Genomic DNA, 60948 nt, shown 5'->3' with positions numbered 1-60948 from the left:
TGTGGGGTGGGGGGCAGAGATTGGGCTGGGGGGCAGAGATTGGGGTCTGGGGGGGAAGCTGGGTGGGGGGTGGAGATCAGGGGCGGGGGGGGAAGCGGGGGCGGGGGCGGGGGCGGGGTCTGGGGGGGCGGAGATCGGGGGGCGGGGTCTGGTGGGAAGCGGGGGGCGGAGACCAGGGGCTTGCGGCGGGGGCGGAACACGTGGTGCAGGGGGCGGGGCCCAGCGCGCGGTGGCCGGGCTGCTCCGCCCCCGAGCCCTGCGCGGACCCCTCCGTAAGCGACTCGCTAAGTTTGTCCTTCGGCGCAGCCCGTCCTGCGCGTCGCCCCTTACGTGGTACGTCTGCGGGGCGTTGCTGAGCGACAGGGCCCGCCCCAGGCCCAGCGCCGACGCTCGTTGGCTACGCGCGTTTCGCGGGCGAGTCCGCGGGGACCGGACCATGGAGGTCGGAAGCGACCGGAAGGTGAGAGTCCCCCCCCCCCCCGCCCGGGGGCCGCGGCCTGTGGCCCGTGACGTGACCTTGTGTCTCCCCGCAGCGGCCGCGCGAGGAGCCGGCGGAGGGGTCGGGCCCGTCCGGGGAGGAGGATGACGGATACGTGCCCTACGTGCCGGTCAAGCAGCGGAAGCAGGAGATGGTGACGGCGGGGATCGGGGGCCGGGGCCGGTGGGGGGCCGGGGCCGGGGCCGGGGCCGGTGGGGGGCGGGGATCGGGGGCCGGAGCCGGTGGGGGGCGGGGATCGGGGGCCGGAGCCGGTGGGGGGCGGGGATCGGGGCCGGGGCAGGCGGGGATCGGGGGCCGGGGCCGGTGGGGGGGAAGCAGGAGATGGTGACGGTGGGGGACCGGGGCCGGAGCCGGTGGGGGGCGGGGATCGGGGCCGGGGCCGGTGGGGGGGAAGCAGGAGATGGTGACGGTGCGGGGCGGGGGCCGGAGCCGGTGGGGGGCGGGGATCGGGGGCCGGGGCCGGCGGGGGGGAAGCAGGAGATGGTGACGGTGGGGGGCGGGGGCCGGAGCCGGTGGGGGGCGGGGATCGGGGCCGGGGCAGGCGGGGGGCGGGGCCGGCGGGGATCGGGGCCGGGGCCGGTGGGTGGGAAGCAGGAGATGGTGACGGTGGGGGGAGGGGGCCGGGGCGGGCTGGGTGTGGGGGGCCCGGGCTGGGGGAGGGCCAGGCGGGGCGGGAGGGGAGGGGCTGGTGTCATCCCCCCCCCCCCGTTGCCGTGGTGCTCCTGGCCCCAGTCCCGGCTTGTGAGCACTCTGCCTCTGGGCATGGGCCCCGGGGGGCTGCCCACAAGAGGTGGGGCTGGTAGGTTCAATTCCACTCCCCGAGCAGAGCCCCTGTGGCCCTGCGCAGGTCACTGGGGCTGTTATGGGGACGGCATCATGGGCCCCCAGGGCAGATCGCAGGGGGCCCGGCGGGTGGATAAAGGGGGGGTCTCCTCCCCCCAAGACTATCGTTCCTCTCCTCGCTGGCAAGGGCACAACGGGGCCCGTGAGCGCCGTCTCCTGTAACGGGGCCCTTGCGGCTGCTGCGTGCTCTGACTGCTCTGTGTTCCCGCAGCTGCAGAAGCTGCTGCAGATGCGCAGGAAGGGGGTGCTGGAGGAGGAGCAGCGGGACAGTAGCAGTGAGCACCGGGGTGATGAAGATGATATTCCTCTGGGCCCCCAGTCCAACATCAGCCTCCTGGACCAGCACCAGCACCTTAAAGAGAAGGCGGAAGGTAGGGTTGGCAGGAGGAGGAGGGGGTCCCTTAGGGTGGCTTGTGGCTGGGGAGCAATCTGTGGGCAGCACATAACTCCCTTTCTCAACCCTCCACAGCGCGCAAGGAGTCGGCCAAGGAGAAGCAGCTGAAGGAGGAGGAAAAGATCCTGGAGAGCGTGGCAGAGGGTCGAGGTGGGTCGTGCTGGGATCGAGGGCTGTGGGGGAAGTGGAGTTGGCTGTGAGGTGACATTCACTCTCGTTCCCTGCCTGTTGCTGGCGAAGCGACAGAGGGAGAAGGTGACGGTGCTCATGCTGTCCTCATGTGGAAGCCCAGCCAACTGGTGTGGGGTTCAACAGTCCCAGCCTCTCCCTAGCTCCTGCTGCTCTCCCTGGAGAGAGCGAGTCATGCAGTTCGGTGTTGCTGACCCAGCGGGGCCCCACATGCACAGAGAGGGACAATTCCCTGCCACTTCACTCCTGTTCTGGCTCCCCCAAACGTCCTTTGTCCTGACTGCCTCACTGCTAAACCTCTAGTCAAAGCCACGTGCCCAGCTGACCTTAGCCTAGCTCTCAAGAGCTGACACTGATCCTCCAGTCTCTGTTTTTGTGCAGCTTTGATGTCTGTGAAGGAGATGGCAAAGGGCATCACCTATGACGATCCGATTAAAACCAGGTGCGCTCCATGGGAATACATTGGCTGTCGGATTACAGCGGCTTTGTGCAAGCTGAAAGAAACTCGAGGCAGTGTGAACTAGTGGTTTGAGTCCTCGACTGGGCATCGGGAGCCTTGGTTTTATTTTTGGAACTGGCAGCTGGGTGCTTCGACAAGCCATTTCCTCTGTCCCTCACTTTCTCCATCTGTAAAATTCGGGTGGTGACCCTGATTTCTTTTGTAGCAGGCTGTGAGGTCCCTGGCTGACAGTGCTATAGAAGAGCTAGGTATTGTCACTTACTGCACTGCAGGGCACACTGGGGATCCTTCTGGTTCATAGTGGTAGCAAATGCTCCTGCAAACTGCTAGCCTTGGGCTAAATGCTGAGCCTTAGGGGGAGCCCCAGTGAAGGAAGCGGGAACCGAATCTCCCCACATACCAGCGCCATGGAACCTGCCTTCTCTGCTGGAGCCAGCTTTAGAGGTTCCCCCCGGGCCTTAGTTGTGGCCCTGAAGATGCATGGCCTCCGAATTCTCTCTCACTGCGTACTTGTGCTCCACACTGACCTGTCATTTCAAAAAAGCTAGGCCATGCGATTCCAGAGCAAATCTCTGAAGTGTGACTGATGAATCTGCTTGAATCTGCAGAGAGCCTGAAAGCGTAGCTCGGGGAGTTCTGACCTGCCCCAGTCAGTTCATTCGGGTTCCCATGGACTCCACAGTTCTTTGGCTGTGAAAGCTGGCATTTTCCCAAGATGCCCTGGGATTCGCCCTTCTGCTGTAGCCAGGTGCTACATGGTGTGGTACTGTTTACTGTGTGTATTATGGTAACACACAGGGGGCTCGGTTGTGGCTCAGGGCCCCATTGTGCTAGGCTCTACCCACAAACAAGTTTTTGTGTCTGTTGGGCCCTGCTTGCAGCTGATCCTTGCTCCGCAGCCATCCTCAGCTGTGTGCACAGTTCCATGGGTCGGAGCAGTAGGGCTGGGGACTCGGAGTGAGAGCTGGGGCCCGGTCTCCAGCTGGGGAATTGGGAAGGCAGACGCGTGTGCTGGCGAGCTAGGCAGCCTAGAGAGCAATGCAGCACCTGAGGCCTAGATAGGCTGCTGAGGGCTACAGCTCCTTCCCTGGCCTGTGTGGGGACCAGGCCCCACGGGGGGTATAACAGAAACATGGCCATGGGAAATACTCTTCAATAACTTGAACCCTGAGCCTCACTGGGAGCAAAGGATGTTCAGCCTTGGCCATGGAATTAGGGGTTGATGCTGCAGAGTGGAGCAGTTGCTTTCATTGTACCCCAGCGCACATGGGAGCCGGAGCACCAGACGGTACCTGGCCATTCTGCTGGGTGGCTGACAGTTCAGTTACTCTGCTCTGGAAGTGGGCCTTGTGGGTGGGCTCTGTCCCCTCTTCATGGATGGCCCCAGCTTTTGCATTAGTGCCATTGGAGCCTGGAATCCTGGGGGGCTTGGGGCTCTGTCTGGGGGATCAACGAGTACACAGCTGGGCCAGTCCGCCTGCTGCCTGCCCAAGCAAAGCAGTGTTGAGCTCTGGGTGCGTCAGTGAGTGCAGCTCAGTCAGTCTGGTTTTCCTGTTCCTTGCTGAACCTCCTCCCCGCCCTCTCCGCAGCTGGAAGGCACCGCATTACATCCTGGGCATGTCGGAGGCACGGCACGACCGGGTGCGCAGAAAGTACCACATCCTGGTGGAGGGCGAGGGCATCCCCCCACCCATCAAGAGCTTCAAGGAAATGAAGTTCCCGGCAGGTGATTTGGGGCAGGGAGGAGTTGTTGTGGGGGAGGCACCTTAGTGTGTAGTACCTGGAGGTCATAGATCCAATTCAGGGATCACAACCAGGCCTCCCCCCCTCCCCCCCCAAGCTGCCAGTCTGGAGGCAGGGCCTGGGGGGGTGGGGAGGGGAGGAGGTGGCACTGATGAAACAAATGCTATTGGCAACTGGATGGAGGGGAGGTGGGTCACAGCCCTATGTCCGGCTACTCTTGTGCTACTAACACCCCTCTCCCCGCACATTCTGTTCACAGCTATCCTGAGGGGCCTGAAGAAAAAGGGAATCCAGCAGCCGACTCCCATCCAGATCCAGGGCATCCCCACCATGTGAGTGCTGCCTTCCCCAGCTCTGGGAGCGCGGCCAGCAGGGTGAGACGGACACCCTGCCCCGGTGATATACCGTCCGCCTCCTCCCTGGCAGGGCACAGCCCTGGCTGGGAACACGCAGGGGCTGGCGCAGGGCTCCTCACTGCATTGGAGTCTCTTCCCGCTGACCCGCTCCCCGTGTCTCCTGCAGCCTGTCTGGCAGGGATATGATTGGCATCGCATTCACTGGCTCAGGGAAAACTCTGGTGTTCACGCTCCCCGTCATCATGTTCTGCCTGGAGCAGGAGAAACGGCTGCCATTCTCCAAGAGAGAGGGACCCTATGGGCTCATCATCTGCCCCTCTGTAAGTGTTCTTGGCTCACGTGGGCAGGTCTGAGCCAGGGGCTTGCTGGGGTGATGTTGGATCGGGCATCAGCCAAGAGAGGCGGGCGCAATGGGGATTAATGGACTCTCCTCTCTCTGTAGAGGGAGCTGGCCAGGCAGACCCACGGCATCCTTGAGTACTACTGCCACCTGCTGCATGAGGACAGCCTGCCCCTGCTGCGCTGCACCCTCTGCATCGGGGGCATGTCCGTCAAGGAGCAGATGGAGACGATCAAACAGTAAGTCCTGCTCCAGAGGACCTGCGGGCAGTCCTCTTCCCTCCCTGTGTGGGCACCCCCAGGAGGATTGTATGCAGCAGCCTGTCTCACTGAGCACTGCATCTCCTCAGGCCTGCTTGGGTGCCAGGGTTCTGAGCCTGCAGCCTCGGGACCCTGCAGGAGGGGATCAGTCTGAGGCGAAGGTGAGAAGGCTGGGGTGGGGGCTGGGCAGGGTGCCTGCCAGCAGCATGAGGCTGAGGGGTGTGGTGTGGGGTGCTGGGTCCCTGGCGAGGTGGGCAGCTCGCGGGGCCCTTCCTCCCCTGCAGCCAGATTGTGCAGGAGCCCTGATGCCTGCCTGCCCTGCCCTGCCCTGCAGCGGTGTGCATATGATGGTGGCTACCCCGGGCCGCCTCATGGACCTGCTGCAGAAGAAGATGGTGAGCCTGGACATCTGTCGCTACCTGGCCCTGGATGAGGCCGACAGGATGATCGACATGGGCTTCGAAGGAGACATCCGCACCATCTTCTCTTACTTCAAGGTAGCTGGTGGGTAGGGGAGGTGTGGGTGCAGGGCAGCAGGTGCCCTGAAGGGTTTAATTCCCTTGTTCCCAGTCCCTGGCCTGGCCCACTCAGGAGCCTGGAGGTGCGTGTTGCCAGCACAGCTCCCCACCTGCCGGGGGCGCTGCGCCCAGCTCCTGGCCCGGGCCTCACTGGCTGCTGTGGAGCACGAGGGTCCTGGCTGGCAGGGCTAATGGCTTCCTTGTCAGGCCCCAGCTGCTGCTGCCCCGGCCTGCCTCCTGCAGCTTTTCACTGTGGGTAACAGCTCTGACCTCCCAGCTTGGCACTGTATTTCTGCCCTGTCTCATGCCTGCTGTCCCATGTGCCCCTCTGTTGGGGCTCTGGTCGCACCGTGTGTTGCCCCAGCCCTGCTGGCACAAAGCTGTTCTCCAAGGGCCCCTGTGTAGGGAGTCTGGGGTGCCTGCCAGCACCCACTGGCTGTTGCTGAGATCAGCTCACCCCATTCGTTGTACTGGCTGAATGGCCGTGCTAACCTCCCTGCCCTTGGCTCTCGGTCCAGGGCCAGAGGCAGACCCTTCTCTTCAGTGCCACCATGCCCAAGAAGATCCAGAACTTTGCCAAGAGCGCCCTGGTGAAGCCCATCACCATCAATGTGGGGCGAGCTGGAGCTGCCAGCCTGGATGTTATACAGGTGAGCTCCCGAATGCTCTGTGCTGGACCCCAGCGTGGCTGGGTCCCGGTGGTCCTGCCAGAATCCACTGTCTGCCAGAGGGGTTTGCTCTGGGCCCTGCGACCTGTGCCCTCCCGGGCCTGTGCGTATTCTCCCAGCTCCTGCCCCTCTCTGACTGGAGCCCTGGGTTTGTGCACAGGAAGTGGAGTACGTGAAGGAGGAAGCCAAGATGGTGTACCTGCTTGAGTGCCTGCAGAAGACCCCGCCGCCCGTGAGTACTGCACACCAGCTGCCCCAGCAGCTTGTCGGGGGCGGGAGGGACTGTAGCTGCTCCTTCTGATGGAATGCAGCCCTGATGCAGGCCAGCTCTTCCTGGCCCTGTGCCCCACCACAGGGTAGGGGACGAACGAGACCGTGCCCAGGTGCTTCGGGGTCCACAGCACTCCATGCTGTGCCCAGGCTCTCAGCTGCAAACCTTCCAGCCAGCGGGCCCACTGTGACGGGGCTGGTCAGTCCTGTGCAGTGCGGGGGTCTCTGTGCTGATGCTGGCCCTCTGGCAGGTGCTGATCTTTGCGGAGAAGAAGGCTGACGTTGACGCGATCCACGAGTACCTGCTGCTCAAGGGCGTGGAAGCGGTGGCCATACACGGAGGGAAAGGTCAGTGAGAGCTGCTCCTGTGCCCCGGTCACACGGGTAGCCATCCCAGCATGCACTGCTTTGAGTATCCCAGGCTGAGCACGGGGTGGAAGCCTCAATCAGATTGGCTGTGTTTGATGCCAGTCAGGTGCATCCCCAGGGGATTGATAGCCAGGGCCCTGAAGCGCTGGTGCAGGGGCTGGAAAAGTCTTGGATGGGAGGTGTAAACAGCTTGTCACCAAGAAGGATGCTGGTGACTGGACCCCTGCAGATGGATCCTTCCCCGTGCAAAGGCTCCCCCAGAGTGGGGTGTTCGACAGCCTGGCTGGCACAGGCTCCCCCAGAGACAGTTAGATCAGGCCTTGTCAGAGGAAGTCATTTCCCAGCTGTGAGGGTCATAGGGCTTTTAGCAGGGGAGCTGATGGACTCACCATTGCTTGGAGTCTGGAAGGTGAGACTAGTTGGCTTAAAAAGTTACGCTTGAATCCAGCTTCTGGGGGAAATCCCCCAGCCTGCATGCCTGGAGTGTTGGGTTGTATGGTCATCGCGGTCCTTTCTGGCCATGGACTCTGACTTGCCCTGTTCCCATACCTCCCCATGGCCCATGAAGGGGGTGAGTTGCATGCATGGCCCTCAGCGTGCTCAGAACCCTGCCCCTCTGCATTAAGATAATGACTAATCCAGTCTCAGGTTTCAGGGCTTCAACTGGTCACCTGTGGGGGTCAGACAGGAGATTTTTCTGTTGGTGCACAATTGCCTAGATGTACTCTGGGGTTTTCTCACCTTCCTCTGGGGTGCCAGGGATCGGCCACAGCTGGAGACAGGGCACCTCCCAGGTGGACCAGACCAGTGGGTCTTGCTGACATGCTTAGGGTTTGAGCTCGAGAAGGAATTTCTCTCTAGGTCAGATTGGCTGGGAACCAAGGGCTTCTTCACCTTCCTCTGCAGCGTGGGGCATGGCCTGCCACATGGGCAAATCTCACCAAGTCACTTCCCAGCTGCTGCAGGGACCTCGGGCACTGCTGACACCTTGCTGTCTCCTCTTCTCCGCCTGTGGCTCACGGCTGAGTCTTAAAGCATTTCAGTCCTCGGGGCACTCGTCCTTGGGCTCCATAGAGGGGTGTCTGTGAAATGCTCTGGCCTGTGAGACGCAGGAGGACAGACCGGATGACCCATTGGTCCCTTCTCTGAAACTCTGCAGCGCCAGCTTGACAACGAGAACCACTTTTCTCAGTGCAATGCCTTCCTATCAGATGCTTGCATGGGTGGGGTCAGAGCTCAGCCTCTCTCCCAGTGCTGCTTTCTCATAGATCGTTTTACCATCTTGCCCATCATTTAGTTGTGTTCTCCAGGGGCCCAGCTCACCCTACCCACATGTGCACCAGCTACGGGAGAGCTCATAGCTAGCTCTCTGGGCCTTGTAGCTGCGCTGGTCTCCAGGCCGGGCCACTTGCCAGCCTGCAACCTTGGTGCTTGCTTGGGCACCCTGCCCCCGTGATAGCTCACTCCATGGCCTCATGCTGGGAGCGTGCCATGGAATCCAGCTGACTGCCCCAATGGGAGCTGGGGAGCAGGAGGCAGATGCAGGCGGGGCCGGGCAGGGCAGGGTAGGAAGGCAAAGCATTAGGGCCCCTGGCAGCAGAAATGGTGCAGCCCAGGGTGTGAGAGGCCAGGGCGGGATCCCTGCTCAAAGCTAGCAGTTCTGGCTCTCGGCAGATTCAAGCAGGTAGTGCTGCACTAGCCTAGCCTCTGTTCGCACTCCCCAGCCGGTTGCCGCAGCCCTACGGGTAGGAACGTCGTGGCTTTGAACGAAAGCAGGGGCTGGGGGCCCTGAGATGGCTTCTGAGGAATGCCTGTAGGGCAGTGCTGCGAAGGGACTAGGCAGTCCAGTTCCCAGGCCTCTGCTGTGAATCTAGCCCCAGCTCCCTAACGTGACGAGCTGTTCTGGACTCAGCTCCATGTGCCATGGGCCACGGCCAGGCAGGTCACCACACCAGGGGCAGGACCGAGGAGATGAGTGAGCCTTCCTCGGACCGGCTGCTCCCTCGGGCCCCCATGGAACCCTGCTGTGGTGTCTGACCCACAGGGCCCCCTGCCTCTGGCGCATGGGGGAGAGGTCTGACTCGTACTTGGCATATCGCTCTGTCCATGCCCCTAGTCTGAGGTGGGTTTGGGGGCGGGGCCCTGAGCTGGCAGAGCGGGGCCCGCGCTAACCCTCTGTGCTGGGCCCTTCCAGACCAGGAGGAGCGGACGAAGGCCATCGAGGCCTTCCGGGACGGGAAGAAGGACGTCCTGGTTGCTACCGACGTAGCCTCCAAGGGCTTGGATTTCCCAGCCATCCAGCACGTCATCAACTACGACATGCCAGAGGAAATCGAGAACTACGGTAGGGCAGAGGGCCCAAGCACAGGGGGAGGGAGGTGAGCCAGGCAGAGGTGTTACCCACACAAAATTCTCTGTTGTTCGCACGTTCTAGGGCACTCACCTTTACGCAGTTCCTAGGGCTCCAGGTGAAAGGCCCAGGGCTCTACCCCTCCGTGGGCTCTGTGCAAACACCCTTTCCCTGTGGACTCAGGGCTTAATCTTTGCGGGTTTACAGGGTCTTTTACCAGTGAAAGAGCCTCTCACAGTAATATCCTACTTAACCTCTATTTATTAACAATCACCAAAACAATGCACATGCTACACATACAGTGCTTGCCACTCCCAATAAGACAGAAGAACTTTTCTTGATGGCCAGTCAGGATCAGGTCCATCTCGGGGACTCCAGTTTCTGCACGGTGTCATTGGCAGTGTTGAGGTCTGGCAGCTCTGATCTTTGGGGCTGTGTCCTGGAGTTGTTCCCAAAGAACGTCCTTTTGGACCCCAGTTTATATAGTGAAACTTGAGTCCTGCTTAGCTGTACCGTAATCAATCATTTTACTAACCCATCCTAACAAGTTGAAACAAAAATCTCTAACCAATCCTACACCACCACCTAAATTAATTTACACAGAGCAAAATTAATTACGTAGCAGACAGAAACAATCGAAGAACCAGACAGAGATCATACAGACAAACAATAGGGAAGTGGGTACCATAATGATAAAACAAGAAGAAATGAGGATTTCACAATCCCAACTATTGAGAAGTGATTTCTTCCCAGGCAGGTGCCATCAAACTAAGTTTTCTTTAACCATCTTAAGATCTGTTTCTTTATCTGGTGATGGGGGTACTATTAGGCCAGGATCTCCATTTTAACAGCCTGATATGACATTGCTTTAATGTAATTTAGATGGAAAGGTGAGGATGTGACTCCTGCTTCTTAGCTCATGGCTGCTGGTTTTTTTTAACCTGGCTGCAGACAAAGGCCTTAGGCTTTAGGCCTTGCAATATGGCTACAGACAAAGGCCTTACAGAGGGTGAACCAGGCAGATTGCTTTGCTCGGTTCAGGGATGGGAGGACAGGTCCTTGGGCATGTCCCTGCAGTGGCTGGTCTCCTTGGGAAAGGCAGCATCCTTGGGGTGGGGAGGTCCCCCGTCTGGGTGCTCAGCTGGATTCCTGTCTGGCTCTCTGCGGTCAGTGGCCTGGGTCTGACTCTCTGTTTCTTCCCATAGTTCACCGAATTGGGCGTACGGGCCGCTCGGGGAACACCGGCATCGCCACCACCTTCATCAACAAGGCCTGTGGTGAGGGGCACGCGGGAGCGGGGCTGTGGCTGGCTGCTGTGCCCTTTGGGTTCGCAGCAATTGGGCTGAGCTGGGCCAGGAGTGTCTCTGCCCTGCCCTGGGAGCTTGCCCCTGGGCTGGGCTCAACATTTAAAGGGGAAACCTCAAGGAACACCCACGTGTTGCAGGGAGTGGGCTGGGGCTCCCTAGGGGGTGCTCCCTAGCACAGGCCTGTGCGGCCCAAGGAGCAGGGCGGGTGACTCAGTAGAGCGGGCTGCTGTCCCTCAGACAGTGCTGCCCCGATGCCCGTGCTTGGGGGTGCTGTGCTGCCCTGTGGGGTTTGCTGGAGCTTATGGACTCCTTTTGTCCCCAGCTTGGCTGATTTTCCCCCCCCCACACCCCTCCCCGCGCGCACTCTCCCCTGGATTGAGCATTGCCCTCTGTCCTGCTGGTGCCCAGATCCAGTGGGCCCTTGTGGCGGGGCAGAGCTGCCCCAGGCCAGGCTCGGTTCTCATGTTCCTCTCTGCCCCAGATGAGTCCGTGCTCATGGACTTGAAGGCGCTGCTGTTGGAGGCCAAGCAGAAGGTGCCCCCGGTGCTGCAGGTGCTGCACTGTGGGGACGAGACCATGCTGGATATTGGAGGTGAGGGGTCGGCGGCTCCCAGCTGCCCTAGGGGGCGGGGCGGGGGTTGCCACAGCACTGTTGCCTGTGTGGTGGTGCAGACGTGGAGGGGGCAGGGCACTCTGGACCCTGCACTGCCCGGCTGGCAGGCCACTCCTTGGGCAAAGCACCCAGAGCTGGCACATCCAGGCCCCAGCGCTCCCATTGGTTGGAGCGCTAGTCTGGGTCTCGAGAGGTCAGTTCCCTGCTCTGCCATGGTCTGGGGCTCAGCTCCCCATGTGATGGGCTGGCCCTGCCTCTGCGGGGTGCTGGGCTGGGGCTGCTTCCCCCTGTGCTGTAGGGTGTGCGCACTGTCCTGTCCCCACCCCACCCCCGGCAAGCTGCCTCTGACCCCACTCCCTCCATTGCAGGCGAGAGGGGCTGTGCCTTCTGTGGGGGCCTGGGCCACCGCATCACCGACTGCCCCAAGCTGGAAGCCATGCAGACCAAGCAAGTCAGCAACATCGGCCGCAAGGACTATCTGGCACACAGCTCCATGGACTTCTAGCCCAGGCCCCTGGGCTGCGCTGCTGCCTGTGGTGTGTGCTTGCTGGGCCAGGCAGGAGAGTTCCCCGGAGCCCAGCAGCCTTGGCAGCTGGCCCCGCTTCTTCCCAAGAGCATGTGGGGCCGGGCCCTTCTGCAGGCAGGTCCATGTCCCTTCCCTCTGGGCTCAGGCATGTCGTAAGGTGCCTGTTGTGTGGGCCGTGGTCAGTGCTGCTCGACCAGGCCCCGTGGTTCCCTGCTCGGAGAGGAAGCATCGGCGCTATGCTGCAATGGCCCGTTACGTCAGCCAGTGTCAACATGCAGGCATTGGGCAAGCCAGGCCCCCAGCCTCTCGCAGGCTCTGCAAAGCCCCTGAGCACAGGGGAGCCATGGCCAGAAGCAGGAGCCGTCACGCAGGGCTGGGGCCAGTGGCATCTGCCGAAGGCCTGGGGTTCTCAGGGGCGGCTGTGCTGGCCCCTGGGTTGTGGCTCACCGCACGCAAGTTGCTCTGGGCTGGAAGAGCCCTGAGGCATGGCTGACCCTCGGCTGCGGGCCAGCGTCGCTGGCTGCGGAGGAGCTGGGCAGCAGGGCACCGTCTCCAGGCTTGACTGTCTGAACTCAGCAGCCCCGTGCAGGCTGCTGCTGCCTCTGCCATGCTCATTCTGCCCCACTGGTCTCCCTGGGGGACGTTGCTCCCCCGCGCTGCCTGCCCCTCACCCCACACACCACAAAGGGGAAGTTAGCGAGAAAGGAAGTCTCCCCGCGCACTCACTCCGCTTCAGCGGCCACCACTCCCCATTACCGGCACCGCTGCCTTCTGCACACAGCCCTGCCAGGCCGGCTGGGCCCATGGAGACCCCTATGAAGGCCGGGATCCTCTATGTCCAGCACTTGAAATTTGGAAAGGTAAAGGGGGGAGGGGCTGAGAGTGCTGGGCACAGGAGTGCAGGGAGAGGGGGGGTTGGTCTTCAGGCCCAACAAAGCGGAGCGGGAGTGGCCCCTGGTCACCACCCCACGACTGACCATGCTGTGTCTGATCTCAACCCCTGCTGGCCCCAAGGCACCAACTCCAGGCTTTGGGGAAGGGGGGCTCACCCAGGCAGCCTCCCTGTGTTCCTGAGCCACACCTGTCCCAGCTATAAGCTGCGTCATGAGAGTAACTCTCACTGAAATGTTAATAAACAGACTTAAAACAAAATCCAGAGCTTTGGGGGGTGGGGAGTTTGAACAGGAGTCCCCCTTGCTATGTGCTGGGGGGAGTGCGGCACTGTCTACGGGGGGAGGCTTGGGGCCCCTGCCTCTATGCCAACAGAACTGGGGGTTGTGATTGCTGCAGGGAACTCTGGGAGATAGAGCTGGCGGGAGACAAAGGGGTCACCTTGCCCTCTGCCCCTTTCCGCTGTCTCTGGGGAAAGGTTGGCTGCTGCCGTGGGTTCCTGGGGGCTTGGTGCTGACTGCTGTCTGAGGCTGGGGCAGGTGGGTCATGCTGGGCGCAGGGGCAGATTTCAGGTCAGGTCCCCAGAAGTCTCATTCTCCAATGAAAAGGAGGACTTGGGGCACCTTAGAGACGAACCCATTTATTTGAGCACAAGCTTTCGTGAGCTACAGCGTGGAAACGGTATGCATCCAATGAAGTGAGCTGTAGCTCATGAAAGCTTCTGCTCAAATAAATGGGTTCGTCTCTAGGGTGCCCCAAGTCCTCCTTTTCTTTTTGCGAATACAGACTAACACGGCTGCTACTCTGAAACCTGTCATTCTCCAATGAGTGGCTGCAGGATCCCACCTGGGCAGCTTCACCAATGTGCCTTGGCCCTGCTGAGGCACTGGGGACTCGGAGTAAGAGCAGGCCTTGGGGGGGCGCCTAGTGGCTACCGGGGGGGACTGTGGGCACAGCTTGTTCCAGGCTTTGGGAGCCGGGAGTCCTCTCTGCAAGGCAGCATCTGAGCTGTGTGGTAGGATTGCCATGTGCTTGGCTGCCCAGGCCCATGCGGGGTTTGTCCTTGGCCCCTCCCTGGGGGAGGGCTGGGGCTGTGGAATATGCAGCGAGCTCCCTGGTTCCCTGGGAAAGCAGGTCCCAGGAATACGCCTGCCCCATGGAGCACTGTGGGGAGGTTTGGGACAGGCTGGGGCACGTCCCTTGGGCTGCAGGAACGCTGCACTGCCAGCCTGGCCCTTCGGCTCTGAGAGCATGCAGCACCTTGAAGGTAACGGCAGAGGCAGGGCCCTGACTGGGCAGCTTTGGCTGGGCCCCTGTCTGTGCTAACTGATGATGGGCCCCTCAGCTGTGCTCTCTGCCCAGCTATGCCCAGTAGGGTGCCCCACATGCGTGAGCTGAACAAAGAGCGGGGAAATTCCCCCCTTTGGGAACAGGGGGGGACTCTGTGTGCACATGGGAACTGCTTGCATGGGTATAGACGCCCGTGGGAGGGGAGGAGCTAAGCCCCTCCCCACCCCAGAAAAGTGTAGGGTTTGCATGATTAAAAGCAAGGCTGCTTTGGGGACAGCTCATTCTATTACAATGAGCAAACACAGTTTGGCTGGGAACCAAATTCCTCCCTGGGGGGCCCCTGCTGTTTTGTTTTATATGTAGTGCACTTCTCCCCCCCTCCCCGCTTTGAAAAAAGCACTCTGCTCCCCTGCTGGGCCGGTATTTATGGCCTGGTGGGTGCTGTGAGCCAGGCTCATCTGCCTCTATCCCTTAGACTCTACTGGGCCAGGCCCATGGACCCAGCTGCTGCCACACTGTCCTGTCCCGCACCCCTGGAGGTGGGGGTGCTCCCTCTCTCTCTCCCCTGCTGTGCTCTGGCAGGCCAGGTGCTGGCTGATGCAGACCCTCCCCAGGGAGGATGTGGCTGCTGCTGGCTCCGGGGCCTGGGCTCATGCAGCAGATGTGGGGCAGCTATCGAGAAAACAAATGGCTCAAAATGGCTTAATTTGCATCAAGCTCTGGGCTAAAAACAGCCCCAGCAGCCCAGCTCAGTCCAGGGCCAAGTTGTAGCTCTGGAGAGGGCAGCTAGTGGGTACAGCAGGGAGCCCAGAATCAGGACTTGGGGCCTATCCCACCCCATCGCTGGCTCGCTGCATGGCCCCGCCTGGGTCAGGGAAGCCAATCTGGCTGTGCTGGGGGTGGCTGTCCTGGCTAGCCACTCGGCTGAGGCACGGAAGCCTGTGGAATTGCCTCTTCCCTCACATCCCGCCCCTTGGTGCTCGTGACCCTGAGGTTCCAGGTACCTGCCCGAGGAGTATCGGCTCCTCATGCAGAGTAAGATCAGGGTGTCTGCGGGAGTGGGCCGTCGTCCGGCACCTAGGGTCTGGGAAGGCGCCAGATGTCAGCAGGGCACGTGCCCAGTGGGCCTTCCCCGAACCCTTCTGTCTCCTGCAGATTACTTCACTTAGGACAGAAAAATCACGTGCGCAGTTACCAGCTGGGGATTAAGGGACTCGGTGATAATAGACTGAAAAGGGACAGGCCTAGCAGGGATCATAAGGTGACTGAGAGTCCCCGGTGTGATGCAGCTGGGCAAAAGGCTGCTGTCGCTCTGGGTGTATTAACAGCAGACAGGAGGTGACTGTCCCACTCGGCGGGGCCGCGTGAGGCTGGAGCGCTGTGTCCAGTTGTGGGAGCCGCACTCGAGGGAAGATGTGGACAAATTGGAGAGACCAGAGGCAGCAGAGCAACAAACGTCATGGAAGGTTTAGAAAATCTGCCCTGTGAGGAATGATTTAAAAAACTGGGCGTGTTTAGTTCAGAGAAAAGCAACCGAGGGGCACCAATCTGGGGAGGGCTTTTCTAAAGGGTGCTATCTGCTGAGGCAGGGTGAGGAGCAATGGGCTTCAGACTGAGGGTAGGAAGCAGGAGAAACTGCCTGACTCTCCAGGTAGGTCAGCGCTGAGCCAGGTGGCCAGGCCAGGATGTGGTATTCCCGGCATGGGAGAGTTTTAAGACCATTTTGGACAAACCCATCGGGGGGGCCCAGTTGACTGAGTCCTGCCCCGGTGCGGAGGCCTGGACTTGTGGCCCTCTGGCAGTCCCCTCCAGCCCCTCATCTCTGCCAGCCCCACCCTGTTCTCTGCCACCTCCTGTGGGCACCAGGGGCCATTTGCATTGCTTTGTGGGCAAATAGGGCTGTGCTGGGAGCCCCTGGGGTGAGTCGTGCCCTATCTGCCCCCCAGAAGTCCTGGAGGAAGGTGTGGGCCCAGCTCTTTGCCAACAGCCCCTGTGGCATTGCCCGGCTGGAGACATGCGAAGTGCGGAACGACGGCTCTGGTCCAGAGAAGGCATCCCTGCGGAGGTGTGAGCGCCGGGTCATCCGGCTCGCAGACTGTGTCTCTGTGGGGCCCGCAGACGGCCACAGCTGCCCCAAGGGCACGGCTGCCTTCTCCCTGAACACCATGGAGAAGAGCTACATGCTGGCAGCCGAGCAGCGGGACGGGTGGATAGCACAGCTCAGCCAGCTGGCCTTCCAGGTACTGCCCCCACCAACCCTGGGTACCGCTCCTCAGCACCGGGGCTGACCCACCTAGGCTCCCTGGGCAGCGCCAGGAGACCCGGGGGGAGGGGGGTCTGCTGGGGTGGGGCTGCCATAAACCAAAGCAACACCCCTGCGCTGGCATGGCTCCATCGGCAAGGACCTCCCAGATGCCATCATGGCCTCGCCTGCACTGCCTCCTCCCCCTGGGTGCTGGCATGGCCCTGCCAACCCCACCCACTCCCCCTGTCTGCTGGTATGGCCCCTGTGTCACGGAGTCCCCGGCCGATGCTCTGGGACTGCTCCCCACGAAGCCAGGCAGGACTCTGGGGAAGTCTCCTCTCTGGGAGCAGCCTGTCTGCAGGACACACAGCTCACCCGGCTTCCACCTTCCTGGGTCTGACCTCGGAGCATTCAGCCTCCTCTGCCCCTCCGTGCGCTTCCCCCAGCGAGTCCGCCCAGGTGGGGTCTTGGGGAAGCCAGGGGGTCCTGCCCCCCAACTCCGCAGTCAGACGGGACTCTCAGCCAGCCAGTAACACAGAAGGTTTATTAGACGACAGGAACATGGTCTAAAACAGAGCTTGTAGGTGCAGAGAACAGGACCCCTCAGCTGGGTCCATTTTGGGGGGCAGTGAGCCAGACAACCCCGTCTGCCCTTCACTCCATGTCCCAGCCAGCCCCAAACTGAAACTCCCTCCAGCCCCCCCTCCTCTGGGCTTTGTCCCTTTCCCGGGCCAGGAGGTCACCGGATTCCTTTGTTCTCCAACCCTTTAGCTCTCACCTTGCAGGGGGGAAGGGCCCAGGCCATTAGTGGCCAGGAAACAGGGTGTCGGCCATTCTCTGTGTCCAGACCCCTGCACACACCTGCCCTCTAGGGCTCTGCAATGATCAGACACCCTTACCCCACCCCTAGATACTTAAGAACTGCCTAGGGGAAACTGAGGCACCCCCACATTATTCAGAGGAAACATTAAGAACAGTCCCACTTCGTCACAGCCTGACCCTCCCCCTGGGTGCTGGCACACCCCACCTCCTCCCCCGGGGCGCTGGCATGGCCCCTGGCTCCTCCCCTGGGTGCTGGCATGGCCTCTGCCCCAGGGGATCTGAGTTGGCTGCACCCTGTTGCCCATATTTGGGTGCCAGGAGGGTACAGCCCCTGTGTCCATGGGCGGGGAAGGGCAGGTGCCCTGGGGGGCTGCAGCTGCTCTAATCTCTGCTTTCAGTGCACTAACGAGCCAGCACCTGGCAGCACCAGGGACCCCCCTGGACCTGATCTCCACGTGGAGGAAAACACCCTCTACTCATCCTGGCAGGACTGTACGTACAGCCTGGCACCGTGTGGGTCAGGCACAGGGACCCCAGGCGAGGGGGAGGGGCAGGGACCAGAGGATCCCACCCAGTCGGCTGGAGGGAGGCTGGAATTGGGGGCCTTGGAATGGAGGGGGAGGGTCTTCCTGCATGGGGTGCCTGGGGAGAGCAGAATGGCTGGAGATGTGGCTGGGGGCCGCTTGGGGCCAGGCAGTGACTTTGGTGGGGCGATGCAGTGGGGCCGGGCAGTGAGTGGGGAAATACAGTGGGGCCAGGCAGTGACTCTGGCAGGCGGGAAGGGGGACGCAGTAGGGCCAGGCAGTGACTCTGGCAGGCGGGAAGGGGGAATGCAGTGGGGCCGGGCAGTGACTCTGGTGAGCAGGGGGGAACACAGTGGGGCCAGACAGTGACTCTGGCAGGCAGGAAGGGGGACGCAGTGGGGCCGGGCAGTGACTCTGGTGAGCAGGGGGGAACACAGTGGGGCCGGGCAGTGACTCTGGCAGGCGGGAAGGGGGACGCAGTGGGGCCGGGCAGTGACTCTGGTGAGCAGGGGGGAACACAGTGGGGCCGGGCAGTGACTCTGGCAGGCGGGAAGGGGGACGCAGTGGGGCCGGGCAGTGACTCTGGTGAGCAGGGGGGAACACAGTGGGGCCGGGCAGTGACTCTGGCAGGCGGGAAGGGGGACGCAGTGGGGCCAGGCAGTGGCTTGGGCAGAAGGTGGGATGCAGTGGGGCCGGGCAGTGACTCGTGTGTGGGTTTGTTTCCCTGCAGTGAACGAGTTCCTGGTGCTGGTGCACAGGACGGATGCCTCCGCCAGGTGCGGCCTGAGTGGGCACTACCTGCTGGCCGCCTTGCCCAAGGGACTTGTGCTGAAGACCCCCCAGTCCCGCCAGTCCCTCCTCACCTGGCCCTACCCCTTCCTGCGCAAATTCGGCCACGACAAGGTACTGGGCTGCCTCCCGCAGGGGCCACCTCTGCCCTTGCAGTGCCAGGGGCCGCAGGAGCACCGGGGCAGGCCCAGCCCTGCCGCCTGCCTGCTCCAAGCCTGCGTGGGCCCCTTGGGGAGCCCCGAGCTCTCCGGGCAGGCGTCCATGGCCCACACCCCAGGTAACGCTGCTGTCTGCTCCCTGCAGGCCCTGTTCTCCTTCGAGGCAGGCCGCCGCTGCGACTCGGGCGAGGGCATCTTCACCTTGGCCACCAGCCGGGCCGCGGAGCTGTGCAACCTCGTCTCCGCAGCCATCGCCCGCCAGAGCAGCAGCCTCCTGGGCAGGAGCAGCCCCCAAGCGCCGGAGCCTCTGGGCTCCAGGCAGGGAATGGAGCCCAGGCTGCGGAGCTCCCAGAGCCTGGAGGAAGCGCTGCCCCCCTGGGCCCTGGAGGGTGCAGGGAGGCCGTCCCTCCCTGCGGGGCTTTGTCCAGAGAGCGGACAGGCCCTGCCCTGCACCCTGGAGTTGGGGGGCTGTGCAGGGGCAGGAGCTGAGACCCCCATCGTCTATGCCTCCATCCACAGAGGCCTGCAGCCCCCGCTCGAGCCCTGGGGAGAGGCCAAGGTGGAGCAGGGAGTGGCCAGGGCGTTCTGCGGGCAGGGACTCCGGCTTTCGGAGCATCTCTACGAGAACCTCTACACCCTGGGCCGCTCCTGCTCCGTGGAGGGGGAGGGGTCCTCACTCCTGGGCTCCAGGGGCTCCCCGGAAGGGAGCAGCACCAACCAGGCCCCCATCTACGACAACAGCTGCATGGTGTCCAAGCGCTGGAGCAGCCCCCTGGCTCCCAGCACGGGGCCCAGCCCCTCCCTGGAGGCCCAGTACAGGCGGCTGCTGGATCAGGAGGGGCAGGAGCGGGGCGAGGAGGAGGAGGGGGAGGAAGATGCTCTAGTCAGCTCCCTCCCGCAGGCCACAGTTAACAGTGGCTTCAGGAAGCTAGTCACCCTCCTAAGCCAAGAGGTAGCCCCCAAGGTGCCTGGCAAGAGCTCCAGCAGCCTGGACAGGGCCTAGCCCCCCTGCTGGGCAGCTCTGGGCACAGGCTGGCGGTGAGGGGGGCACGCAGCCTGCATCTCCCCCTACGCTGAGATTCACCCTAGCCCTGAGCACACGGCGGGGTCAGCCAAGGGCAGCCCCCAGCTCTCCCCTGCCCTGCCTGAGCCCGAACCCCGGGAGAGAAGGCTGGCCCAGGACTCCTGGGTTACTCAGGCAGGTGCCTGGGTGAGGCTCAGTCATTCCAGCGGGATGGTGGCTGCTCCCAAGCCTGGCATAGGCTGACTCTGCCCTTGGCACCTGGGCCCCTCCGCAGGGACAGGGACAGATTCTGCACAGGCCTGGCCTGGCCTTCCCCTTCGAAGGTGTGGGAGGGAGGGATGGAGCCAGTGTGGCCTCATGCATGCCCTCAGCACAGGGCGCCAGGGCTGGGGTGGCTGGGGCTGGGTCGCATGAACGGGCTGTGCCCGGTGGGTGATGGGGAGAGGTACCCTGCCGGGAGGGTGGGTCACATGGCAGCTGCCTGGCACAGGCTCCCCAGAGGTGCTCAAACGGCAGGGGAAGGTCTGAGCGTGGCTGGGGGCAAGGCTGGCTGCTGCAGGTCAGGGGAGACAGCCGGGGCTCCCTGTTCTCATCGCTCCGCTGCCCCGCAGCTGGCAGCCAGTGCACTCCAGGCGGGCTAGGAGCAGGCAGGTGCTGCTGACACTAACGCTGCCGTGGAGCGTGGCCGCCTGGGGCAGCCCAATGGCCCGCCCCGGGTCCTGTCTGCCACCACTTCCGAGGGAGCGAACAGAACAGGGTGAGTGTGAGCAATTCGCACCCTGGACTCCAGCCCCGGGTGCTGGCAGTCAGAGGTTAGGGACACCTGGAGTGTGGGGTTTGGTCCCTGCCCATCCTGGCTAACAGCCTTTGATGGACCTGTCTGCCATGAATTTACCTAGTTCTTTTTTCAACCCTGGTATAGTTTTGGCCTTCACAACATCCTCTGGCAAAGAGTTCCCCAGGCTGACTGTGCGTTGTGTGAAGAAGTACTTCCTTTTGTTTGTTTTAAACCTGCTGCCTGTTAATTTCCTTGGGTATCCCCTGGTTCTTGTGTTATGAGAAGTAAATAACATGTCCCTAGTCACTCTCTCCACCCTAGCCATGATTTATAGACCTCTCTCATCTCCCCGAGTCCTCTCTTTTCCAAGCTGAGCAGTCCCAGTCTTATTAACCTCTCCCATGGCTGCTGTTCCAGATCCACAGAGGAGGTGTCCTGGGTGCCTCTGGCTGGCTCCTTGCAGAGGATGGGCCCCGGCCTTCAGCTGCCAGGATACAGAGTGTCGGCCATTGTCTGGGCCCAGGCAGCATGACCCCTGCCCTCTGGGGTCTCTGCAAGGATCACGCACCCTTGTCCCAGCACCGAGATACTTGTGCAACACAGAGGGGAAACTGAGGCACACACCATGTTTATTCAAAACATTAAAAAAGCTTCCCCTTTGTCACAGGAGGGCATTTCTGGGGGCCAGGGTAGGGTGGGATGGATCCCGCCTTGTACTGCACCTCCCCCAGCAGCTCGGGACCCCACCCAGGCTCCGTGCCATGTGGGTCCACCTGCTGGTGGCTTCCCGCACCAGGCGCTGTGGAGCCAGCAGGGTTCATCCTGGGGTGGGCGGCTCCCCGCCTGGTGGGTTCCACTCAGCCCAGGAGGACGCGGGCCCTGCTGCAGGCAGCAGTGCAGCGCTGGCATCTCCGCAGCGGGGCTGGGCTGGGCACCCAGCTGCCTGGGCTGTTGCCGGGCATCACAAGCACAAGCCTTCTCCAGCCGCTAGCTCCGAGCGGGCGGGAGCTGCTCCCTGAAACTTGAGCGTGGCTCAGGAGCAGCCGGAGCCGGGCCCACCCCCTGTGGCACCCGGAAGCTGGGCCCCTTGTGCCCAGCAGAAGGAGGCAGCTGCCCAGTTTGCCCGCCGGGTTCTGCAGCTCTTGAAGTGGGGGGGGTTGCTGGGGGCCAGCTGGAGCCCCTGCAGGACGGAGGGCTGCACAGAAGGGGGCTGCTGCCTGGCAGGGATTCGGCCAGGCCTGGCCAGGGAGGTGAAGGGGCCGAGCCGCGTCGACAGGGATGGTGGGGGCAGCTGCCCGGCAGCCGCCCTCGCTCAGGGGATGTGGGCCCTGGGCCGTGAGCACGCAGGAGCCGTGGGGGCGCGCAGGGCCTGGGCCCAGCTCTGGCCTGCAGAGCCGCCAGCCGCTGGCAAGACTCCCGGTCAAGCTGAGCCCAGCCAGGTGGGTGCCTTGCCCCCGGGAGCTGTGCTGGGCCACGCCGCTATGGGGGGCAGGCAGCACCGAGCGCTCTGCCCGGGCACTGCTGGCAGTGTCGGGTTGCCATGGGCTGGGGGCTGCTCTGAAGCGGCTCCCTGGGGTGATGCAAGGGCTCCCCGTCCGCTCCGTGGAGGGGGCTTGCTGGGGGTTCTCCTGGGGCCTGGTTTCTAGACGAGGTTGCTGGCCACAGCAGGGTTGGTACCGACAGGGGCTAGTGCAGCTGCTTCCTGAGGTGCTCTGTGGCTCACAAAGGGCCTCTCGCTGGCACTCTGGATCCCACCAGGGCCGGGGCCCGGGCAGGGGGCAGCCCGGGCAGGGGGTGGCCCAGGCGGGTCCAGTGTCTGGGGCAGGGCCTGGTGCTGGGCCCAGGGGGTGGGCATTTCCTCTCCGCCCTCGGGGGTTAGCTAGGGAGGGGAGCTGCGCAGCAAAGAGGGGTTTCCTGGGGGACGGCGGATTCATTGAACACCAAATACTTAGAGGTGACCTATCGGGTTTGTTGAACTCCCTGTGACCCCCAGACCGGACTCCAACAGTGGATCCTCATGCCCCGGCTCCTGGAGGGCTGCAGGGCCAGGGAGCCTGGTCGTCCAGGGTCTGCAGCTCCTGGGCCAACCCTGGGGTCTGGCACAATGGGGCTTCCTGCGCCCCCCAGAATGGAAATTCTGACTCCTGACCAGCTGACCCCCCTTTGATGCTGACTGGCCCCTCGCCCAGCCGGGCCATGGCTCTGGGCAGGGCCGGACATATGCCTTCCTGCCCTAGGGTTGCCAACTTTCTACTCACACAAAACTGAACACTTTTGCCCCGCCCCTTCTCCGAGCCCTGCACCCACTCACTCTATTCCCCCCTCCCTGTCGCTTGCTCTCCCCCACCACGCACTCATTTTCACTGGGCTGGCTCAGGGGGCTGGGGTGCGGGAGGGGGTGAGGGCTCTGTCTGGGGGTGCAGGTTTTGGGGTTGGTCCAGTAATGAGGGGTTCAGGATGCAGGAGGGGGCAGGGGGATGGGGAGCGGGGGCGTTGAGGGCTCAGGCTGGGGGTGCAGGCTCTGATGTGAGGCTGGGGATGAGGGGTTGGGGGTGCAGAAGGGTGCTCCGGGCTGGGACCAAGGGTTTGGGAGTGCAGGAGGTGGCTCCAGGCTGGGGAAGGGGGTTGGAGCATGGTGGCGGGGGGCTCAGGAGTGCAGGCTTCAGGCAGCGCCTACATCAAGCAGCTCCTAGAAGCAGCAGCATGTTCCCCCCTCCAGCTCCTACATGGCAGTACGGCCAGGTGGGTCTACTACATGCTTCCCCATCCAAAGGCGCCGCCCCCGCAGCTCCCATTGGCCGCAGTTCCCATTGGCCGCAGTTCCCGGCCAATGGAAGCTGCATGGTGGTGCTTGGGGCGGGAGCAGCATGCGGAGCCCCCTGGCTGTCCCTATGTGACGAAGTGGGACTGTTCTTAATGTTTCCTCTGAATAGTGTGGGGGTGCCTCAGTTTCCCCTAGGCAGTTCTTAAGTATCTAGGGGGTGGAGTAAGGGTGTATGATCATTGCAGAGCCCTAGAGGGCATGTGTGTGCAGGAGTCTGGACACAGAGAATGGCCGACACCCTGTTTCCTGGCAACTGATGGCCTGGGCCCTTCCCCCCCCTGCAAGGTGAGAGCTGAAGGGTTGGAGAACAAAGGAATCAGGTGACCACCTGGCCCGGGAAAGGAACAAAGCCCAGAGGAGGAGGGGCTGGAGGGAGTTTCAGTTTGGGGCTGGCTGGGACATGGAGTGAAGTGCAGACGTGGTTGTCTGGCTCACTGCCCCCCAAAATGGACCCAGCTGAGGGGTCCCGTTCTCTGCACCTGCAAGCTCTGTTTTAGACCATGTTCCTGTCGTCTAATAAACCTTCTGTTTTACTGGCTGGCTGAGAGTCACGTCTGACTGCGAAGTTGGGGTGCAGGACCCTCTGGCTTCCCCAGGAGCCCCGCCTGAGCGGACTCGCTGTGGGAAGCGCACGGAGGGGCAGAGGATGCTGAATGCTCCGAGGTCAGACCCAGGAAGGTGGAAGCTGTGTGAGCTGCGTGTCCTGAAGACAGGCTGCTCACAGGAAGGCGACTGCCCCAGAGTCCTGACTGGCTTCATGGGGAGCAGTTCCAGAGCATCGCCCAGGGACTCCGTGACAACTGGTGGCAGCGGTGGGATGTACTGCACCCCGTGGATGGTGCTTCCTGCAGTAAGTGACTGGGGAGCAGTAACACGAAGGGGGATTGCCGAGGACCAGGCCTGCTGAAGGCTCAGAGAGGAGCGGTTTCGGGGGGCGGTTAACCCCTGGGAGTGTGTGACCAGCGAGAAGGACTGTGCAGTAACAGGGTTCCCCTGGGGATTGCAGCGAGCAGTCCAAGGGGCGGAGGAGTCTGCAGCTCGACCCTGGCAAAGAGGTGGTGACCTCGAGAAGGGCTGGCACACTAGGGGTTCTCCCTGGAAACCGTGGGGAGCTGAGAACACACGGGCCTGTGAGTCCACAACAACTTGGGAGGAGCGGAGTGATGGCCTGTCACCGTCTCCTTAAGAAGGACATTGTCACCCTGTGCAGAAAGAGAGGGTTGAGCGTTGGAAAGTTCACCAAAGCAGAGTTAATCGTGCAGCTGGAGGAGGATGACCGCTCTAAGGAACAGATTCCTGACCCCAACTGGGGCTATAGCAGGATCTGGGAGCAGCTGGAGTGGGAGCCAGGCATCCCCAAGACTCCTGTCCCCGACCAGACGAGGGTCTTCACGATCGGGTTCCCCATCGGGGGATTGGAGAGGGACGGGATTGGAGCTGAGTCTGAGAGAGCAAGAGGACCGTGGGAGACAGCGAGAGCCCGAGAAAGAGCTGCAGAAGCAGCAGCAGGATGAACTGGCGGTGGGGGAGCGGAGAGGCCTAGGGGACCTCCCCGGGGTGAGTGGGGATAGATCCCGGGGTGCCAGTTCCGCAGGGAACCTCGAGACTAAATTGCTGCCCCTGGTTAAGGAGGGGGGTGTGGATGCCCACCTCACTGCCTTTGAGCAGGCTGGCGATTTGAACCAAGGGGACCCTGCGGAAAAGCCCCGGTGTCTAGCTCCCTTGCTGGGTCCCAAGGCCATAGACTCCGTCAGCCAGATGGGTGGGGATGTGGACAGGCTCCCACTCCTGACCCCAACCTATATGTCTGTGTGGAGTTTCCTGGGGCCAGGCCCCCCGGACCTCCAGTGGGAGCAGAAGGTGATGGTCAATGGGGAGACATTCTTGGGGTGGCCAAAGGGCATGGGCTGCATAAACCTTCCCACATGCGGCCTGCGAGTGCTATTGACCACCCCTGACCTAAGGGAGGGCGTGAAACTGGAAGGGCCTGGTGTAACTCCTACCAAGGAATGGGAGAGATGCTGGGGCATCCATGGGAACGTTGGTGGCTTCGAACTTCCCCAGGTCACCGGCTAAAGTGACCCCGCTCAGTTCGATCTCGAAGGGGGGAGAGATGTGACGAAGTGGGACTGTTCTTAATGTTTCCTCTGAATAGTGTGGGGGTGCCTCAGTTTCCCCTAGGCAGTTCTTAAGTATCTAGGGGGTGGAGTAAGGGTGTATGATCATTGCAGAGCCCTAGAGGGCATGTGTGTGCAGGAGTCTGGACACAGAGAATGGCCGACACCCTGTTTCCTGGCAACTGATGGCCTGGGCCCTTCCCCCCCCTGCAAGGTGAGAGCTGAAGGGTTGGAGAACAAAGGAATCAGGTGACCACCTGGCCCGGGAAAGGAACAAAGCCCAGAGGAGGAGGGGCTGGAGGGAGTTTCAGTTTGGGGCTGGCTGGGACATGGAGTGAAGTGCAGACGTGGTTGTCTGGCTCACTGCCCCCCAAAATGGACCCAGTTGAGGGGTCCCGTTCTCTGCACCTGCAAGCTCTGTTTTAGACCATGTTCCTGTCGTCTAATAAACCTTCTGTTTTACTGGCTGGCTGAGAGTCACGTCTGACTGCGAAGTTGGGGTGCAGGACCCTCTGGCTTCCCCAGGAGCCCCGCCTGAGCGGACTCGCTGTGGGAAGCGCACGGAGGGGCAGAGGATGCTGAATGCTCCGAGGTCAGACCCAGGAAGGTGGAAGCTGTGTGAGCTGCGTGTCCTGAAGACAGGCTGCTCACAGGAAGGCGACTGCCCCAGAGTCCTGACTGGCTTCATGGGGAGCAGTTCCAGAGCATCGCCCAGGGACTCCGTGACACCCTACATGTAGGAGCCGGAGGGAAGACATGCTGGCTGCTTCCCAGGAGCCGCACCGCGCGGAGGCTAGCAGGGAGCCTGCCAGCCCCACTACGCGGCACCGGCAACTGGACAGTCACTGACCGTAGCTGCCAGGATCCCTTTTCGACTGGGTGTTTTGCTTGAAAACCAGACACCTGGTCGCCCTTCCTCTCACTGCCAAATAATGGGGTGGGGCCCCTGGGCTTTGGGAGTCCTCAGTGAGTGACAGGTGCACTGGGGGGCCATGCCCCGGGTCTCTGCAGTCCTCTCTGCCCCCCCCACATCTGGTGCAGGGGTGTCAGCTGCTGGGAGGCAGGAGCTGTGCAGTTGCCCTGCTGCATGGGAAGCTGCTAAAGGCAGCAGGTTCTGACAGCTCAGCTGCACCAAGGGAACAGGCCGAAGCTCAGCACAGGACTTCATGGGCCGCACCGCCGCCAGCAGCAAATGCTCCCTCCCCAGCAGCCCCGGCAAAGCTCCCTGCTCCGCACGGCTCGTTGGGTTCTTGTTCTCTGGCAGCTCCTGGGGGCAGCCAGGCTGGACTCTGGTTCCAGGGCTTCCCTCGGGGGGCTCCTGGGCCTGTTCCAATGCAGCATGCAGCCTCTGGGCAGGCAGGTGTTGGGCACATGGTACAATCCCCCCTCCTCAGCAGGGGCGCAGGAGCCCAGCCAAGGATAGGGGGGACTATGTCCGCTCAGAGCGGGCCCAGCGCTGGGGTCTGAAACATCAGTCCCCAAGGAGCTGCCCAGGACCCCAGGTGGTAAACAGGGGGAGAGGGCTGGGGCTGGGTGGCAGAAACAAGCCCACACCATCACTCAGAACAGGCATGTGCACAGCTGGGGCCTTCCCTAGGCTGCTGCTGTGATTGCGGCTCATCGGATGAGCTGAGGGTCTAATGAGCAGAGGGTGCTGGCTTGGCTAGCCGGGGCCGCAGGTGAGCCCTGGCTTGTGTAAGCATGTTGGGTTTAGAAAGGTGAGAGCAGCTTTTCAGATCAGGCTGTGGAGTTGCTGGGAGCCTGTGCAAGCACTGTGATCCCGCATGCCACCTTCCGCCCCGCGACTGGCACACCTGTGCGGCAAGCCTGCCGCGCGCCCCTCAACACCTTGGCCCCTGTTCCCTCTTCTGCCATGGAGCCAACATGCAGCACTGCCAGCAAGGTCCTGCCCCTGGCCCCGGGTTATGAGAGCGGGCGTCGCCTTTCCCAGCGTGGGACCACAGGCCCCCGTTAGGTCGGGGTGACCTCTGGCTTTAAATGGAGTCCGGAGATTAGCGTGAATAACAGGGCCAGAGCATGGAACCAAAGAGAGTGAAATCAGGAGACAGCCGAGTTCTGGGGCTAAGCTTGGAGTGACCCTTCGAATGCCTACGTGCTCCAAGGTGAGCACTGGGCGAAAGTAACAGACACCAGCCCTGGGTAGATGGGCCCTGGGGCAGCAAACCTTTGGCTTAGGAACCTTAGGAAACTCCTTCAGCAGGGCTGGCCTAAGGGCTGGTAAATGGTACCAACCTCACTGGTTTGTTACAGGGTATCAAAGAGTAAATTGGGAAGAAAGGTCGCTCCTGAGACCAGACCAACCAACTCCCTGGCATTAGCCCTTTTGTAAGGAGCTTCATCAAACGCTTAGCCATGTTTTGTTACTGATGGGCTGTAGTCAGTTGCTTGGCATTGAGGCTTTGAGGCATGTGTACAAATACCAGTCGGTCTTTGGATTTATGCCACAAATGTATGTCGTGGTAATGCCCTGCCTAACTGACAATCATGCCAACACCTGGCCCTTTGGGCACTCTAAGTGCCAGAGTAGAGCCCTTACTCAGGAGCAGATGGTTATTTCCAGATTCACATTTTTGGTTGATCACCTTTAGGCTTAAGAAATGCAAAAGGCTTGAGGGAGAAGGGTGATGACTCATGGGGTGGGGGTTAATGACAAGAATTAGATTAGTTATTAGCAGTGAGTAGAGGGGTCTGCACAAAGTGGAGGGAAGGTCTCTCCCCAGCTTTGGTCAAACGCTCAGGGCTCGCCATGCGCCCCCAGAGACCTGGCTCCAGGGTGGGTTTTGTCCTTCCTTTGTTTTTGCCGGACCCGCTACTTCTTGTAACCCCCTCCCCCCTTTTAAACACTGGTTATTATGGTGCCGGATGGTGTGAGAGGGAGCCTGGGGCCAGCGCTGGGAGGTGACTGGGCAGCGTTAATTGGAAAATGAAAACTTAGTTTTGGAAGAAACTTTGAAATTTCCGAGTTGCTCCATTTTGAAAGGTTCGAAATGAAGCTACTTTTCTAAATGATGGGTGAATTAGTTATATTACATGTAGTGAAATATTTTGCCTTCAGACAGTGTTTTCCAGTAAATGAAAAATATGTCATATTTTGATAAATGTGGCTTTTTTCTCTTTGCAAAATATCAACGATTTTTGGCAAAAACACATGCTTTTGAGAAATGGCCATTTTCCCAAGAGAATGTCTTATTTGCAAGCTCTGCCCAGCTCTAGCTCAAGAGGGGAGTGAAAGGAAGGGGCGGTGCAGAGAGCTTCAGGCACAAGAAGAGAGGGGCTGTTCCAGAAGGAACAGGTTTAATGGGCAGCAGGTTTTAAACAAATCAAAGGAAGTTCTTCTTCACTCAACGCACAGTCAACCTGGGGAACTCCTTGCCTATAGAAGGCTAGGACTATAACAGGGTTTAAAAGAGAACTGGATAAATTCATGGAGGTTAAGTCCATTAATGGCTATTAGCCAGGATGGGGAAGGAATGGTGTCCCTCGCCTCTGTTTGTCAGAGGGTGGAGATGGACAGCAGGAGAGAGATCACTAGATTATGACCTGGTAGGTTCACTCCCTCTGGGGCACCTGGCATTGGCCGCTGTCGGCAGACAGGACACTGGGCTGGATGGACCTTTGGCCTGACCCAGTGTGGCCGTTCTTATGTTCTTATGAGGGAAAGGAGGGGCACAGAACGGGGGGCTCAAGAGGGGCATAGGGAGAGGAACTGAGATTTGGGGCAGAACTGTTTCGGGCTTGAAGCTGAATCTTGCACTGGATGTGGGAAAAGGGGGGTGATGAACTGGCAAGGAAGGTGCAGCAGCCAAGGAGAGAGCTGTCCCTGCTGCCAGAACTCAGGGGGAGGGGCTGGTGTGAGCCAGGATGGTGCCCTTGGTACTGGCGCTGCCCTGCCGGGCCCCGTCAGCTCATGCACCGTGCACGGGAGGAAAGCCCCCTCCCGCCGCAGCCCCTTCCCAGCCCTTAACTCTGCGAGGGGAGAAAGTGCCTGAGTTTGCAGGGAGCCTGGTTCTGCTGCCTCCCAGGCCTTAAGTCTGAAGCCCCCTGAGGGTAGGGCTGGGGCAGGAGGCAGGGGCTGGGGCAGGAGGGCGGGGCCTGTTGGCCGTGCAGACCCCGCCCCCGGGGGAGCCTGCCCCCGCCCCGCGGCGCGGCCCGCAGGCGGCGCGTTGTCCCTGCAGCGCCCCGGTCTGGGCACCAGGGGGAACCCAGCCGCGGAAGGCTGAGTAGCCCCGCGCAGGCGCAAAAGGCGGTGCGTGAGCGTGCACGGAGGCTGCGCTGATTGGCGGACGGGGCGGAATCGCCCCGCCCCCTGGGGGTATACAAGAAACTGGGCGGGCGGGGCCGCGGCCAGAGTCAGTCTGCCCCGCCCGGAGCCGGCGGCGCGAGCAGGTGAGGGGGGGGGCCGGGGCGCGAGGGGAGCGCGAGGGGGGGGGGCCGGGGCGCGAGGGGGGGGGGCCGGGCCGGGGCCGGGGCCGGGGTGGCCCCCGCGCACGTAGCTTCCCTCCCCGGCGGCGGGCTGGGGGCGGCGGCCGGGCTGCCGCTGGAGCGGGGCGGTTTGGGGTCCCGCGCCCCCCTCCCGGTGAGGGGGGGAGGCCGGGGGGGGGCCCGGGGGGGCTCGGCCGCTTCCCTTCCCTTCCAGGGGCCGCGTCGCTGGCCGGGGTCGGTCCCGGGGCGGGCCGGGCGAGCGGCCTGCGGGGCTCTGCTGGGCCGGCGGCAGCTCCCGGAGCCCGCGCTGGGGCCCCGGCCCCGCAGCCCCCCCCCCCGGCCCCGGCGGCTCGCTGACCCGCAGCCCCCCCGGCCCCGCAGCCCCCCCCCCCCGGCCCCGGCGGCTCGCTGACCCGCAGCCCCCCCCCGGCCCCGCAGCCCCCCCCCGGCCCCGCAGCCCCCCCCCCCCCCCCGGCCCCGGCGGCTCGCTGACCCGCAGCCCCCCCGGCCCCGCAGCCCCCCCCCCCGGCCCCGGCGGCTCGCTGACCCGCAGCCCCCCCCGGCCCCGCAGCCCCCCCCCGGCCCCGCAGCCCCCCCCCCCCCCGGCCCCGGCGGCTCGCTGACCCGCAGCCCCCCCCGGCCCCGCAGCCCCCCCCCCCCGGCCCCGGCGGCTCGCTGACCCGCAGCCCCCCCGGCCCCGCAGCCCCCCCCCCCCGGCCCCGGCGGCTCGCTGACCCGCAGCCCCCCCGGCCCCGCAGCCCCCCCCCCCCGGCCCCGGCGGCTCGCTGACCCGCAGCCCCCCCCGGCCCCGCAGCCCCCCCCCCCCGGCCCCGGCGGCTCGCTGACCCGCAGCCCCCCCGGCCCCGCAGCCCCCCCCCCCCCCCCCCGGCCCCGGCGGCTCGCTGACCCGCAGCCCCCCCCGGCCCCGCAGCCCCCCCCCCCCCCGGCGGTGCCCGCGGGAGCCGGTCACTGCGCCCCCGCTGGTCTCCGGGGCCCTGAGCCGCTGCCCCGGCGGGTTGTTCTGGGCCCTGGTCTCCACCCGCCTCAGCGGCCGAGGGTCGTTGCAGCTGCTCGCCGGGGTCCTCCTTCCTGCTGCTCGGGGGAAGGAGCCTTTTAGTCTCGCCCCGGCTGTGTCTGGCTCCGGCTTCGGGGCCGCTGCCCGTCCTGGCACCGGGACACACCTGGCCACGCTTCCCAGCCTGCCTGGCCCGGCGAACCAGGTGCCTGGAGTCTGGCAGGAAGCCACAGCTCGGGTCTGGCGGTGGCGGGCCGTGGGAGCCCTGTTTGGGGCGGGGGGGCTGCCGTGTTAACCAGGGGGGTTAGCTTCAGAAGAGGGCTGGGAACGGCTGCGCAGCTCCTCCAGTGCGGCAGGGACATCCCCACCCCGTCGCATCCTCCACACGCATCCCAGCGCTCAGAGCCCAGGCTCCCGCTGCAGCCTGTGGCAAAGGGCCCCGCTCCGGCACGTTGTCCTGTTGGCTCCACGCAGGAAGTGGGGAGGGTTCAGGCTCCCCCCCTCTTCCTAGCCCAGCGCATTCCTCCCCCAGTCCCATGGAGATAAGCTTTAAGCTGCAGCTGAGCTCCTTAGAGGGGAAGGAAGTGGGGCCTGCTGGCGAGGGGGGCTCTGGAGTGGGGGGAGCGGATCGGGTCTGAGCCCAGGTGGCTGTTGCTCTGCCCCAAGGCAGCTCCTGTGGGGGTGAGGGATCCCAGCCCAGAGCTGGTTTTGTCTGCTTGCTTTATTGGCCAGCACAGGGAATGTCTGACATGAAGCAATTGCTCTGGAGTATCCCTCCCAGCCCCCAGCCCGGATGAGCAGCCAGAGGAGCATGCCGGTATCATCTTACATGCCTTATATAGCCTGCAAGCTGCTGGGGAGAGCTTGGGGGAGGGTGGCTGGGATCCTGCCCATCACCTACCCGTGGGGGTGTGGAGCTAGATTTGGGGGCTAAGTCGCCATCCCTTGGTGCTGGCCCCTCCCTGGGTTTGGAGGGAGAGGAGAGGCCGAAGGCCTTGCTCCAGCTTCTGTCAGATGAGGTTGGTGGTGACTCCTGGAATTGAGCAGGGTTGGGGCTGGCCCCAGCCCCCTGGCTGGCAGCTGTGTAGGGACAGGCTGTCCTGCAGGGATTCCCTTTCCTGTGCAAACTGGCAGATGGGGTTGCTCTTCTCAGCTGGCTGCTGGGGTGAAGTCTGTCTCCCCTGTGTCTGCCAGTGATTGGGGCTAGTGAGTGTCAAGCAGACCCCCTGGCAGTGCTGACTTGACCAACAAAAAGGTTTCCAAACCCTGCTGTCACTGCCAGAGTCCCGAGTAGCTTGTGGCTTGGTGAGTACCATGGGCACCTGGCTGTAGGGGCAGTGGCTTTGCACTTTGTAGGTGGCCCCCTCTGACTCTGGGCCGAATGCTGAGGGGGGGTTGGATCCTCTCCCTGTGATGGCTTGATCTAGCTTGGGATCTTCTCTAGCAGTGTCACTGGGGAATCTCCCCCGTGTTCCCCCGGAGTAGCCATGGGGGCAGTGTGTCAGTAGATGGTTGGGACTGGCCCTCAGAGGCCCCAAGAGCACCCTGGCCCCCTTCTCTGCTCTCCTCACTCTTAACTGCCTGAATCTTCTCTTCTAGCTTCAGAAATGAGCAGCATGGACTCCTATAAAGTGATGCTGGATGGGCCGGCGCCCTGGGGATTCAGGCTGCAGGGGGGCAAGGACTTCAACATGCCCCTCTCCATCTCCAGGGTAAGAACTGTGGCAAAAACCTCTGGCTCAGCCATGCTGTGACTCCCCCCCCACCCCGGCCTGGAGCTCCCCTCCTGGAGCCTGTTGCCTGGTCTCTTCCCTTCGTGCCTATGTTCTGGTGTCCTCAACAAGAGCAGTGACTCTGGGCATCCTGCCAGTGGGTCGGGGTCTTGGTGTGGTGGTTTCCATGCCAAACTGATGTTGAGGGGCTCCTTCCTGCTTGGATGTGAGTCAGTTGCTCCCAGCTGGGCCAGCCTGGTGCTCAGGGGCAGGGTGCTGCTGTGGGATGAACTCTCCCCAGTCTGCCTGGGGTCTGGACTCTGTTCCTGGGGCAGGCCCAGGCCTTGAGACAACCTGCTGAAGTGCTGTAGGGCGCTGTGCCTGTTCATTCTCAGCTGCTTCCTGGGGACTGTCCTGCAGAGCCACCTCCTCTCCTGGCAGTCTCCTTCGGCAGTCTGCCACAGGTCACACTTGGAGAGTCCAGGTGCTCTGCCCTGGGTTCCCTCTCCCAGCCCCTGAACCCTGGATCTGTACCCAGCAGCATTGGGTGCCGACTTCAGGCTAGCTCCTAGCTGTATGCTTGCCCCACTGGGAGAGTGCTGTGCTGTGTGCAGGAGGGCTGTCTCAGTAACATAGGGCTGCACTAATTCCTGGGCTGGGAATCAGGGGGCTGCCAGTGAACTCCAAGGTGAGTGAGACCACCCCTCTAGAGCCATGTGCTCTGTGCCTTAGAGCCATTGGGGTGAGCAGCTGGCATTGGGGTGGCAGTATCTGGAAGAAACACCTTTGGATATTGGTTCAATTCCTAGTGGCCAGGTGCCCCATCCCACCCTGTTTTGTTGGAAGCCATGAGGAGGCCAAGGACTGCACCCCCCTGTGGCCCAGGCTGGCATGGAGCGGTACAAGGAGCTGACATTGTAATGGCGGCGAATCGGCACCTAGCACAAACTGCACCCCTGCCTTGCCATTCAAGGCTCTTCGGGCCAGCTCCTTGTGCCCAGTCCCTCTGGGTGGGGAGGGGTTCCACGGCCTTGCAAGCTGCCCCCCATGGGGTCCCAGTCCTGCCTAGGCACAGGATGCTCATGAACCTCTCACTGGATCGTTGGCAGATGGCCCTTGCCGTGGAATTGCCTTATAAGCCTTGGAATGTGCTGCAATGCTGGTGGATGGAGGCTTTCCCAACATGCTGGAGGCAGGAGCAGGCTGTGTGAGGGCTCCCTCCTGCGTATGCCGGACAGCCCGTGTGTACAGCAGCAAGCCTGTTGTCAGGGTGAGGAGGGGTCTCTGACTGGGCCTCTGCTGACCCAGCCCTGTGGGGAGCTCACTGGCAGCCCACTGGACCCTGCGGGCGCTCGGGAGGCTCCTTGCAGAGACAGCCTCAACTCGTGTTCTAGACCAATGTCTCTTGGCTAGCTGCCTGCACTAAACAGGGCCTGTCTAGGCAGAGGGGTCTGCAGAGGACCAGAGCTGTGTGACTGTGGTGGCCCCTGAGCCCCCTCCCCACACAGCCCCCCCACTGTCTGTTCCAAGGGCCCTATGCTCAGTGGTGAGCACAGCCTGGCTCCGCGCCTCTGAACGCCTGGGGGGAGGGGCCATGTCCTGGGGAGGAGGATTTCCTGAGCGAGCCCCCGCTGTTCCAAGGGGCCAAAGGGCCACAAAGGCAAAGCTGCAGGGATCTCCTCTTCCAGCCAGCTCAGAGGCTAGTTCCCAGCTTGTGGGCAGCCAGCCCCAGGGTTTGGGTTTGGGCCCTGCAGAGTGTGGTGCTGATGGAGGTGCACGTTAATCCCGGGCCAGGTGCTAGGGCCAGGTGCTGTCTTTGGCAAACTCCCCGGGCTGGGGGTGTGCTGCTCAGGAAGGCTGGGTAGTGCAGGTGGGTACCATCACACAGGTCTTGTTTGCTGCCCAGCCAGTGGAAGGGAGAGCCCGGCAGAGCTGACTGCAAGGGACTAATGTAGACGAGAGCAGGCACCCCATGATGTGGTTGTAGCTGGCACTCCACTGCCTGTGGGATAAGGAGCAAAGCTAATGTGTGGGGGTGGCAGGGGCCAGCTAGTCTCTTCTGCGGTCACCAAGAGGCCCCCTTCACTCCAGAACCCCTCTCCTGTGCACGCAGCCCTGGCTCCCCGCGTGGGTGGCTGGGTCACCCCCGCCAAGGGCTGCAAGTCTCTGGCGCGGTACTGGGGTCTGTGGCTATCTGAGAGCAGCAAGGAGTGCAAGTGGAGGTTGTGGGGCCCACCTGCAGGTCTCTAGGGACTGGGAACCCCTCCCCCATCATGCATCTGCAGGGTTATGCTGTGGGCCCTGCTTTGCAACAGGCTCTGGGAGGAACCCTCCAGTGGCCAGACCCCAGAGCAGGGGTCTCTCCCTCCAGGGGGAGCCTCGTGGCTTCGCTGCCTCCTGAGACTGAACCTCTCTGGGCCTGCAGCCCCTGCTTTGCACCGGGCGCTCTAGGCAGCACCTGCAGCTGAGACGGACCCTGGGGAGACTTGCCTGCTCTTCTGAATTAATGCACCTCCCCTGGCACTGGCATTGGTGCGCACACCGTGCTGTCACAACCGTCGGGTTTGTTAACTGGACGTGGCCTAGGGAGTCTGCAGACATGAAAGGCAAAGCAGAGGCCACTCTGGCCAGCCCAGAGCCCAGCCAAGCTGTAGGGAACCCCTCAGTTCAAGCTCCATCTGTCCAAGCTGGGGTCTGACCAAGGAGGTCAGATGGAGGGGGAGCCCTGACTCCGTTCAGCACCCACTACTTATCCCCCATTTCACAGCCCTCAGTCCTCTGATCTCAAGCTGGGGGGGTGTGGTGTAGGGGAGTCCATCTCCCTCTGGGTTGTTGGTTGTGAGGTGTCAGTGTCCTGGCCCCTGGATTTGCTGTTGTCTTCTCAACTGACCCGTGGTGTGGGATTAAGCCCCAGACAGCTGGGGGACACCCTCACCAATGTGTCTCAGCCTGTCCAGAGAGCAAACTGTCCCCTTCCACTCACTGGGGAGCACTGCTGCACTCAGGGGAAACAGAGGCACACACAGGCCTCATAAAAACATTACCAAATATTCCCACTCATCACCCCGGGAAAGGAATCCTTGCCAATGAGGCAGAGCCCCAGATGGGTGCACTCAGAGGCATGTGGGCAGGTAGAGGAGAGCTACTGAGGTGCTGAAGGCAGCTCCCACCCCTTCTTCCGAGACATCCCTGCTCCTCGCCCTCAATGCTGTAGTGTTGGTACCACCCCAGTGCCCTGCTCCTTCTCTCTGGCTGCCAGCTGGCCCAAGAGGTGGCCTCTGCTTGCACTGACAGGTCCTCTCCAGACCAGCTCCATTGGTTAGCTTGGGAGTGCGGCTGAAGCAGAGACTAGAGCTGTGGCCAGCTTCTTCCATGGCCCCTCAGTGCTGCCTGCTGGCTACCAGCCCCTGTGCCCCCTGTCCTTCAGAGTTCCCCTTGCCTGTACCCAGGACTGGTGCTCCTGGGCCAGGGGGACTTTTTCCACCTCTTGTGGAGAAGCATGACCTCCTTACCCCACCCTCTGCTGAAGGGTTGGTGCGCCTTGTGTCAGTGGGGGCCCTCTTGGCTTGTGTGCCCCTTGGAGCCATCTGTGGCCCATGCAACAAGAAGCTCTGCTTTCTCCCTGGGTGCCAGCTTGCTCTGCTCTGTTGCTGATGCCCTGTCCCTCAGTTTCATGCCCCTTCCCCTGGGTTCTGTGACAAAGTGAGCCCAGCATTCCTGCTTCTCCCACCTGTCAGCTTGTTGCTGGGCTGGTTGCCCTTCGCAGGCCACCTGTAACTGAGCCGGTGCCCTGCCAGACCAGTGACTCTCCAGGCATGGCGTGCTCCCTGCGGGAGGCTGGGCTGCTGAACAGCCATTCACCATCCCTGCACAGTGCGTGGTGGTGGTGGGGTGCAGCCCTGGGGCAGGGGCTGAAGATGTTGCACTGGGGGTGCTGATGGCCCAGCCTGTGGGGACCAGAGAACACCCTCCCCCAGCACTCGTCCCCATGGGCCATGAGGCCTCCAGTGGCCTGGGGTTCGAGGCTTGTCTGGGCTCACTGACTCACCTGCAGCTTGGCTCTGTGAGGGCCTTGCCTGTGGCGACTTCACTCCTTGCAATGGGTGGGCTCTGGAGCAGGGCGTGAAGGGAGGTGGCTGCTGCCTCTCCTGACCCAACTCCTGGGGCCTGCTGGGTCAGCGCTGAAGGGGAGAGGCTGAGGGAGGGGAATAGGGAGCTGAGCACTTGCTTGATGGGCTTTAGGGCTGCAGGGAGGAGGTGGGTGGCTCGTTATGCTCCCCAGTTAATGAGCAGGGGCTCTGGTTCCCCTCAGGCCAGGTGTGGGTGACTCCACTGACATGGGGGGCAGCAATAAGTGGGTCACAGCCTGGGATCTGCCTGGTGGCCCCATGCTTATATGGTGCTCGTTCTCCACGACGACATCTCCTCCCTCGAGGCAGGTCGGGGGGTGGCTGAGGTGAGAGGCCAGACCTTGGCACTTCTCCATGTGCATGTGTGCACTGGGTGAGAGAAGGGAGCAGGTGGGGCCCTCTGTGCTGGCCGCCTCAGCTGTTCCCAGGCAGTGCTAGGGAAGGGAAGGAGAGAGAGGATAAAAATATGCCCTTGCTGTCAGCAGGGTGGGTGTGCCAGGGCCTTGGGACACTCCTGGCACAGCGGTCCCATGACCCAGGTGACTTTCCTGGGCTGGAGAGCCAAGGCGGGGTGGGGGGAGAGAATCCTGGGACTCCTCCACCCCCCCACCATGGTTCATTCAGAACTAGGTGCACGTGGCCATCTTGGGCGTCTCCCACATGGGCAGAGCTGGTCGTGGCTGCAGGCGCAAAGTGCCCTGGGCGCTCAGCATGTGCAGAACGGGGACCCTCTGCCTGGGGAAGGTCATGGAAGGGAGGCGCTGGCAGCGTGGGGAGTGCAGCCGTGTTGGGGAACTCACCCCACTAGGCAGGCAATGGAAGACTAAGACTTCCCCCAGCATTGTAGCCTGGACAGAGTGCCAAGCCTGGCTACCAGGGCCTCCCCTTGCCATGGCCCCTCCAGCACAGCTGTGCTGCGTGGGGAGCTTGCTAAAAACTTTCTGCCTGGACTGGAGAGCTGGGAGCTGTGTGTGTAGTTGGGGAGGGTCCTGGCTAGCTTGCCCTGCTCTCAGCAGGAGCAGGGACCTTCCACCTCCCCAGCACAGCCTGGGCTATGCTCTCCCTGAGCCAGCCCAGCCCTGGAGCCAGCTGCTGTCCTGGGCACTGTGGGAGACCCTTCTCCTGTGGCTGGCAGCTGTTTGGCTCTCACCCCAGGCAGCCAAGGCAGGCTTGTGCCCGTGTTGCCCAGCAGGGTCCCTTCCTCGCCACCTTGGAGGTCCTCGTGCTCGAGTGCAGTCTGGTTTCCAAAGCCCTGCATGGGTCTCTACCAAGCTCCCCCATGGGCTGAGGCTGGAGAGCTTTGAGTGGGGGCTGGGAAGGGCTGGTGGGTGACCCTGTGACCATCTTGCCCAGGGTTGGGCTGATGCCTTCAAGCCACTTCTCTGGCCCAGCACAGGCAGCTCCTATTGGGCTGGGACACGGCTTCCCTCAGGGTGCCCCGGCATCCCACTCTTGCCACCAGTGGCGCCAATGCTTACTCCTGGCAGCAGGGGAATGGTGCTGGGGTTTGGCCCCCCTGCTCAGGCTGGGCCTGGTGTCCAGTGCAGCACATGGCTCTGCCAGCATGTGGGGTTGTGCAGGAACTGCCCCCTGTGCCGCCTTGGGGACAGGGCATCCTCTCCTGTCCCTGTGCAGAGAGGGCAAGGGGGGGAGAGGGGTCTGGTTGGCAGGTGGGATTTTCCAGCCCTTGGCGTGGCACCAGTGGCCTATCTGAGTCCTTTTATGTTCATGTTGAGCTGGCCTTGAGGAAATATTTGGTCCGAATGCAGGGCCCTTGAGCTTCCCACCCCAGAGGAGCAGGAATGGCTCCGGGCCCGTGTATCGCCACTTGTCTCCATGCCAGCATGCTGGAGCTGTGATGGGGTCACACTGGGACAGAAGGGCATGGCAAGTGCTGTGCACCAGTTCCTAGCACCCTGCAGCTGGCAGGCTTGGTGCCCTGGGAGGGGAGCCCCTGCCCCGCCCATCCGGGCAGCTGAGGCAACGGGAAGGGGAGGGTGTGGCTTGGAGGCTTTTCTGCTGCTGGGCTGGAAGAGTCGCTGCAGAAGCAAGTGGCTGGTCTCATTGCCACAGTGCCTTTCTGAGACACTTGTGCATGCATCCGACTGCCCCACGGTCTCTGGGGCAAGGAGGAAGCAGGGCCTGCTTTAGTGGTGTCCCCCTGTCCTCCACCCTGGCTGTCCGCTGTGCGGAGTGCACCAGCTCCAGGCTCTGCTCTAGACTCTCGGGGGGAGGCGCTGAGCCAGGGGCCCTGCTTTTGGGGGTTTGTGTGACTGCAGCCTGGCTGGTTCTGGGGGCCCCTGCGGGTGAAGCCGGGCGGGCCGCTCGCCCAGCCCCTGAGCCGGGCCCTGTGCAGGGCTGGGAGTAGAGGAAATGTTGCCGGTGCTGAAGCAGTGTTAACGTCTCCCTGCGCCAGGCTGGGTATTGCAGCCCCATGGCTGGGGATGAGGTAATGTCTCTGCCTGCTGCCGGAGGAAGAGGAATGGGATCAGCACAGCAGGAGAGAAGCTTCCTAGGGTCTGCCTGGCCCCTCCCGCCCAGACACAGCCTAGGAAATGCCTGTGGTTTCCAGTTCTGCGGGGGAGCGAGTGACGCATGGGCTGTGTTAGGGAAGGCTCTGACTCGCTTCCATGGCCCGACCCTGGCCAGCGCTATGGCGTCTAGCGCAATGCCTGCCTGCACTGGGGCTGGTTCCTTTGCTGGGGGGGCTGCGCTTCCCAGGCAGAGCGCCGGTGGGCCTGCGGGACAGGAGGGTAGGCGGGAGGTGCCTGGTTTTCCCCAGTGAGCCCTGCACACACAGCCTCTGCCCTGGGAGCGTGGGACCCTGCAGCTGGCACCAGCCTGGGAAGGTGCATGCCCCCTCCTGCCCTGGCCCTCCCTACAGGCCTAGCGGGGGTGGCAGAGGAGGGGAGAACAGCATGATGGGCTCGAAGGGACTGAGTCCCCAAAATTTGTTCTGTGGCCTGCCTCCTCCGTTCCTTGTGTGGGGTGGGTGGGGGGATGCAGTCTCCCCTCCTCGAGTCACCGGGTTGTGCAGGGAGCCATGAGCGGCCCTTAGGGGAAGGGGCAGCCTGCCTCGGGGTAATGCCTCCAGCCCCTCTGCTGCCCCCTCCCCCGCTGTGTGCAGGGACACCGGTGCTCCCGCAGACCTGGAACTGCGCTGCCTCCCTGTCCCTGCCGGCGGAGCGGCACTCGGGCTCCCTGGGAGCAGGCACGAGGGCTGCTAGTGCTAGGCCCAGAGCCCGTGCTGCCCACCCTGGAGGTGGAGCCAAACTCCAGCTTCTCCCAGCCCTGCTGCCCCGACACTTGTTCCTGAACCTCAAAGGTGCGGACACTTGGCACCTGGGACCCCCAGGGACTGGCTTTTTCCGTTCAGAAAGCTGTGGGCTGTGTGGGTAGCCAGAGGTCTCACCCAGGGGGTGTGACTCGCATCTGCACTGGGTTGGGTACATGCCCCGAACTGACCAGCTGAACACACTAATTGCAGATGTTGCTTGTTCTGTCCATCTGAGGTCTCTGGGTCCGACCACATCCCACAGCCTTAAAACCCTAACACCAGCTTCCCTCTTTGTGCCTGTGGTGAGGGGAAGGTCTTTGTATTCACGTTCCGGAGCATGGATGCTTTCGTTAATGGTGACTTGCAAAGGGGTCTTAAAACCCCCGGGGGCTGTGCTGCAAACACGTAGTCAGTGTATTAAATGCCTGGATCGGTGCTTGTTGTGAGGCATCGCATGGGTGCCGGAGCTGGGACTTGCAGCTTTCCCTGGGATTTCCAGGGGTGGACAGTTACTCCTGTAAGGAAGGCCTTCTAGCAGAGATGCTCAGAGCAGTGGGAGAGCAGACTTCAGAGTTGCCTTGGCACTCCATTTTCAACCCGGGTCCCCGGCAGCTCGGGAGTCAGGCTGTTACAGCCGCTCTGCTGCTGTGTCAGGAGTGCGGGGTGCAGTGCCGAAAGCTCATCTCCCACTGAGAGTCCCTCACTGAGAACAGGCTGCAGCAGCCTGTGCTGGGTGACACAGCCCTGTCAGTTACAGCAGATGTGACACGCAGGGGCCGGAATTAAGGCTTAGAGCTGTTGAACGAACACTTGGAGGGTTGGCTGAGTCTAGCGGGTTCTTGTCCTGGAGATCCCTGGCGGGGCTGTAGGAGGGGAAGCAGCTCAATTCCAGATCCAAAGCAGCCCTCAGAAGCTGGATCCAGGGCCTGCCTAGCCCAATCCCAGTGCTGCAGCCTCCCCAGCTGTAGGCATTGCCCTGGTCAGTGTGGGGGTTACATTGGTGGGGGGGGAAGGAGCCCAATCAAGAGCTATGCATTAGCAGCAAGGGCAGGATCAGGAGGCAAAGCAGCCCTGCACTGGACTGAGTAGAGCTGGCAGCTGGGCATCTCCTGACATGGTGGAGGGGCACGGGGCGGGCTGCGAGAGCGCTGCTCTCGCCAGCCCAGATGCATGCCTGTTACCCAGCCCCAAAACATCACCACCTCTGGGGTGGAAGACAGCTGCTCTTAGTGCACAGCCAGGCCCCCGTAGGCCTGGGAATACAGGGCGCTGTGTCCCGCTGGAAGAATTTGGGGAAGCTGGCCCTGGCTGGCTGCGGAGTTGACTGCCCCCCTCTGGTGCAGTCAGGCTCTGGGCTGGGGAGCGTCGGGGCACTGGGATTGGTGTGCTCAGGGTGTTGGCCGTAGCCGAATCGCAGGACTCCTGAAGCCCCGTGCCGATAGCATCCCCGAGGGCTGTGGGTGGCTCAGCCCTGCCCTCCCCTCCCCCTGCAGCGTCACTCACTGGTGCTTGGGACTGTCCCCCCAGCAGCACTGCTCCCCTGCAGTGCCTGTGTCCTTAGCCACCTCCCTCCCGCACTGTCCCACTCCCGGGAGCGGCTCTGGCTCTTGGGCCCGGTCTGCGGGGGCTCTTGCCACCCGTCCCAGCAGCTCCCATCATTCCTGGGGAGCTTGTGCCATGTGATTGACTCTCTGGCTCTGCCCTGCAGCTGACCCCCGGTGGCAAGGCAGCCCAGGCCGGTGTGGGAGTGGGCGACTGGGTGCTGAGCATCGATGGGGAGAACACCAGAAGCATGACTCACATCGAAGCACAGAACAAGATCCGTGCCTGCGGAGACCAGCTTTCCCTCAGCCTGAGCAGGTAACGCCCATACTGCTATCTCTCCTGGGACAGGGACCCACACAGCCCCCTCCTTAGCCCCCACCCCAATTCTGATGCCCAAGCCGCAGGGGTGGACTGCCTCAGAGCCTCCAGGTTTGTCCCGCACCCCACAGAGCCCATAAAGAGCCAATGCTTGGTTTGGCAGAGAGGTCTGGCTGGGCCTGGTTTGGGGAGGGGGAAGAGCCCAACCTGAGACAGGTGTGGTCTATTCACCTCAGCTCCATATGTTTTCCTGCAGAGTCCAGTGCCTCCTGGGGAAGCCACACAAGGTATGTGCTGCTCTTATCCCTGTGGGCGCCAGCTCCGCCTTGTGGCGGGTAGGGCTAGGGGTCCCCGTTGCTTTGATGGCAGAACTTGTCTGTGGGCCCTTTCTGGAGGCTCTGGAATTAGCCCCAGGCTGCTCTTGGAGGGCACCAGGTGCTGGGGGTCCTGGTGGCAAAGGCATGGTTGGCTGTGGGTCAGGGCAGCTGCCAGTCACCCCACTCCAGAATGTAGGAGGGGTGTAACTGGGCACTGTGACCTCTGACACCTCCCTCCAAAAGGCCCTCCGCAGCAGGTCAATGGGCGTCCCACAGGTGCCTGGCCATGCACCTCCCAGCGCAGATCCTGCTGGGAACCAGGGCTTTGGTCTTGTCTTGCAGGGGCTGGCTCAAAGTGCTGTCCCTCTGAGGGATGGGGGCGGGCAGGGCTGGACCCAGCCATGAAGCTGCCTCTCACTTTCAGTATTTGCACACTGCCTTGGAGTTTCCCTGGCACTGGGCTGGGTGGCTTCTGGGGGGCAGGGCACTGGTGCATGGTGTGGGCAGGTATCGTAGTGCAGCGCATTAGCGGTCTGCCTGTCCGGGCCCTGCATCTGAGTGACTTTGGCCAGGTGTCTCAATCCTTGTCACTAATTCTTTTCAGCTTGCTATTGTGCCCCTCACCCCCATCCGGACCCAGTTCCTGGGCTCACAGCTTCCCGTCATCCCCCGGGCAAGGTGCTGTTGTGTGCCCCTTGCTGGGTGCCAGGTGGGCGCATAGCAGCACCTGCTAGAGCCCAGAAGCAGCTGGTGGCTGAGTGCCACCACAGAGCGCTCTAAGGTGCCAGAGGCTGTCACCCTTGGACACCCCTGGGAGGCCAGGCATGGGCCTGGCTTTCTAGCATGGTTGCCCCATGGGGCTGCCTTGTGCTTCTCGCATGCTGCCTGATGTGCAAGCCTGTGTGCTGTGTTTTGTCTCCCGCTCAGGATTCATTCCCCTGCTCTCAGCCCCCGAAATATAACTTCGTTCCTAGTACTACCCTCAACAAAACGGCACGGCCCTTCGGGGCCAGTGCCACGCCCAACTCGCTGCCTGGGCTGGTGACGAAACCTGTGACGTACTCGGCCCCCGCGCCCGCCTCCACCCCCCAGCACAATGGGTATGTTGCTGTCCATCACGCAGCACTGCAGGCCGGGCCTGGTCGCTCCCGCCCGGAGGCCCTGCCTGCGTCTGGCTGTGCTGTGCCCTTGCATGTCGGATGCCTCGTGTGCATGCGGTGAGAGCCCCGCGAGCCAGGGCTGCTCGCTGGCGGGGCTGGACGGGCACCCCCTCTGGGGAGCAGCACCCAAAGCTGTGGGCCGCATCTATAGGGCTGGTGTTTCAGTGACCCCTGGTGGCTGGTTCCGGTATTGAACTGCAAAAAGCAGCAGCCCCCCTCCCCCCCCTCCTTCCACACACCTAGTTCACGCAGAGACTGGCTGACCTGCCTCGCTGGCCCTGCGCTCCTCCCTCTCCCCTTGCTGATGTGGGCTGGGCTCTCTTTGGGGGGGGGGCCATGTGGGTTCTGGCTTCCAGACCTCTCTGAGGAGCCTTGGGGCATGTTCAGCAGAGGCCAGCCTGGAGCCTTCCTGCCAGCTGACTCTGGGCTATTGCTGGTGTCCCCTGCACCTGGCCAGCTGCTGGCAGGGTACCTGGGACTCCCCAGGCGTGGGCTCTCCTGCCCATCTGGGCAGGGCAGTGGCTGGGCAGTGGAGCCGCAGGCAGGGGCTGACCCCACCCCAAAAGGGGACAGGCTGTTCTGTTGAGCTTGGCGGCGTTTTTGTGCCGCCTCCAGAAGCATGTGTCTGGCCGGTCTCTCCTGGGCATGCTGAGGGTGGGGGTGCCACAGGGTACCCCCACGGCTGAGCTGCCAGAGCTGGTGTGGGGAACTCTGGGGGCCGCTGAGCGTGGCCCTCATCTCTGCACTGTGCAGTTACTTCGCCAAGCTGGGATCCTTTCCCGTGTTCCCCAGGGAGCCTGGGCTGCAGAAAGCTGGCCGGCCAGCCCCTCCCTATCTGAGAGCAGCCTAATCCTGGGGCCCTGACCCAGCCTGGAGTAGCGTGGGCTGGGGAGCGCCCTTGGACTAGGTGCCCCAGAGAACCCCCTTGCCAGGTCTGGTCTGTAGCGGGGGATGTGCTGTGATCTACTGCTGACTCTGCCCTCTGGGGCACCCTCTCCTCTGGCCTGCTCTGGGGCAGACGGCAGCCAGAGCTGGCCCGGGTGGGGTCTGGGTGTAGGGAGAGTTGGACCTCTGTCTCGCTCTGCACGTTTCTCTTGTGGATGCAGTGGGTCTAATCTCTTTCTTCCCTCCTTTCCTCTTCTTCCTCTCTCTCCTCCCCGACTCCGCAGGTGCCGAACCCTGACAAGTCAGTAAGCCTTTTTCCTCTGCTCCTAATCCCCTGCATGCCCCGCCCCTCCCCTCCCCCCAGAACGCTGGGCTGGTGAGCACCCACATGCCCCCCCCCATTGTTGGGCTTGTGCCCACTCCCCTCTGGTCTCTAGAACCATCTTGCTGCCTTGCTGTGTTCCTCCTCTCCACTCGGGGAGGTGCCTGTGGCCCGCTGGGGAAAGGAGCGGGACCTATGGGCTGTGTTCCCCTATAGCCATCCCCTCCCCCAGGCATGGCTCGGGAGCCCTTGGTTCAGCCCCAAGTGCCATGCTGGGGTGTGGCTGGGCGCTGGCCCTGTGCAGGGGCAGGGGTCCTGGCCGAGGGGGTTGCTCCTTGCCCAAAGGACGAGATTTCAGGCACAGCTTGAGTGCTGGGGGCAGTGAACTGTAGCTAAGGGGAACAGCCCTATCCAGCAACCTCACATACTGCCTGGGCTCAGCCTACTGCCCTCCCCAGAGCTGGTGCCCAGACGAATGCTTTGACCTTGAGTGGGGAGCTGACATGGAGCCAGGCAGAGCAGCTGCCTCCTCTGGGAGCATGGTGCTGGCTCAGGGGAGGCCCTGGCTGGGGCAGTCACAGGGCAGGGGGCTTTCTGGCCACTGCTAGCTTTGGAATCCTGATGCTGTTCAACCCCTCTGCAGCGAGGGGCAGGGGTCTGCAGAGAGCAGCTGGGTGTCACTGGCCGGTGGTTGTGGGGGCAGGAGGGTATCCTTGCCCAGGCACGTGCTCTGTAACCTGCGGGCGGTGGAGCAGCCTGTGCCCTGGAGAGCTCATGGCCCACCATGGAGCAGGCTCCTGGGGCTCGGCTCCCTCAGCACCATGGCTGCCAGCAGAGCCTTTCCTGGTCCCGTGGGGGCTCACTCGGCTCTTCCTCCGTGCTGGGATTGTCGCCTGACTCACTCATGCTCTTATTGCCTCTCTCCTGGCCCCAGGGTCGGTGCCGGCCCCAGCCCACCAGAGGGGAAAACTCAGCCCCGTGGAGACCTGGGCCGCTCCTATGTGGAGGATGAGTAAGGGCGGGGGGGGGAGGGGAGATCTGTCTGTTGCTAGTTGGCATGTTGTGCTGTTGTGTTCCTGGGCCCTGAGCTGCTTGCCCCCGAGGGAAGGTGTCAGCGGGCTGCCAGGCCAGCAAGGAGGCACGCACAGGGATGTAGCTCGTGTCCGAGTGATGTGTTGGGGGTGCTGTGCCCCGGGGGGTGGGGTGCCCCAAGCCCTGTTGTGGGTTACCGTGTGGGAGGGACACTCGGGGTTTGGCTGGAAGGCCCTCCCTGTCCTGCGTGATGTGGGGTGTGCCGTGCGTGCTGGCTGAGCACCCTGCCCTTCTGTCTGTGCACAGGCACGCTCTGCGGCTAATGAGCCCCCCAGTCGGCCTGCCCAATGACTCCAGCAAAAAGCGGCTGATTGAGGATACGGAGGACTGGCAGCCTCGTACTGGCACCACCCAGTCCCGCTCCTTCCACATCCTGGCCCAGCTCACGGGCACAGAGTTCAGTAAGTGCCTCCCTCTGGGTCCTGGCACATGCGGGCTGATGGACAGGACACCAGGCGTGGGTTGGCCAGCAGCCCTGCTCTGACGCTGGGACTGGACAGGCCTGGCATCCTTCTTAGCCGGGGGCCTTGGGGTGGCTGGTGGCCTGCAGGGCACGGAGTAGCCGGTCTCCCTACAGAGCTGGTGCAGATGGCTCTTGGGCAGCCCGCTCCCAGCAGCGTGCCAGGTATTTTTCCCACTGTGTGCTCTGTGGGCCTGCCCCAGACCAGTCCCTGCTGCTCACGGAGTCTGGCTAACTCCGCGGGCGCCTTGTGTTGCCTCAGTCTAGCCCTTGCAGCACAGCCGGCTGGGGCAGGAGCAGCCTGCAGGCTCCGCGGGAGCCAGTTGCTGGGGCCAAGAGATGGTGCTTGTGCGCTTCCTCCTTCCCCCCTCAGGGCGTCTCCAACTGTTACTCTCTCTCTTCTCTCCTGCTGCTCTCAGTGCAAGATCCAGATGATGAGCATGTTAGAAAAGCCAGGTAAGGACTGTGGGCACCAGGGTTTCCGCATGGGTGCCTGTCTGGGGGTGTCCCTGCTGCCCTGGACTCTGCCACTCCTGGCCTTGAGGTTAAACCAGCCTCCCTGCTGGCAGGCCCCTGGCCTGGCCTTTGCCATCTGCAGGCCCTTGTGCTGCCTTTAGCATCTGCTGGAGGGGCTGGTCCGGGGTCCTGGCACTCGCCCTCCCTGGTTGGTTGCATGAAGTCATGTGGCTGCTCTTTCTTGTCCTGATTTCAGCCGATGGAGCCTCTTCCTCCCTCTGGCGCTAACCTCTCCTCCTCCTCCCCCTCTCTGTCCATCTCCTTCCTTCCTTCCTTCCTTTCAGAGAAAAGTTTGTCACTGAGCTGCAGAGCCCCCGCTACACTGGCCTTCGTGACTGGCACCACCAGCGCTCCGCTGTCTCTCTGAACGTGAAATCCTGAGCAGCGCCTGGCCTTGTGCTGGGAGCCTGCACCTCTCCGCCCTGGGCTGGCTCGGCCACATCACATGTTTGCCTGGGGAGGGGCATCCACCTTGCTCCTGACCGTACCTAGCTGGGAACTCCTTGTGCCGTGCTGTGTGGTCTGCTCTGCCTGGGCTGGGGAGGGGCCAGCCCGGAGCAGGAAGCATTGTGTGGCACTGTGCAGGGTGGGATGGAGGCTGTCCGCGTCAGGGCCCTGATCTCAGACCCCCTAAGCCGCCCACTCCCCAGGGGAGCGGAGGGACTCCACTGCTGCGCGTCCTTGCCCTGTCATGCCAGGCTTCCCCAAGAGCCCCAGCCCCTGGGGTGACTGCAGCACCCTTGCTCTGCCTAGCTAGGCAGTGGGAGCTGGGACTGCTGCCTGCAGTGTCCCCTGGGCCCGTGTTCCCACGGTGAACCTGTGGCACCGAGGCCAGCTGCGTCCTGTTCCCATGAGCTGCCCAGGCTGCTGTTCCCAGATGCCCTCTGGCTGTGCTCATGGTGTGAGGGCCTGGCTAGCACCCAGCAGGCTGCCCTGGGCCAGGGGCTGCTGTGCTGTGCTGTCCTGCCCATCGCTGGGGCTGTGTCCTAGCTCCCATCAGGCTGGGGGCTGACAGCAGAGCTCGCTCCGGTCTGGGGAAGGACTGCAGTACCTGGGCCCCTCCTGCCAGGTGTGCCTCCCCCAAGCCTGGTAACAAGGTCTGAGCGGGGTGGCCTGTCCTCTCCCTTTCAATGACCATGGGCTAAGGTTCCCGTCACTGCTGTCTCCTTGCTTACCCAGACTAGACGGGGACCTTAGGCTGGAGGGTGGGTGTAGACTGAATGTCCCTCTTTCTGGCCCAGCAGGGGTGACCTGGTGCATGGTGGGTGGCCAAGGGCTCTGGGAGCAAGGCCCCTGGGTTCTGTGCCATGGTGCTGGTCCCTCGGAGCCTGTTGCCTTGCTGTGGCAGGCTCGCAGTGCGCCCAAGTGCCGATGTGATGTGACCTAGATGGGCTGAGTGGTGCCTCCCCTGGGCTGGCTGAGCCCCCTGCTGGGGAGTGGCCTGGCCTGGCCTGGCCATGCGGGCTGGGGCTGGGCCCTGGGTCTGCCCAGCACAGCTGCTTGCTGGACCCTTCTGTAGTAAAATAAAGATTCCTGTTCTTGTAACTGGCTCCTAGTCGTCTTTGCTGCCAGGAGGGCGCCACCAGGGCACCAGCTGCCAGCTCTGCGGGGGTGGCCTGGGGCGCCCTGGGGCCTGCAGCCCAGCATAATGCTGTGCCAGCTCCGGGGCTGAGCTGTAGCAGCTGGGGGAACCAGCTCTGCTTTGCTGTCTGCGGAGCCTGGCCACCTTCCCCTAATGCTGGCCCCTGACCTGCAGCAAACCCAGCTCCAGTGCATCATGCAGCTTTGTAGGCTGCTGTCCACGGACTCCTCTGGGTTGCTGGCACCAGTCCCCCAAGGGTGGGCATTGCTGCAGGCTGGGGAACAGGGCTCCTGGCTTTTCCACTCCTGCTTGGTGTAAGGCACAGCTCCAGCAGCCAGTGCTGCCTTTGGCCCTCAGGGAGGGGCTGAACCCAGCTGACCCTGGGCCTGGGGATTGGCCACTGTGGGCTGGCTGGAGAGGCCCTGGATCCTGGAGTGAGAGGTGAGGAAGGGGTGGCACTGAGCTGTTGTTGCCTTCCCCAGGCCTAAGCTGAGAGCTGCAAGGCCAAACTGTCAGCTGGGGGCGAGCTCGCTGGCCCCCCTGGAAGCACCTGTGCGTTCTGCTCATCCCTTGCTGGGGGGGGTCTGTGGCTGCTGGTGCCTCCCATCACCCCCGGCATCTCCCAGCAGGGCTGCAGCCAGCTGGTCTGCCCTTTCAGGCATCCTGCTGGTGATATGTCTGTGTGTGGGCATCCTGCTAGCTAGGTGCCTGGGGTTAGGGGGATGTCCGGGGACAGGGGATGTTGGGTTTGCCAACAGGGAGGAAGAAACTGGAGTCCAAGAAAAACTGCCTTGTGGGGGGCTGGACCTCATGGGTAGAGCAGCCAGTGGGCTGCTGCCACCCTTGGGCTCCTTCTCCATACCCCCTGGCGCAGCAGGGCCGGTGAGGAGGCGGGACTGGGCTACGGCTACCCCAGGGTGAGGGTCAGACTCCCCCAGAAGTGGGGGCGGGGGGTTTGACCGCCAGGGTGAGCTGGCAGGCTGCTCCGCCTACAACCATGAGGACTCAGCATGGCTGCTCAGGGCACCAGCCGTTCCAGGGTCCCATCCTGCGGGCTCCTCACGTGCCTTGGCTCCCGCTCCTTGCCCACCGCCCATTGGGCCTGGGATGTGAGCAGGAAGTGCCCCAGCTCAGCAATACTGGGTCATTGACTAACCAAACCAGCCACCAGGGGGTGCTGCCGCACAGCAGGAGGGGGTGCCTGGCCTGAGCAGCGGGGGCTTTGCCCCTGCTGGGGTAGGAGGGAGCCAGGCCCTGGGCTCCTGCCCCATCCAGGCCTATGGGCAGCTGGCGCCTCCTGTGGGCAGGGGTGGGTGATGGCCAGCTGGCAGCTGCATTAATGAGTTGTTCTGTAGCCAGGTGTCTGGGCTGGACCTGTCTTCGGTGACTGTGTTGAAGGTGGAGCCTGATCACGGTAAGCAGGGGGTGCTGGGGTGGGCACAGCATGGCGCCATCTCTCCCAGCTGTGGGGCAGAGTGAGCCCTTGGTGCCCCAACAGGGTGCATGAAGGGGGGTCGCGGGGCTGGGGGGCCTGTTTCCAGGCTCTGCCCCAGGCTAGCAGAGTGCAGCTGTTGAGGGCTCTGCGGGTTTCTATCACCTGAGAATCCCTCTGGGGCCTGTTGCAGGTTCTGCAGCCCCCAGGGCCCCAGCTGCTCCAGGCCCTGCCAGCCGCCCGCCCTGGGCTGTGGATCCTTCCTTTGCTGAGCGCTATGCCCCTGACAAGACCAGCACCGTGCTGAGCAAGCACAGCCAGCCGGCCATGCCCACGCCCATGCAGAACCGCAGCTCCATTGTCCAGGCCGCGCAGCAGCCCCCCGAGGGCAGCAGCAAAACCCCCATCTGCTACCAGTGCAACAAGGTCATCAGGTGAGTGGAGTGGGGCCCCTCCGCCTAGCCCCATCTCTGCCATGCACGGGGCTGCTGGTCTCCTGGGGATGGCCCGGCAGCTCCCCCTTCCTGAGGGAGGGAGGAATGAACCCGCCGGGCCGCGGGGGGCAGCTGGCTCCTGTCCGGCAGATGCACGTGCTAACTCCTCCCCTCCCCTGCCTCCAGGGGCCGCTACCTGGTGGCACTGGGGCATTACTACCACCCGGAGGAGTTCGCATGCTGCCAGTGCAGGAAGGGGCTGGATGAGGGGGGCTTCTTCGAGGAGGGGGGCTCGGTCTTCTGCCCCAAGTGCTACGACACGCGCTACGCTCCCAGCTGTGCCAAGTGCAAGAAGAAGATTGGTGGGGTGAGTCGCTGCTGAGTGTCTGCGGTGGAGCCCTCCCCCCTCAGGGCCCCGGCGGCGGGGGGGGGGGACGGACCAGGGGGTGGGGCTCTGGGGCTTGGCCGGCAGGCTGGGCGGGGCCAGTGGGTGGTGGGGCAGGGCCAGCGGGCTGGGTGGGGCAGGGGGTGGGGCTCTGGGGTGGGATTGGTGGGCTGGGCAGGGCAGGGGGCGGGGCCAGGGGGTGGTGGGGCAGGGCCAGCGGGCTGGGCAGGGTGGGGCTGGCAGGCTGGGTGGGGCTCTGGGGTGGGGCCAGTGGGTGGTGGGCTGGGGCCAGCGGGCAGGGCAGGGGGCGGGGCTCTGGGCTGGGGCTAGCAGGCTGGGCAGGGGGCGGGGCTCTGGGGTGGGATTGGTGGGCAGGGCGGGGCTCTTGGCTGGGGCTAGCAGGCTGGGCGGGGTAACGGGGCGGGGCTCTGGGGTGGGGCCAGCGGGTGGTGGGGTGGGGCCAGTGGGCAGGGCAGGGAGCGGGGCTCTGGGCTGGGGCTAGCAGGCTGGGTGGGGCTCTAGGGTGGGGGGCGGGGCTAATGGGCTGGGCGGGACTCTGGGGCAGGGCCAGTGGGCAGGGCAGGGGCTGTGGCTAGCAGGCTGGGTGGGGGCATGGGGTGGGGTTCCAGGGCGGGGCCAGTGGGCAGGGCAGGGGGTGGGGCCAGCAGGAAGGGGGTGGGGCTCTGGGGCGGGGCCAGTGGGTGGTGGGGCGGGGCCAGCAGGAAGGGGGTGGGGCTCTGGGGCGGGGCCAGTGGGTGGTGGGGCGGGGCCAGCAGGCATGGCAGGGGGCATGGGGCGGGGCCAGCGGGCAGGGCAGGGGGCGGGGCTGGGGCTGGCAGGCGGGGCGGGGGCGGGGGCACGGGGCGGGGCCAGCGGGCATGGCAGGGAAGGGGGCGGGGCTGGGGCTAGCAGGCGGGGCGGGGGCAGGGGGCGGGGCTCCGGGGCGGAGGCGGCTCAGCTGAGGGTGGCGTTCCCTTGCCCAGGAGATCATGCACGCCCTGAAGATGACCTGGCATGTGCAGTGCTTCACCTGCGCCGCCTGCAGAACTCCCATCCGCAACCGCGCCTTCTACATGGAGGAGGGGCAGCCCTACTGCGAGAGAGGTAGGGGGTGTCCTGGCCCCTTCCCCGCCCCCGGGATGCTGCGGCTGCCCCCTGCTCCCATGGGCTCTGCGGCAGCCTGTCCCCCTGTGGCCTCGCTGTGGGGCTGAGAGCTGCGTGGGGCAGGGAGAGGAAGCTGTGGCCACTAGCTACTGCTCCAGCCCCTGGGCTGCCCCCAGCGTTGCCAGATGCCCTGCGGGTCCTGCCCTGGCAAAGGTGGGGGGCACCCTTCCCCCTACAGGGACCCCCCATCCTCTGCTGCTGGCCTGGCCTCCGAGATGGTTGCTGGGCAGTGCCGGAGCTCCCAGGTTGCCATGGCGATGACAGTGCAGTACCTACATCAAAGCAGAGTGCTGCACGGCCTCCTGGGAAACGGGGGTCCCCCATTCTGCAGACACTGGCTTTCCTGCAATATTCCCCTGGGGGGGCAAGGGGCTCTTGGAGATGGGGTTGGCTGTGCCAGTCCTCGGCAGCAGCTGCAGCGAAATCCCCTTGGCAAAGCGAGCGGGGCCGGGGGGCAGCCGCACACGCAGACCGAGGGGAAGCACGCATGGGGACGCGCTGCTGGCTCCCGGGGCCCCTTCAGCAAACCTGGTCTCAGGGCTGGAGGCTGGCTCAGGAAAGAGCCAGGGCTGGAGGCTGGCTCAGGAAAGAGCCAGGGCTGGAGGCTGGCTCAGGAAAGAGCCAGGGCTGGAGGCTGGCTCAGGAAAGAGCCAGGGCTGGAGGCTGGCTCAGGAAAGAGCCAGGGCTGGAGGCTGGCTCAGGAAAGAGCCAGGGCTGGAGGCTGGCTCAGGAAAGAGCCAGGGCTGGGACTGAGGGGCGCTGGCTGAGCTGTTACAATGGGGCAGGGGATGGCCACCCACTGAGCATGGCCCCAGTTAGAGCCAGGCACAAATAAAAATGCTTCCCCCCCACCCCACCCACCCCCCCAGCAAAGCAATCTCAGGACTGCCCCATCAGTCCCTGTCCAGTTCTCCCAGGGGGGTGCTCTGGGGAGCCCCATCTCAGCCCGCTCTCTCCCCAGACTACGAGAAGATGTTCGGCACAAAATGCCGTGGCTGCGACTTCAAGATTGATGCTGGTGACCGGTTCCTGGAGGCACTGGGGTTCAGCTGGCATGACACCTGCTTTGTCTGTGCGGTAAGATCAGCAGGGCAGCCCTTCGCTATTGCTCACCCTGACTCGGTGGGGCTGGCCCTGGCCAATAAGGGCCTAAGCCCCTGCCAGGGAGGGCTCTTCACTGGCGGTGGTGTGAGCAGGATTGGCTGCACCTGCCTCTTGTGCTGAGCTGGTCTGTGTTGGAGAGCAGCTCTGGCTGCCCTGGGCCTCTGACCACATGTGTCCTGTGCCCCCTAGAGTGCTTGGGCAGGTCTGTGCCAGGCATGGGCAGTGTAATGGGGTTTGGGGGGAAAGGGTGTGGATGGGGTGTTGCAGAGGGAGAGCTGGTCTTTCCCTGTTGACTGCCTGCTCTCTCCTCAGATCTGCCAGGTCAGCCTGGAAGGGAAGACGTTCTACTCAAAGAAGGACAAACCCCTCTGCAAGAGCCATGCCTTCTCCCATGTGTAAGGGGAGGCTCCAGCTGCCACACCGCACACGTTGGCCCTGCACGCATCTCTGTCTGCCCCTTCTCTCTTGCTCCATGGGGCCCCAGGGAGAAGGGGTTGGAGCCACCCCTCTCTCTGCCACCTCTGGCCTGGGCAGCACCTTGCTCTGGCCTACCTTATAGGCAAAGCTGAGCCTGCTGCTCTCTTGACCCTCAATGGCCTGTCTTCTCTCTGGATTATGTGCCCCCTGCCCCTCTGGTGGTCTCAGCTGGGCCACCTGTCCCCTCCCTTCTGTACCCACAACCAGCTGAGCCAGGCACCTCACCTGGGGGCTAGACCTATTCCATGCTGAGCCCAAAGGTGGGAGAGGCTTGCTGGAGCAGGGCTGCTCTGACCCTAAGAGGTGACCAGCCTGGGTGCCAGCTGGATCTATCCTTCCCACCCCATGCCTGGGACTGGTGCCTCTCACCTAGCTAGGCTGCTAGCTCGCTGGAAGCTGTGGTGTGGATGAGAGAATCCTGCAGGGTTGCTCTGTTTCCCTCTTACCAGGGGCCATGGCTCAGCATCTCCCTGGCCTTGCTGCAAGCCCCCAGGCTCATTGTGCAGGGAGCCCTTGCTTCATGGGCAGGACACAAGTACAGTCCCCGAGCCCAGGCCTGCTTGGTGCCTGCTCTTGGTTGTCCTGGAAGGAGCTAGTCCACACCAGCCACATGGCCACAGCGAAAACTACTGGCCTTGTTCCCTGCTACCACACAGCTGCTATCCTGCCTGGACCACACGCCTATCCTGGCCCCACAGCCCCATGCTGGGCCTGTGCTGAGAGGTGCGGTGGGTCTCTGCCCCTGGGCTATCCAGTGCCCTCGGTGAAGGCTTTTCCCAGCTCCAGGCCTACCATGGCCCAGGCTGAGGCAGACTTGCTGCCCCTGTGGGACTGACCTGGACTCTGCAAACGGGGAGGTGAGGGGAAGCTGAAACCTGTCTGGAAGAGGAAGCCCTTCACCCTGCCTGCAGAAGCTGCTAGCTACTTCACTGGTGGGGCTGCGGGGCAAGGAGCTGGGCCCTCTACGAAACAGGCATCGACGGGTCATGACCTGGGAAGTGAGTTTGCTGGCAGCTTGGCCGCCTTGCCCAGAGCTGCCCTGCCTGTGTGGGGCAGTGCTTGGTGTAGCCACAGTGCTTTTAGTGCCTTAATAAACACGTCTCCGGCAAGTGTCGGCTGCCCCGGAGCCTGTGGTTATTGTAGAGCATGGGGCAGGGCCCATGTTCCTTCCAGAGTCCCTCCCCGAGCGTTTTGCTGAAGGTTTCTGTTGCTTTCCTGGGGGAAATTGCCACCCATCCTCCCTGCTGCCTTGGCCTGAGCCAGGCAGGACCTAGACCCTCTGCTGAGCATGAGATGCTGCAGGGGAGGACAATCACCCGCTGCTGAGTCCCAGGGGGCGTCTGCCACCAGGGCCTCCGGAAAGCCAGGGCTCAGCGGCACCTTGAAGTGGCTTGGAGCCAAACAAATCCAGGCTTTCAGAGCGGCCCTTCATGCAGCAGCTACCCCAGGGAGCAGAGGAGGGGAAAGACCCCAGGGGACTGGGAAGAGCAGTTTGCTAAAGGGGTAAAACCAAGAAGTCTGGCTGGGCAGCAGCAGCAAAATGGGGGAAGGGGGTTGCCAGTTCCCCAAGTGCAAAAGGAGCAATTCAGGCTGAGGCTGTAGCTGAGAAGCTGAATGATTCCTTTGCGTGAGTTTCCCCCCTGAGGATGGTGGAGACACCTCCCTCCCACCTGCTCTTTCCTGGCAGCAAAGGGAGCGAGGTGTTGGACAAAGAGAGGCCGGAACAAACTAATCGTTTAAAATGCAATAAGTCACCAGGCCCCCGCGGCTGGGTCCAAGCCAACCATTCGGAGAGCGTAATCATGAATTAGCAGAGCTGCTGCTCCCAAACCCAGGGAATCACTGTAAGAACAGCTCCTACCTCAAGGACTGGAGGGTAGCAAATGTACTAGACTTCAGCCAGGTTCCAAGGGGGATGGGGAATGGCTGACCAGTAAGCCCATAGCTCTGGGCCCAGCGAAGGATTTGGAATGAGGATTAATAATCGAATACTGGGTAGGTCGTGCTGTGATAGGGTCTAGCCAGCAGGGGTTCTGTAAAGGAAAACTCTGGCTAATCTATGAGGATTTTTTGGCTGTGGTGACACTAGTGCATGTTGGAGAATCAGCTGACGTAATTATTTAGATTTCAGAGACCTTTGCTAAAGTCCCACGAGAGAGGCTAGTAAAGAAGCAAAGTGTTCAGGGAGTGAGAGCTCAGTGATGTTACGGAGCAAAGACTGACCAGGAGACAGCCAGCCAAGAACAAGGGGAGATGGTCAATTCACATTATAGCAAAAGGTTAAAAGTGGGGCCTGGAGCTTCCTGACTAGGTTGGGTTTTGTGTCCTAGATTTGCTGATGGGCTGGGTTAAGGCTGATTCCCCACTCTGGCACTTCGAGTGCAGAAGGTGGGGCCCTCAAGGACTCTAAAAATTAACACTGGCCACTCCAGGCTTGTATTAAACTCTCAAGGTTACAGCTTTTCATGCTGCCACCACCCAAGTGTAGAACCCCTGTGAGAACCCAGGAAGGCACATTTGAGAATTCCTTCCTGTGGGGTACCCTCCAGCCCTTTCACCCCCCCTCTGGGGAAGAGCTGAGAAAACTACCCCCCCCTTTTTTCCCCACCAGCTAACTAAAAACATGTGCACAACCTCTTAAGAGACAAATCCAGTTTTGTTGTTAAAAAAGGTAAAATTTATTTTTTTACAAAAGAAAGAAAATACATTTGGAAACAGGCGTTTGCTAGGTTTAAAACAAACCCAAAACCCTCCAACGATTAAGCATCAAGAATAGCTCTCTTGAGGTCCAGCTTAAAGGTCACAAGCAGAACAAGAGCACCGGGGTTAGCCCCGAGGAATCCACAAGCCATAAAGAAATAAAAGGGATAAACCTCATCGCGTCTTCCTGGACGTTTCCTGGTCTACTGGCATAGCTGGGGTTTTAGAGGAGTAGGTTCTAGGTGTGATACTGATGATTTTTCATACTTAGCCCAAGTGTCTCACAGCAGAGCTGCTCTATTTGCCTTTCCCTGGAGAACAACCACAGACAGACAAAAGGGGAGTCTTGTTTCAGTTTTAAAAAGTTCTGGCCTTCCCATTGGCTCTTTTGGCCAGGTGCCCACTCACTTCCTTTCACCTATGCAAGGCAGTGAGACGTTTTAACGCTTTACAGGTAGAGCAATTAGAGAACAGCTACTCAGAGGGATTTTATAGCTACTGGCTGGGTGGGTGTCCATAAAAGGGAGCTCCCCCGCCTTCATTTATCACAAGCTGGAAAGGGGGTGAACAGACAGCTAGCAACATTTGCAATGACACTATTCAGAGAAGATTGAGGAACTTCAGGGAGCCCTGACCAGGCCTGGGGAATGGTTGATGGAAAATCAATCTAATGTTGAAAAAGGAAAATAATGCAGCTTGGAAGGAAAAATTGGACCTGCTCAGCTGGCTTACAGGGGTCTAAGTTTTCTCTCAGCTCAGAGAAGGACCCTGGGCATAACTGCTGCTAGCTCAGTGGAGACCCCTGCTCGATGTGACGCTGGGGGCAAAACCACAAATCAGGCTGTGTAAAGAATGGACTGGAGACTAATCTGGAAAGTACAAGGCTGCTCTGTAACTTGCTGTCCCGCTGTAGCTGGCTGCTGTGCCCAGTACTGGTCAGCCCAGTTCCAGCAGGACATGGCAGCCCCAGAGGAGGGGCAGCAAACAGTGACATGACTGAGCCGGGCTCTGGAAAACTCTTTTCTGAAGTGAATGAAAAATTAGGATTGTTAATCTTAGAAAGGAGACAAACGAGGGCCCCTGCTGAAAGTCTAGAGCAGGTGAATTAGGAGCTCCTGTCTGAACATGACAAGCGGAGGCCTTCCAATGACATTGAAAGATGGCAAATTCAAAAGTGATAGTAACACTTTTCCAAAGAAAGTGTGATTAGCCAGCGGAACTCATTGCCACAGGATGTCATTGTGGCCCAGAACTTAGTGAGAGCCCAAGAGGGGCCGGCCATGTGTATGGATAACAGGAGTCAGCAGAGCTATAACACCAATGCAGCCAGAGTGGGGAAGGTAAACCTGCACTGGGGGGCTAACGCAGGCTCTGGTAGGATGAACAATGAGGAGTCCTTGTGGCACCTTAGAGACTTAACACATTTATTTGGGCATAAGCGTTGGTGGGCTTGAACCCACTTCATCAGATGCATGGAGTGGAAGATACAGCAGCAGGTATCATTACATGAAAGGACAGGAGTTCCCTTACCAAGTGTCAGGTTTCAGAGTAGCAGCCGTGTTCGTCTGTATTCGCAAAAAGAAAAGGAGGACTTGTGGCACCTTAGAGACTAACCAATTTATTTGAGCATGAGCTTTTGGATTGACGTGGACCAGGTGTGCTGAAGATTCAGAGAGAGACGGTTTCAGGGGGTGGTTAACCCCTGGGAGTGTGTGACCAGAGAGAAGAACTTTTGCAGTAACAGGGTCCCCCGGGGGATCGCAGCGAGCCATCCCAGGGGCGGAGGAGGCTGCGGCTCGACCCTGGCAAAGAGGTGGTGACCTCAAGAAGGACTGGCACCCTCGGGGTTCTTCCTGGAAACCGTGGAAAGCTGCCCAGGCCTGCGAGTGGCAGCAGGGAGATGTGATGCAGCAGGGAGGGGGGAGTGTTGAGCTGGGAATGTGGCAGGGGAGTTTCACTGGGGATGGGAGACCTGAGAGCCTGTCACCTGAGCCGGGAGGGGGAGGTGACACCTCTGCCCGGGAAACTGGACAAAGGCTGCAGGAGGGAGCCTGCTGGGGGAGGCGGGGTAGTTTCAGTTTGGGGCTGGGGGGAGGAACACAGGGAACCCCAGGGCTGGGGTCTAAGCTCCCTGCCCCCCAGAAGGACTTGACTGAGGGATCCTGGTTGTACCCACAAGCTCTGTTTTGGACTGTGTTCCTGTTGTCCAATAAACCTTCCGTTTTACTGGCTGGCTGAGAGTCACAGTGAATCCCAGGAAGAGGGGTGCAGGGCCCGGACTCCCCCACACTCCGTGACAACTGGTGGCGCTGATCCACCAGGCACTGGAAGGTGGCTGGCACTTCCTTGAGGCCAAAAGGCAGGGTCAGGAACTCATAAAGCCCCAGAGGGATGATAAAGGCCGATTTCAGCCAGGCCTCTGCATCCAGCGGCACTTGCCAGTAGCCCTTTATAAGATCCTTGGTGGTAAGGTATCGAGCTCCTCCCAATTTCTCTAGGAGCTCATCAGGCCTGGGCATGGGGTAGGCATCAGATACAGTGATGGCATTGAGCTTCCGATAGGCCACACAGAACCAGACTGACCCGTCCTTTTTGGGGACCAGCACCACCGGCGAGGCCCAAGGGCTGGCCGATGGCTGGATCACCCCGAAAGCCAGCATGTCCTGGACCTCTCTTTCCAGGTCCTGAGCAGGTGAGCTACAGCTAAATTGGTTCGTCTCTAAGGTGCCACAAGTACTCCTTTTCTTTTTTCTAATGAGACAATTCACTTAGCAAGATACCAAGGGAAGAAAAATAACTTTTGAAGTGGTAATGAGAGTGGCCCCTTTCAGACAGTTAACAAGAAGATGTGAGTAACCGTAGGGGAAAACTAGGTTTAGGTTTTGTAATGACCCAACCACTCCCAGTCTTTATTCAGGCCTTATTTGATGGTGTCCAGTTTGCAAATTAATAGGTAGGATGAGCTACCACTGGGGGCAGATTCTCTCGTTGGTTACTGCTAGGTTCTTGCCCCTCTCTCTGCAGTAACTGGCAGGGTACAGGACGAAATGAACCTCAGATCTGAGCCCATCTGTCAGTTGCTGAGGCAGCCAGAATGCTGTGGTGCTGTTGATGGACAAACTGAGTCAGACCATCCAGCCTAGGATCCTGCCTGCCGGCAGTGGCCAGTTCCAGGTGCTTCAGGGGGACTGAACAGGACAATCATTGAGTGATCTCCACTCCCAGTTTCTGGTGAGCAGAGCATGGGGTTGCATCCCTGCCCATCTGGCCTAACAGCCCGGGATGGACCTGTCCTCCACGAACGTGTCTTGTTATAGCTCTGCCTTCACGTGCCCTGGCAGTGAGTTCCGCGGGTTGTGTGCGCGTTGTCTGCTGCTCCCCAAGGAGCACAGCTCCGAGCAGGAGGCAAGGCAGCCACAAACGCAGCAGCCTGGCAGGGTGGGCCTGGCCCCTGTTGATTTGCTACTGCTGGCTGTGCACCTGTCAGCACTCCCATTTCCCTGCTCCCTGGGTTAGCCCAGCCACAAGCGGTGCAGGGGCAGAGCTCTTAAAGCCCCCGGCAAGGCCAGGGGCTGCCGGCTCAAAGCGCGGCAGAGCTGGAGAAGCCAGCGCGCTTTGGCATGAGTGGGGGGACCTTGGGGGTGGGCGGAGCCAGGGCTGGGACTCTGCCCAGTCCAGCTGCCTTGGGAGAACAAAGCTCCCGAATGCTGAGCTCTCCAGCGGCATCCGCGCTACGGGCCGAGAGCAGCCTGCAAGCGGCACCGGGCGAGGTGGCAGCTGCCCAGACCCTACCCAGCAGCTGTGGGCAGGAGCCTGCGTCAGCTCATGAAAGGCTGTGGGTGCAAGGGCATTTGGAGAGGCGCTGGAGCTGGAGTCCTGGCAGGACCCAGGGCCTTTCCTGCCTCTGGCAGAGAACTCCCCAGGGGAGCATTAACAGGCAGGAGCCACCACAGTCATGCAGGGGGCTTGAGCCCCTCACCATTGTATCTGACCTGAGACGCACGGTGCTGGGTCAGTGGGGTCAGCAGCACTGAGCACAGGGCCGAGTGCCCCCCTGCAGGGCCACGCCCCCGGTACCATGCTGGGGCATTGGAGTCAGGGCTGGCTGCAGGAAGCATTGCCCTCCTGAGCCTCTCGCACCATTGTAAGCGTTCCTTGGGTGGCGACTTCCTTAGGTCCCGGTTGATTCTCAGCTTGTGCCATTGGCCCTCGGGTGAGCTCAGGGCTGTTGAGGGGGCAGCATGACCAGGAGGTGAGCGCGAGTGACAGATGGGGGGCCTGGGCAGCAGATTCTCTGCCAAGGAAGATGCTAAGCCCAGTTCCTGGCTCTCGTGCTGCCAGCGGCTGGGGCAGGTTCCTGGGGGAAGGGCCCAGGCAGTGGAACGCAGCAGGAGTCGGTGGAATTGCAGGAGCAGGGCCCAGTGAGTCGTGTGCCCCATTAGCAGAGCCTGAGGAAGGCTAATCTTGGGAGGAGGCCCCAAGCTGCAGCCTGGGGAGCTGGCCACTGGTGCGGGATGTTGCCTGCCCACATGCTGGTCACCGGGGGGCTGCTGTTTTCCAGGGGCTGAGGTCTGGGGCACGGCCTTTGGCTGCCTTGTAGCAGCTTCCCCCACCTGTAGGCTCCGGCCTTTTCTTTGGGAACACTGGTCAGGAGCCAATGGAGCTGGGAGCAGCCCTTCATTTGTGGCAGGGCTGAGCCCCCGTGCTTCTGGGCTTGCCACGTCAGTGGTGAATGTAAAAAAACCAGCTGGAGCTCTGACCACTCTGTCATTACAAATTAAGCCCTGGCTGGGGGGTATGAAACCCACCGTAGGGCGGAACAGGTCCGGCCCAGCAGGGTCCCTGGTGCCTGTCTGAGGCCAGCCAGGGAGCCCTGCAGGGCAGCTGCAGTCCAGAGCTCACTTTCGCAGCCAGAGCATGGAGCTGGCGACTGTGTGGGATCCCCCAGGGGCACAGCACCCGCCTGCAAAGCCAGGCAGTGCTAATGAAGGACGTGACGCAGGAGAAGTGGCGCGTTGGCACCTACCACACAAGGTGCCATGGCAGCCCCGCAGCCGCACTTGCTGTATGGGGGGCAGGGAGCTGAGCCTTGAGTGCACTGGGCTGCTCTGAAACAAAGCAGTGTGGGGGGGGTGCTGGGGGGTCCGGGCAGTGGGTGGGGGGAGTGGGGGAACTGGGCGGTGGGTGGGGATTCTGGGGGAGGGCCTGGGGTGTGTGAGGGCACTGGGGGGTTGGGTGAGGGGTGCTGGGGGGTCCAGGCAGTGAGTGAGGGGAGCTTGGGGTGCTGGGGGGCAGGGTCCATGTCTGGGGT

The 60948-nt window shown here is 62.3% G+C and overlaps 3 protein-coding genes across 12 annotated transcripts; all 3 read left to right on the top strand.

The window, feature by feature from the left end:
* The first annotated feature begins 301 nt into the window (after positions 1 to 301).
* Positions 302 to 12606, top strand: DDX41 (DEAD-box helicase 41). Of its 2 annotated transcripts, XM_048860914.2 has the most exons (17): positions 302 to 460; positions 534 to 632; positions 1554 to 1713; positions 1812 to 1886; positions 2307 to 2367; positions 3975 to 4111; positions 4388 to 4460; positions 4651 to 4804; positions 4927 to 5063; positions 5419 to 5581; positions 6121 to 6252; positions 6431 to 6502; positions 6792 to 6888; positions 9104 to 9253; positions 10465 to 10536; positions 11048 to 11158; positions 11548 to 12606. In XM_048860914.2, exons 1-17 carry the CDS (start codon positions 437 to 439, stop codon positions 11682 to 11684), a joined length of 1854 nt encoding a protein of 617 aa, XP_048716871.1. In that variant the 5' UTR covers positions 302 to 436; the 3' UTR covers positions 11685 to 12606. The 2 variants fall into 2 exon arrangements, with proteins under 2 accessions (XP_048716871.1, XP_048716874.1); XM_048860917.2 differs by lacking the exons at positions 302 to 460; positions 534 to 632 and adding an exon at positions 1091 to 1099.
* DOK3 (docking protein 3) lies at positions 12191 to 20528 on the top strand. Its single transcript, XM_048860933.2, has 5 exons — positions 12191 to 12565; positions 15833 to 16126; positions 17352 to 17445; positions 18208 to 18380; positions 18570 to 20528. Exons 1-5 carry the CDS (start codon positions 12191 to 12193, stop codon positions 19425 to 19427), a joined length of 1794 nt encoding a protein of 597 aa, XP_048716890.1. The 3' UTR covers positions 19428 to 20528.
* An 8941-nt stretch (positions 20529 to 29469) lies between these two features.
* PDLIM7 (PDZ and LIM domain 7) lies at positions 29470 to 54046 on the top strand. Of its 9 annotated transcripts, XM_048860946.2 has the most exons (16): positions 30633 to 30830; positions 31358 to 31442; positions 32225 to 32337; positions 41453 to 41604; positions 41864 to 41894; positions 42852 to 43024; positions 44254 to 44274; positions 45226 to 45303; positions 45630 to 45784; positions 46263 to 46299; positions 49297 to 49355; positions 49567 to 49807; positions 49994 to 50174; positions 51176 to 51296; positions 52318 to 52433; positions 52773 to 54046. In XM_048860946.2, exons 3-16 carry the CDS (start codon positions 32233 to 32235, stop codon positions 52857 to 52859), a joined length of 1557 nt encoding a protein of 518 aa, XP_048716903.2. In that variant the 5' UTR covers positions 30633 to 30830; positions 31358 to 31442; positions 32225 to 32232; the 3' UTR covers positions 52860 to 54046. The 9 variants fall into 9 exon arrangements, with proteins under 9 accessions (XP_048716901.2, XP_048716906.2, XP_048716905.2 ...); XM_048860944.2 differs by lacking the exons at positions 30633 to 30830; positions 31358 to 31442 and adding an exon at positions 29470 to 29574; XM_048860945.2 differs by lacking the exon at positions 31358 to 31442 and having other exon boundaries at positions 30634 to 30830.
* Positions 54047 to 60948: the final 6902 nt, after the last annotated feature.

Source organism: Caretta caretta, chromosome 8 (genome assembly GCF_965140235.1).
Source record: "Caretta caretta isolate rCarCar2 chromosome 8, rCarCar1.hap1, whole genome shotgun sequence".
Classification (NCBI taxonomy): domain Eukaryota; kingdom Metazoa; phylum Chordata; order Testudines; family Cheloniidae; genus Caretta; species Caretta caretta.
Note: the sequence above shows the minus strand (reverse complement) of the source record. Positions and strands in the feature narration are given on the sequence as shown.

Coding starts and splice junctions, on each gene's coding strand:
- DDX41 (XM_048860914.2), top strand. CDS start 437: ATGGAGGTCGGAAGCGACCGGAAG. Junction 1,887..2,306: donor GAGCGTGGCAGAGGGTCGAG/GTGGGTCGTGCT, acceptor GTTTTTGTGCAG/CTTTGATGTCTGTGAAGGAG. Junction 6,889..9,103: donor GGCCATACACGGAGGGAAAG/GTCAGTGAGAGC, acceptor GGGCCCTTCCAG/ACCAGGAGGAGCGGACGAAG.
- PDLIM7 (XM_048860944.2), top strand. CDS start 32,233: ATGAGCAGCATGGACTCCTATAAAGTGATGCTGGATGGGCCGGCGCCC. Junction 45,304..45,629: donor CGCTCCTATGTGGAGGATGA/GTAAGGGCGGGG, acceptor GTCTGTGCACAG/GCACGCTCTGCGGCTAATGA. Junction 50,175..51,175: donor GCAAGAAGAAGATTGGTGGG/GTGAGTCGCTGC, acceptor TCCCTTGCCCAG/GAGATCATGCACGCCCTGAA.
- DOK3 (XM_048860933.2), top strand. CDS start 12,191: ATGGCTGACCCTCGGCTGCGGGCCAGCGTCGCTGGCTGCGGAGGAGCT. Junction 12,566..15,832: donor AGCACTTGAAATTTGGAAAG/GTAAAGGGGGGA, acceptor TCTGCCCCCCAG/AAGTCCTGGAGGAAGGTGTG. Junction 16,127..17,351: donor TCAGCCAGCTGGCCTTCCAG/GTACTGCCCCCA, acceptor CTCTGCTTTCAG/TGCACTAACGAGCCAGCACC.